The sequence below is a fragment of the Staurois parvus genome, unplaced genomic scaffold (assembly GCF_062004578.1).
Source record: "Staurois parvus isolate SC_StPar_1 unplaced genomic scaffold, SC_StPar_1.0 ptg000634l, whole genome shotgun sequence".
NCBI lineage: Eukaryota > Metazoa > Chordata > Amphibia > Anura > Ranidae > Staurois > Staurois parvus.
Genome location: NW_028318430.1, coordinates 16,592,017 through 16,664,105, shown reverse-complemented (window position 1 = coordinate 16,664,105; position 72,089 = coordinate 16,592,017).

The following is a 72,089-nucleotide window of genomic DNA, read 5'->3' as shown; positions in this document are numbered from 1 at the left end:
AGGAATTTGGATGATAACTTTAATTTAACTTTTCATATGCTTTTGTTGTCCTGGTATTTTGTCTTGCAGTTGCACATGGTATACATTCATTATAAGTTATTGTAACTGTAGCTAGGGCTGGTACAATGACCCCTCTGGAAAAAAGCAAGGCAAAGATAGACTTTGCAGAATTATCGGTGTGGGACACCAAGTCCCAGCATGTCTGTTAGCTATGACTTTATTGACCCTTATGTCCTTCCCTGATTGGTCGACATCAGACTAGGAAGATTTGTAAAGAAAAGGAGGAGGATTTGTAAAGAAAAGGACAGTTGGAGGTGTAGTTTCACTAAGTAGAAGTGGCACTGCATGCAAGCGGAAAGGAAACTACAATTCCCAGGGAGCTATGGTATGTGAGTTTGTGAAAAAAGATTCACAGAAAAGCGGCTACATTATGAACAGACCGTGACACTCAGAAAATTTTCCAAAAATTATGCTTTATTACACAGATATAAATATGACATATGGGCATTCGCCCTGGTTTACCATCACCTCAGTATGAGACAATAACACACAGACCTAAAACCATGTAAAATGACATCAAGACCGGTCTAAATGTATGTGCAGCAGAGAAAGTGACTACAAGAGTCTAATATCTCTGTAGTACAAACACATAGGTAAACACTTCCCAAAAGAGGTGTATCCAAAAATTATACCATAGGTATACCATAATATTAAATAATGAATATACACCAATATCCACCAATATCATAATGGTGAATCCCGAACAGGGAATCCAAAAATTATACTATGGATATACGTATATCACATGTATGAAATGCAGTAAGCACAATAAGCGTGAAGAGGGGAACAGTAAGCCTCAGGCCTGTTTGGAAAAAGACATAAATGTCAAATATATGATGCAATACATTCCTGTGCCGGCACACGTGGTTGGGGCCCGTTCATCTGTAATGTGAACAGCTGCGTCATAAAGCTCTTGAATGGAAATAAGCCCCATTTATTCCCAGGATGGGAGAAAAGGTGCAGATTGCAGCACTCTGCTTGAAATGGTATCTTCACCACTGTATGTGGACTACACACCACCCTTTGTAGGAAAAGCAAGACATATCCCAAGGAATCTTCTGCCTGTTGAACTATATGCGGTATGTCCTGTATCCTACACAAAGCACCATAATGTCCCCATCCTGTAGTGAAACAAATAATGTGGGAAGTCACTGACAGAGCTTGCACTCAATAAGATATGTAGGTCATATTGATCACAGAGGACCGTATATCTAATGTCCTGTAACAATCCACTCACCACCTGTGCCGTGGATAAAGGGAATGAAAGAGATGTCCTTCATGGATATTGCCAAACACGGCCACAGAGGCCCAGGAACCACCGCTGACATCCGCCGATATACCGCGGGTTCCAGCCCCCTCTCAGCGCCTGTGCTGATCACGCTTGCCTCATGACATGTGAAGATGGCTTCCTCCTTATGGGTCAGCGTGCGTTCCACCTAGTGCGCATGACCGGAAGTGACGTATCTGACGTATGACGTCAACGCGTTTCGCCGATGGGCGTATCTCACTCAGCTTCGTCAGGACCAATGGGACAACTGCATTTCAATATCCTATTTATAGTGGGTAAAGACCCTCCCATTTATGCAAAAGAGGTGACCTGCAGTTGTTCCTAATGGAAGAAAACAAGGGGGGGGGCTAAATACTTAGCACAGCTACTGGTCTTAATTAAAATTAAAAAGGCAGGCGGCTGGAGTCCACAGAGAGGGGAGAGGCTTAATATTTTTACCAAAACATATATTAATCAAAGGTCATAAATTACATATACCAGTCTGTTGGGGCTTTTGTCACACTTTAACCAGGAGATGGCGATAAAAATCAGAGAATCACCAATTCCATCCACTGAATCGGGTTTTTGGGGAGACAATATCAATTATCAAAAGATACCAACAAATACCACAAGATGGCAATATAATCTGAAAATTCACATGAGGGTCATTATAACAAAAATACCCCAGTTTTTTACATCCATCCTATGGTATGGTTATTGTTCAGAAACGAAAGGTATTAAGGGACATATAACCAGACAGTGAGTCCTTTTGCATTATTTAGAGCTATATAAAAAAAAAAAAAAAAAAAAAAAAAAAGCTCATATCGTAATGTCATCCATATTTACGTTAATATTCCCAATATACACAGGTTTATCGCAATTCCAGCCATTAAGAGAAACTGAGAAATGCCATCAACTGACCGCCACATGGCAGTAAATCAGAGAATCAACAGTTCCATCTACTGAATCAGGTTTTTTGGGGGAGACAATATCAATTTTTGAATGCCTTTTTTGGCTACTGAATGGAAACCAAACATTGGGTGACACGATAACTGAATTAACAACCTCTTAATAACTACCTATAGTAGCTATGGTATGTGGTCTGGGAGGAATGGGAGAAAGAAATTCAGTAAGCTACCTGGGGAGGTTCAGAGCACTTGGTGCCAGACTGGGAAAGGAAGCGGACATCGAGGTTGGAGTGCTGAATCCACAGGAATTCACCTTCCAGTTTCATTGTACAACAGGAAGCAAGATTTTAGCACAATTCTTCTTCCAGGTTCATAAAAACCTTGCCGCACTTCTTCAGTGAACCACTGAGTAGTGCCATATCACTTGTTCTGGCTTGCCCTAGTAACTCAGATCCATTGAATTTCTCCCGTGGACCCCACTTGCCCACCGCAAAGGTCTCTCTATCTCTCAGATGATCCACCTATGAAACTGTATGTCATCTAACTTTAAGCTATCTAAATGCACGGGACCTATGACTCTCTTTTTTGGGACCTTGGCTTTCCCACATGCTTTGCATGTGGTGGGATTTGTGTCCTGGCATAAAAAAGATTATAAAAGACTAGCCCAAGTTCTTTAGGCAGACCCATCCTGCCTTCCCCATAGTCCCTTCTACGACGCCTATACCAACACAACATAGTGGCTACAGAGGTAACAAGCTATGTCATATATTCACTCTATCCCCCCATTACCAGATGTCCTAGCCCAGCCATCAAATTTTGAGTCTTTGCTTCTGAAAGTGGACCCTCCAACCCACGTGATCTCTCAACTGTACTCCTTGCATCTGAATGCATCTTCCACTGACCTTCCACCTTATACGAGCTCCATCACACTATTTCTATTGCTGACTGGCAAAATGTTTTATTTTGACTCACAAGCTTTTCTTAGCCACCAAAAACAGAAAAAGGATAATCAGATTATTATTATTATACAGCATTTATATAGCGCTAAAAGGTTGTATGGTAGATGGTACAGATCACCAGCAGTTCTTCATCACTTCATCCCATCAACACCTGATACCTGTTGGCGTTGACGTGCCTTCAAGGGCACCCTGCTCCATATTTGGTGGGATTGCCCTCTATCCAAACCTCCTCCAGAGTGGCCCTCCTATCCATGCTCCCTGGACCCTTCAACTCTGCAAAAAAAGATGTCCTATGACACTTTTTGGCCACTGCCAGGGTGGTTATCCCCCGCCTCTGGAAATCTACTACCATGCCTTTCCTTGGAGAATGGGCCAATGAGGTAGACTCAATACGAGACCTAGAACCTCTGTTGGCACAGGAGGCAGGAAAGTAAAAACAGTTCTCTCGCATATGGAGAACGTGGGCTGAGGGCGATTCTGTTTCTACCCCTACTTAGCCATGCTGGAATGTGAACACCCTTATTCTTACCATGTTACCCGACCCTTTCCAACCTTTCTCCTCCCCCTAATCTGTATTTCACTGAACCTATATTTAGACTATATGTAAAGTAAGCATCACTGATGTACCCTTTACCTATGTGATCCCTTCAATGTACCCTTTCTGGTGAATATATATTTATCGCTATACTTTATGAAAATTTGATTTTTCAATTAACTTAAAGGAGGAGTACCTCTAAAGCTCTTTTTCTGTATTTCTCCTGTGGATCACAGTAGTGCAATTCATTCTGCACTCCTGTGACTCGTTTTCAGCTGACAGCAGGCTGAAGCTGTAGGCTGGCGTCGCTCAGCCAGTCCAGGCTGGGGAAAGATCCCGACTTTAAAGTCAAAATCCACCCCAGAGTCTGGAGTGGCACCTGGCTCAGCCTCTTAGTGAGCCGCTGAGAACCTGAACCAGTCGCTCCCTTCCCCTCTACAGTCCAGTGCTCCAGTAAGCACGCGGGGGGGGGGGGGGGGGTTGGGCAGAGCAGACAGTCACCGCTCTCTGCTCACAGTGCTGGCTGAGTTCTCACACTTAGAACTGACTGGGGACAGATGCAGCATTGGACTGATGCTGCATCCACCTAGGTAAGTATAATTTGGGAAAAAACAAACAAACTTCTATTTTACGTTTTATGACACAATGGGTGCTTATCACCATATTTCCTTCTTTTTTTGTGTGTGTGTTCTTTTTTTGCAATATCTTCTACATTTCTGGATTGATGCTGTAATCTGCAATTGTGAGATTGTATTTTGTAATGAGAATCTATAATTATTATATCAATCCATTCTTGTATCCACATGTACTTATACTTAAACTTTAATAAATTCAAATTGAACAACAAAAAACAAAAACTTCTCCCTGAACTTGTTGCTTGTTCTTTGGTTACAGTTAGGCCCCTTTTTCAAGTTTTTCCCACTAAAGCTGTTCTGCCCCCTCAAACTGGCAGCGCCTGGAAGCCACTCAGCCTCACCACTAGTGCACCACCTATAGGTCCCCATCTGAGCAAGCAGAAATTACTATTTCTTCATTTTTTTAGACTCTTCCATCCTGTCTCCTAATAATCCCATGGATTTTGTACATTTTTAGGTTTTTGGAATAGTGAAGTCCTGCAGGCAGACTTGGACCTAGCAAAGTCATTGCAGGGCTTAAGACCCTGGAGGTTTATTCTATCCATTCTGGCTGCCCTTATGATACTCTAGGTCAGGGGTGTCAAACTGACGGCCCTCCAGTTGTTGCGTAACTATGATTCCCATCATGTCTCTGTTTGTGGAAGTCATGCTTTTAACGGTCAGCCTTGCAGTGCCTCATGGGACTTGTAGTTTGGCAACAGCTTGAGGGCCTCCGGTTTGACACCTGTTTTGTAGGTTACTCTGTTACAGTTTAAGCTAGTTAGTAAAACCTGGGCCCAGTTAACATTGGGGTTGTTTCCAATATACAAACTTGGCATAGGATTGTTCTGTGTAGGGATTTGTGTTATTTTATCCTGGTCACAGTTTGTATTACTTTGCCTAACTTGACCAATTTACATTTAGTACAGACATTGTTCATCTAATCTGGTGTTGTTCATTCTATTGAGGGGGCGTGTCAGACCAGTATGGGTAGTGGCCCATCTATCTCAGGAAGGTGCTAAGCTTCAGAGGGTTAATTAAACCAGTGATTCCTTAGGGGGTGCACTACATAATTAGAACAGATTTGGCTTGACTATGTACTTACTTTATATGTGAATAAAGAATGCGATGAAAAATAGACAGAAGATGCCAGTTGCTGCAGCAGAATCTAGGTTATGTTAGTTTAGGGGCCTAGGGAAGCAGACTGGTAATTTTTATAGCATAATGTAGTTGCACTTTAAACAACAAATGTTCATTTTTTTTCTTTAATGATTACTACCCCTGTGTAACCTACACGTTCTGCCTAAATCTTTAGCCATGACACCAAAAAAATGTATCATATACCACTATGGAAGTTATGCAATTCCTGGTATATCATTCTATAATCACATTAATAAAATATTTTAGGGCTCATTCACACTCTTGCTGACATGTTCATTTGTATCTAATGAGGGTAAACATGCATTGCATGGACCCAGTTATCTTCTGGGTGTTCTGCCCTTCAACAACAAAAAAAAATATCATACAGCACAATAAAAATTCTGCAATTAATGGTATATAATTCTATAGCCACTATTTATTAAATCATTTAGGGTCTGTTCATACTCTTGCTCACATGTTCATGTGTGTTCACTGGGGGTTGACATCCAATACATTATTTTACAATGCATTATAAGGCAATGCAGGTATTTTCTGTGTTCTGAAAGTCTTTTTTTTCTGTATTCATATGTTGTTGGGTTGCCTTAAACCATAAAAGAGCATATAGTACACATTGTTGCAGGACACAACAATAAGCATTAGAAAGTGCACTGGACATTGTGAATGCCCCCCAACATTTGTAGAAACATGAAAAGAATGTATATTTGTTTTGTAATTGTGTTAATCCCTCATCCCTTTGGTGCTGCCAACACCAAAGGGGCAAAGGATTTACTGAATTAAAGTACAAAATAATATTTCATCTCACTCATTTAATTTTCATAATTTCACTAAGGTTGAACATTACACTAAAGGTCTTTTGATTATACAGTCTATGTCTACTTAGATGTGCCTATAGTGAGCTACTTCATTATGAAAAATTGCAGCTGTCAAATCAAATAGCCATTACTGAAATCTTTATTAATCTGAGATAAAGATGTTTTTTTTACAACCCTTTTATCTTGCAGAAATCTGCAAATGCCAATCAATGTATCACGAGAAGCAGGAGAACAGTTATATGTAATTCATGATATTATTATAATATATATTACCTTGTAAACAGCTTTTGTTCATGCTAACAAGACATCATTTCATTAGTCTGTTTATTGCGGATATGATCATTACTGAATAGGGTAATAGTTACTGATCCAATCCAAAAAATCTGCTTTGCTGTTATTAAAAACAGATACATGCTGTATGCTCTCTGCATATGGAGCTTGAAACAAAATGAATATCAGATTTCCATAGTCTGCTAAAATTCACAGTCATATGATGAGTGATGGCATTCTTAAAAACCTATGCCACAAGGTAAAGTTTAATCAAAAATCTTTCTCAGTATGTCCAAATTGTTTATCTCACTTATTCCCAGAAGTATTCTTGGGATCTGCTTAACCATTCAGCACCAAAGGGTCTCATATGTTATTACAGTTTAAAATGCGTGTGAATATTAGGGCCATGTTTTAGTTATTTGAATAACTTGCCAGAAATGTTGTAACCAAGATTTAGACTATGCAGACCATTGTTACCATATGTTTTTGCTGATAAGGGTAAAGAATAGCTGTTGCCCTTAAAAAAGTTTAGCGATATGAGAACTAGGGTATTGTTTTCTGTTCCAAAGAATCTGGGAAATTTCATACTTTAATGGTATACGACCTTGCTATCAGGAAGAATAATTAGGATCAGTAACAGAGCATGTTATCTTCAAAAATAGTGTTTGGGTTTGTGTGTGTACATAAAGAAAATCTATCACTAAAAATTTATAGAAGCTTTAACTTCTTAGTATAATTTTAGAAGTTGTTTTCAATCTTTTCAGATCTGCAGCATTCATTAAAAGAATGCCATGAAGGTTCAGACACTACATATTATGGAAGGACAACTGTCTCCTAATTGTGCCCCTGTGTTGTCATTGTTAAATGGGCTTCTGGTGGAGGCTAGAACTGTCCCTGTTGACTCACATTGCACAAATCTGGTCCACTGGCGTCACTTTTTGGAAGCCTGTCTGAAGCAATGATGTACATCTAACAATGGATTGAGAGCATGCAGTTAGGGAGTGGCTGAGGAGACAAGCAACAATGAGACCAATGAGGTGCATATACAGTATGCATGGAAGTTTAAAAAGAGTATTTTATGAAAAATCAAATTGCACTTGTTCATGATACACAGTGCCTTAACAATGTCGTTCAGTTAGGATTAGGTCTACTTTAACCTATTTACAGTTGTCTAATGCATGTGTAGGTATTTAGGAAGCTGCAGTCTACTTTCTCCTCTGCAGGTGGCGCTCGAGAGGAGCTTAGTTCCTCTATGGTTTCCTTGGTCAAAAGTAGACAGCTATTCGATTGGATATTGATGCCCCATGTGACTTTGGTGGCCATCTTGGGTCAGGCCGAGTCTATTTAAAACCCTTGCTCCTGGGTTTGTTGTGCATTTTTGTGATTGCCAGTGTAGGGACAGGATACTCATCTGTCAAGGATAGTGCTTAACATCAGGGAAAGAATCCAGAGAAGTAGGGAAAGTGCAGGGACACGCTAACCTACCTAGAAGTCTCCCTATTGGGAAACAGACCAGACAGGCCGCATTCCACCCCTCAAGACAGATGCTGTCGGCACCTCTGGGTTTTCTATCTACTTTTGCTTCACTGCCATAATTCCCTGTCAGGCTTCTTCCTCGCCAGACCCATTCAATGTTTCTGGACTTCAGTTACAATGTATTCCTGTTACTGCACTTGTTTTCCGCCTGCCACATCACGCTGCACCTACCCACAAGTATATGTAGCATCTTTAAATGTTTAAATTTTAATAAATTAAGACAATTTACAAAAGTGAGCTGTTTTGTCCTTAGTAAGGCCTCATTCACATGGGCACTGGCACCCATTCTGCATAAATGAGGCATTTGTTTTTGCACCTGCATCTACCCTGAGCTGCATTCAGATGTCCTTTGGAAGTAAATACATACGCACACTGTCTGTGTTTGGGGCCATGCAACAGCTCCTTCAAGACTGTCAAATTTCGATATGTGGCTTTTTCTTTGCTGCTGCTGAGTTTGCATTCACTTCCATAGGCTGCCTGCCTGCAGCTTGGGGCATATGCAGATACAAAAACAAATGCTTTATTCACCCAGCACAGGTGCCAGGGACTGTGTGAATGAACCGTAAGAACACAGTGATACAAAGGATCATAAGTTCCAGGTGCAAAACCCATAATAAAATAAACCATTTGGTCTGACTTCAATAAAGGCACTATTGGTTACAACTGGTTACTACAAGATTAATTTACTAAAGGTAAAAAAACTGTTCACTTTGCAAGGGAAGCTGCACTTTGCAGTTGCTATGAGTATTTTTCTTAAAGCTTAGTGAAGGTGGTGAAGCTCTGCTGACTTCCATTATCCAATGATTTTTAAGTAAAATGCTGTTTGTTTTATTTTCTTTGCAAAGTTAATTGTATCACACAATCCCTAAAACTCGACAACTATCTAAAAAACGTGGACCACTATGGAAACACTTCCCCATCTTCCGTCACCACTACGTGACATTCTGTTCCTACCACAACCTTCTCTACCCAGAAATCTACCCAAACACCCTTGCATCCGGGCCTCCATTCAAGCCTGGTATGACCTCTTATTATCTAACTCACCAGATTCAAAAACAATACCTACCCCCATGCCCGCCTCCAGGACTTCTCCAGGGTGTCACCCATCCTCTGGAACTCCCTGCCCCAACCCATCAGATTATCACCTACTCTCCTTTCCTTTAGGCGCACCCTGAAAACCCACCTCTTCAGGGAAGCCTACCCCACCCCCTGCTAACTTGCCAACCTCCTCCACTCTTCCTACCACCCCATCCCCCACAGCTATCTCCTCCTGTGCCACCATCCCCTCCCTCCTTTGTAAGCTCAAAAGAGCAGGGCCCTCGATCCCCTCATGTTTTGCATTGTATTGTTGTTGTTCTGTCACATGTTCTGTCCCCCTTTGTAATGTACAGCGCTGAGGGAACTATTGGCGCTTTATAAATACTGTATAATAATAATAATACCCTGATCACCATGCTACACTTTCTTACCCCTTCTTTGAACCTCTTACATTGGGAAAAATCAAGGTATATTCTGTATACAAGACCTTTATACAAACCACAAAATAGACTCCTTCCCAACCATCCAAGAGAAGTTTCACCTCCCTGACAGTGAAATCTTCACATACTTAAGGATAGCTCATTCCTTACAAGAGATGAATATTCCACATCATTTGAAGGTTCCTACTTCCTACTTGAAGGAATTTCGACCTTTTACATGCTTCTATCCAGGTCTCTGTTTACCCTACAATCCACCTTTCTGACTGGGAGAAAATTCTCCCACAATCAGTTCAACCCCACACATGGGAAAACACCTTCAACATCACACATAGAGCATCTAGATGTAGCTCCCACTGGGAATCGTACAAGAAAATCTTACACCAGTGGTATTTTACACCTGTCAAACTCTCTTTATATTACCCCCACCACTCATCCGCTTGCTGGAGAAAATGCGGAGAAATAGGATCAACCCTACATATACTTTGGACCTGCAAATCTCTAAGATCGTACTGGAACAGTATCTTCCTCTTGATCTCATCAGTTGATGGAGCCCAAGTGGCTCCAAACCCTGCTCTCACACGTCTCCATATAGGAATCGACAAATTTAGTATCAAATCCCGTACCATCATTATCCACATATTAGCAGCTGCAAAACTTAACATCACTAAACTATGGAAATCTTCCACAACTCCTTCTCTTTCTGCCCTTATAGCGGACCTGAATTTCCAATGCGATATGGAAAGAAGATCGGCCCTCAATAATTCCTCCCATCACAAATTCAATACCCAATGTTCTCGATGGCTACAAAACCCCAACTGCTCTATAAGATGATAATATATACATAAATATGTAATACTGCAACCCTTTTGTCCTAGACTGGTGTCCCCCTTTCCACCCCCTCCCTCCCCTGTCCTTCTCCACCTTTTACAATATATCACACCTAATGGGTTCACACTAAACAAACAACACCTTTTGAGACACTTGATATTTGCTCATATATCCCCAGCCAATTGGTGGGGAATTTCTTTTTCATTTGAAGTATGTATGTACCCAATTGTGAACCGCACTGATATATACTGTTTTGTATTGTATTAAAATCTTTCAATAAAAACATTTGAAAAAAACAAGATGGTCAGACTCTTTCCATAATAGGATTTGTATTAGGATTTTGAGATAATTCATCTACCTCCCTACACAGATCTGCTAGACTTGACTGAATCATCTTCTAGTTCTAACTCAGATGGTTTAGAATCTCTACATCTAGCATGTGTGGAAGTAGAGAGGGGATAGTACTATATGACTGAAGAGGCATTCCTAACATGAAAGTTCTATTTGAACACAGTATCTTTAAGAACAAGTTAGGATTGTGGAAAACTACTTGAATATATTGCATACGACAAATGCAAAAAAGTTATTTTATATGTAATGAAATTGTAAAAAATAAAAAACAGCAACCTAAAGATATAAAAGTCTCAACAAAAGCATATCAGTAAATCAATATAGTTAAGTAAGAGAAAATAGATGAAAGAACTTATTAGTTTCTGTGTGAGAGATCCTAGTAAGCTTCAGAGGGAATGAAAGAAAAATGCTTGCAGTAAAAAAATATCACCTACAACTTGGAGAGAACAGTGATATTAAATGAAAGAAGCATGACACAAATATAAATCTGGCTGGAGACCAGAGTGTTGGTTTTATGTCTCAATTTATTTAGTGTGCTTTGTTTTCAATTGTTACATCATTTATTCATAGATGAAAGTACTTTACATCTAAGCTGCAAAGAAAAGATTTGATGCTGAAATGATTGAACTGGTATGGTAAACATATGTCTTGCGGTGAGACATGCACAAGCTGTCCATGAACGATAATGCAGACTTTGTTGTCTTTATCAATGTACAAAAGATGGACAGGAGTGTGGTGGTGCTTCTATTGATCTAACTGTCTGAAGTATATTGCTTATTGGAAGGGCGTTGCCATCTGTTGTTAGGCTGTGTTGCATTCATAAAAACATGAACACCTAAGTTTAAGAAAGGCACATATACCTAAAGGTTATCCTCCAATACATTCTGGCAGTTTTGTTCTAGAAAAAGGCACAGTAAAGCCTCCCGGCCAGCCATTTCCAGTTTTGCCAAATGGGTAAAAATCATTGCTGACCTCAAAAATGTGAATTGAATTAATTTTCTGGGTCAACACGTTCTGTAGTTATTCTTTCATAGTTGAAAGGACATGGTGGGTGCTTTGGTTGTAAGAACAGCATCTAGTACCTTTTTAAATGCAGCTAGCCTTTCTGGGATTGCTGTTGCTGTGTATTACTGCTCATTAATAAACCCCCAGTCTTTAAAAGCGCTGCATTAACTCATACTTCTTTTCTAAAAATTAGGGATTTTGCCAACATGTAGAAGGGCATTACAGAGCTTACCCTCTCTTATGCTAAAAACAAACCTTTGTCTACTCACTTTAAAATCATCTTTCTATTTTAGGCTATTGATGTCCCCTTGTCCTTTCTACAGTCCTTGGAGTAAAAAGTTAATTTACTAGATCCTTATAGTGACCTTGGATCTAATTATACTTACAAATTAGGTCATCCCTAAGGCTTATTTTTTTTAAACTAACCAAGCCAAATTTTTCAGATTTTCTCTTAATATAAGTAAGACCATTTGGAACATTACATTTTTCACAGTAAGTTAGAGTGGTAGAGTGGTCTTTTCGAATACTTTGAAGCCTTAAGGTTTTTTTTCTATTAAGACAATACAGACTTGTTGAAAAAAAAATAACCTAACCACTGTACATGTACATTTTTTTGTGTTGTTACCCTTATTTATCCTTCCCTCTTAGATTGTAAGCCCCAAGGAGCAGGGCCCTCCTAACCCTCTTGTATTGAACTGTATTGTTGCTGTAGTGTCTCCCTTTATATTGTAAAGTGCTGAGCAAACTGTTGGCACTATATAAATCCTATATAATAATAATAATATCCTCTTTAGTTCTAAAAGATCCATACAGTGTTCCTTTATGTAAAGACTTCAGAATGCTAAAAGTGGCAATAAAAATTTAAGTCTCATGGCTCAGTCTCTGTACAATATTCTTTATTTTTACCAAAACTATGTGACATGGGGGCCTACGCTATCAATCCACACAATTTGCATTCAATCACACAAGCTCTATCCCTCTCTAGTTTTTAGTATATCTAAGAAGGTGCAATCAGATTGATAAATTTAAAAGAGGTGTTATGACAAAAATGCCAGGAAGTTCACTGAAGAAATGTCAGCACAACTTGTAGCTTATTAATATAATTCAGCAATGATTGAAAATTTAAGAAACCTGTCACGACTTTTTTGACCTTTCCCTGAAAGTGCTACTTTCCCAGTTGTTATGTTGACACAGAAGCTTCAATAATTTCTAGGTCTTTGACCTTAAACCAATATGCAGATCAAAAAAGTAAAAAAAAGTTAAAGGTCCAAATATTCATACTTAAATGCATACATACAATGATTCACAGTGTTCATGGACACACACAGCATGGATCAGCCCCACCCCCTGCTCCTTCCTCACTGGGTTTGACTGACAGCAGTAGGAGCCAATGGCTCCTGCTGCTCCTAGAGTCTCTACTGAATAGAGGAAGAAGAACTTCTGCAGATGGGCACAGCACTAGATCAACAGAATGCTCAGGTAAGTGTTTAAGGGGGTCTGGGGGGAGCTGTTATTGAAAGTTTTTTAAAAACGCTTTGACTTCAGAACCATGCGGATCCATGCATCATACTCAATGTGTGCATATCTAGCAAGCTAACTGTCGGCTGTCAGATGGAATTACTCAATGACTTCCATGCCCCTTGGTAACGGAGCACCCCCCATTTTTGCCCCATTCATTTATGCAGAGCTCCACTTGCTAATCTGCAGATCAGGAGTGGCAGGTCCCACTGGGTAGAGGGGAAGGACTTGAGTGAACATGCTCTCCTTCTCTTCTTTTTTGCAAACCTGGACGCTACATGTATGATGTCACTTGTGGGTCCCCAGTATGGCAGGGAAATAATCTAATGAAGTGCGATCTGCACTGCATTAGATTCACTTGAGGGCAGGAGAGGCACCTGCGGTCTTCTAGACCCAGATGTCTCATTAAAGAGAACTTGTCAACAAAAAATCCTCACATTGATTTCTTTTTATGAGGAGGTGAGCAAAACCTTGGACAGAGGGGTGGCGGTGGACGTGGTATACTTGGAATTTGCAAAAGTGTTTGTCACAGTTCCCCACACATGACTAATGTGTAAGGTAAAGTTTACAGGCTTGGAAAAATCAATATGTAAATGGATAGAAAACTGGCTAAAAGACCAAATTCAGAGAGTAGTGGTTAACCTCCCTAGCGGTCTGATTATGTCCATATTTCTGTGCTCAAAGCGGTACATTTTTTGCATGGAAATATGTTTTTTTTTTATTGTAGGCCTGTAATTTTTAGGAATAACTCACTGAAATCTGTCCAAACAAGAGTCTAGTAAACATCCCGGGTAGGATAAAACTTGAAACACGAAATCATAAATTACAATTTAATAAATAATCATAAAAAATAATAATATAATAATAAATTTAATTCAATAATATAATCAAACCAAAAACACTGAAATTTGAAATATAGCACCAAGTTCGCACATCACTGAGTAAAGTCGCAAAATCATTTTCAGTGTCTGATGACGAATTTCCCCACGAATCATTATCACTCAATTCTGCAAGTGGTTCTGATTTACTATCGCTGTTCTCTAGCTGGTCTAAAACCACTTTTGACCTAAAGGGACACTTTTTGGACACCATGGACGTTTCTCAGTTTCCAGGCAGAAAGAACAGTAAAAATGCAGTCAGGGCACAGGACAAAGCACTAGGGACAAAATGTATGTGAAATGGTTTGATACAGTAATGTTTTAGTATGTGATTTTAGTGAATGTCACTCTGTCATTTTCAAATTTCCCGCCGTTCCCTCCCCCCGTACATCCGACGCTCGCAGGGGACGGAACCCAGATGACAGATGCCGGCATCCGCCGGATTACATTGCCGGGGACACTGCAGGAGGGACATCGCGGGAGCGCAGGACAAGGTAAGTGATTGAGGGATCGCGGAGCAACGCCGCATGGTAAGCCCGAGTGTAGCTCGGGGTTACCGCTTGTGGTACTGAAACTTAACCCCGAGCTACACTCGGGAATACCGCCAGGGAGGTTAATTATTCATACTCTGAATGGTCTGGGGTCATCAGTGGTGTACCCCAAGGTTCAGTGTTGGGACCCTTACTTTTTAATATATTTATAAACGATATAGGGTCTGGGATTATAAATCCCATTTCAGTCTTTGCAGATGACAACAAGCTGTGCAGTGGAATAATGTCCTTACAGGATGTCTCCAATTTACAAGCCAACCTCAATGCACTGTTTAATTGGGCAACTATGTGGCAAATGAGGTTTAATGTTGATAAATGTAAGGTTATGTACTTGGGGCTAAGAATATGCATGCATCATACATACTAGGGGGAGTACAACTGGGGGAATCAATGGTGGAGAAGGATCTGGGAGTTCTGGTAGATCACAACCAATGATTTATCCTGTTGGCTGACAGCAGGGAGGAGTCCCCAGAGGATGCAAAAACTGAACAGTTTATGGATGGAAATGGATGTAAACAGATGCTCATCTGTTTACATCCATTATCCCATAGAAATGCATTGCTGTCCATTTTACATCTGTTAACTGATGGATGAAAAGAGGAGAAACAGAAAGTCCAGGTGTTTGGGTGTAGCTTTGATTTTTTAAATTTTTTATTTGTTTTTTACTTAAGTTTTCTTTCATCACATAGTCCCCTGTGTTACATAGTTACATAGTTAGTCTGGCTGAAAAACCAAAGACAAAAGTCCATCCAGTTCAATCATAAAAAAAAAGTTATAATCCTATACCCACAGTTAATTCAGCAGAAGGCAAAAAAACAGCAAAGCATGATACAATTTGCTCCTGCAGGTGAAAAAATTCCTTCCTGATCCCCCGAGAGGCAATCAGATATTCCCTGGATCAACTTTACTGGTAAATGATAGTATCCAGTTATATTATGTGTATCTAGGAAAGAATCCAGGCCTTTTTAAAGCAACCTACTAAGCTGGCCAGAACCAACTCTTTAGGGAGTCTATTCCACATTTTCACAGCTCACAGCTGTGAAGAATTCTTTCCGCATTTGGAGATTAAATCTCTTTTCCTCCAGACGTAAAGAGTGCCCCCTTGTCCTCTGTGATGACCTCAGGGTGAATAACTCTACACCAAATTCACTATATGAACCAATGATGTATTTATACATGTTGATCATATCGCCCCTTTATCTCCTCATCTCAAGAGAGAATAAATTAAATTCCTTTAATCCTTCATCATAGCTGAGCTTCTCCATGCCTCTTATCATTTTGGTTGCCCTTCTCTGCACTTTCTCCAGTTCCCCAATGTTCTTTTTGTGAATTGGTGACCAAAACTGACCTCCATATTCCAGATGAGGTGTTACTAATAATTTGTACAGGGGTAATATGATATCTCTCTCTGTCTGTCTATACCTCTTTTAATACAAGAGAGGATTTTGCTCACTTTAGAAACTGCAGCTTCACATTGCATGCCATTATTAAGGAGCTGGGGCTCCATGACTCATTCCTCCTGAACCATACCAGGCCATATGCCCTCAACTTGGGGGGGGTATACTTGTCCTCATGTTGATGAGGACAAGAGCTTCTTCCTTACAACCCTGGACCGGTGGTTGTGGGGGCCTGAAAGCCCCCAGATCCCAGTCCCTCCATGTAAAAGAGTATGGGGTACAGAATGGTCCCAATGAAACCTGCAGTAATTGGTGGGTGAAACACATAGACGGCATGACGTCATCATGCCCGGATGTACCAGCTCAATATGTTATCTCTGCTAAAGCAGGTTCTGGGACAGCAGCCAAGCTAGGATGAGAGTATGCTTTCAATGAGAACTCATGAGTGAAACCCGCTGTTGCACATACCTGGAATGTGGCTGGCTAATTCCCTGAGGCTCAGTTAAAGACAAGTGGTGAGCTCATTATATGGAATCTTCAGCTGGTATGTTGGACAGTCAGCCTAGGGGATGGCAGTGAACTTGCTGCCACATATGCCGCTATTGTGCTGTTGTCTAGCGATATATACACATCATTCCGACTTGCTAACCATGCTGCTTCTTTCACCTTTTTCATCTGCTTACGCAGACTCTGTGCTTGGCTTTTCTCTTTTATGCTGTTTGCAATTACTGTCTCTCTTGGCCTAGCCTGCAGTGACTGCATGTATACCTGGGAGATGTAAACATGTAAGCATGGGACAATCAGCTTGGTGCTTTAGTAACCAATAGGTGACTGTACTTCAGTGGATGGACTAAGGACTGGTATTTACCTGCTCTAAGACATGATAACTGAAGATGCAAGTCTGGCACTAGTAGCCATAATTTTTTGCTCAAAGAGCAGCTGGTTCCATTAGTCCCCTATGTCACTGCAGTCTGGGTATTCCTGCAGATCCTCGAGTCTTTTATTTGACAATATTTGGTAGTATTATACACTATTGCGGCAGTTGCCACTGCAAGGAATCTTTCGGAGATAATTTCACAGCCCTTGACTACTGAGGAATTATTCCCATCAGAATCAATGGTTATACTGTGGATTAGTGGATTAGTACATGCTGTGACTTTCGGAATGTTTGTTTTTAACCTGGTGGACAGTGGAGGTGGTTTGCTATCCACCTGGTGCGCTACTCAACCTTTCACACGGGTATGACAGTAGACAGTATGCACAGGAGAGGAATGTGGAACGGATGCTGTACATGCTTTGATGGAAGTTTTTGAACATTCGTTGAGCATGAGAGGATATCTGGCTGAAAGCATGGTCAGTGTTGACCTAAGGGCACACAGGCATAGATTGATCTTGTGCTAATGAGATCAATGTTTTTGGTAAGAGGCTAAACATTTGTCTGGTGATGGAAGCACAATGATTCACTTCTAAATGTGTTTTTTTGGCGTTGGATGATACATGGATTGAGCACGTTAATCTTTTAATCTATTGGACTGCACTGATAACATTTGGATTTTGAGACCATACACTTATATCTCAATTGATTTGTTGTTGCTGCATTTATGTGATAATTGAGTAGTGCACTAGGTGGATAGAATATATTTATAGGTTTTGTATTCTAACTTTTTTTGGTTGCTGCACTCACAAATTATATTTATTTATATATTTTTTTTACCAAGCGCAAATACATTTTACATTTATAGTGGAGGTGGTATATTAGATTATTAAATTATTTGAAATAAAACAATAAACAATTTTTTTGGGTTACATCGCCTGGTCCTCAGTTTAGCACCTACTTTTTTGAGGCATCTTTCAGTCTCAGTATTATTGTGTAGTTGTTTTATTTATGAAGGCAGCACCAAATGGAATTTTTTTATGGTCAGTGAACCCTAGTTTTTGCTCAAGAAGGGATGACCCTCACTTTTTCATCATCATATCTCATGATCAGGGGCGGACTGACCATTTGGAAACTCGGGCACTGCCGGAGGGCCCGAGATCAGTAGGGGGGCCCCATGAGATGCCCCTGGTACCTTTTTCATAGGCTTTTTTGAGTTTGGGCAAGGACACAGGGGGCCCATGATCCCCTATTGCCCGGGGGCCCCATGAGTTGTCAGTCCGCCCCTGCTCATGATTTTATTTTTTTTTTTAATTTTCAAGGTATTGGTAAATATCACTGACAAGGTGTCATGCGTCTGGGGGCCTGATTGTTCAGATATGTTTGATTTCTAAATTACTCTTCTGATACATCAGTACCATTTATTATTTACTTAATATTGGATTGTTTATGTTATTTGGTATTACATTTAATAAATGGCTGCTGTGACCACTAAAATTCAACCTGTGAGTGGTTTCTTTTTATGGGGGAGTGGGGGTGAATGATTTTGGAGGTTGGTTGGACAGGATTTTATTGATATCATCTAAGGCACTATACAAGGACTGTATACAATAGCCCTTGTCATGTTAATGCATTAAATTAGAGGGAATAGATTATATTTATAACTCTAGAATGAGCTCCTGGTGGCTCTGTTATGTTACTGTGTCTCTTTATTAACCACATCAAGGCCCTCATGTTTTGCATTGTATTGGTATTGTTCTGTCACATGTTCTGTCCCCCTTTGTAATGTACAGCGCTGAGCAAACTATTGGCGCTTATTTAAATACTGTATAATAATAATAATAAAGGCCGGACACTTTCACCCCTTTTCAGTCCAGGCTAATTTTCAGCTTTCAGCGCTCTCACACTTTGAATGACAATTACTCGGGCATGCAACACTGTATCCAAATGACATTTTTATTATTTTTTTCAGACAAATGGAGCTTCCTTTTGGTGGTATTTATTCACCATTTGGGTTTTATTTCTTGCGCTATAAATGAAAAACAAAAATGAACATTTGGAAAAAAAAACACATTTTTCTTAGTTTTTTGTATTAAATTTTGGAAAAAAAAAAAGAAAAAAAACTTTCTTCATAAATTTAGGTCATAATGTATTGTGTTACCTTTTTTTTAGTAGAAATAATCCAAATCAGGGTATATTATGGTATACAGTATATATTTGAAAATTGATCAATCCTGATGTACTATCAGAATGATGACTATCTATATCATTTCTTGAGGCCCTAAAATGCCAGGGCAGTACAGATACCCCACAAATGACCACTTTTTGGAAAGTTTACAGTCTGAAGTACTTCATAAGAGGCATGGTGAGTTTTTTTGAAGTTGTCAATTTTTGCTAAAATTTTTTGGAAAATTATGAAATTAAATAAAATTTGTAAAATAAAAAAGTAAGTTTAACACGTTATTTCTTTCACACAGCACAGGCATACTTACAATTACACCCCAAAACATATTCTGCTATTTCTCCTCAGTATACATGAGTATACCACATGTGTAAAACATTTTCACAGCCTAGCCACATAGAGGGGCCCTACATCCAATAAGTACCTTCAGGCATTTCAGGGGCAAAAATTACACATCTAACTCCTTGACTACCTCTCACAGTGTTGGAGGCCCTGGAGCACCAGGTCAGTGGAAACACCCATAAAATGACCCCGTTTTGGAAAGCAAACACCCCAAGGTATGTTTTAAGAGGCATGGAGAGTCTTTTGAAGACTTCAATTTTTGCCACAAGTTTTTGGAAAATGTGGAAAGAAAATGAAAATGTATTTTTTTTTACACAAAGTTGTCAATCTATGTGATATTTCTAATTCACAGCATAGGCATACTTAAAATTACATCTCAAAACACATTTTATGCAGTCTGGCCACATAGAGGGCCCCCCACATCCAATAAGCATCTTTAGCGTTCTAGGGGCAAAAATTACAAATCTAATTTCTTCACTACCTATCACAGTTTTGGAGGTCTTGGAGAACCAGGATAGTAGAAACACCCCCAAAATGACACCATTTTGGAAAGAAAACACCCCAAGGTATGTTTTAGGAGGCATGGGGAGTCTTTTGAATAGTTAATTTTTTGCCAGAAGTTTTGGAAAATGTGTAAAGAAAATGACATTTTTTTTTGCACAAAGTTGTCAATCTATGGGATCTTTCTAATACACAACATAAGCATACTTAAAATTACACCTCAAAATACATTCTCTAACTCCTTCTGAGTATGGCAATGCCACACATGTATGACTTTTTCATAGCCTAGCCACATAGAGGGGCCCCACATCCAACTAGCACCTTTAAGCATTCTAGGGGCAAAAAGTACACATCTAATTTCTTGACTACCTATTCCTTTTTTGAAGGCCCTGGAGCACCAGGCCACTGGAAATGCACTGAAAATGACCCCATTTTGCATGGGCACGAGAGCCCATTCATTGAATGGACTCCCGTGCCCGTGACATGCAGGGAAGAAGTCCCTGCACTTCTTTGGAAAACGCAGCCCGCATGGGAACCTGTCAGGGCTCCAGGTATGACCAGAGATGTGTGGACTGACACAGGGAAACGCAGGCTTCAAATATGGTGTAAAACAATATAATTTATTAAAAGCTACACAGTACACCCAAACACAAAGTGCAAGAACCAAACCTTCAACAAATCCTAGTATGTGCGGGAACACAAGCGTAGTCAGGCAGGCCGGGTCGGTAACTATCGGGCAGACAAGGTACAAAGGAGCAGGCAGGAGAGGGGTCAGGAATAGCCGGGGTTGGTGCAGGCAGAGTTCTAGCAGAGTCTAAGATCAGGCAGAAATATCAGGCAGGAATATCAGACAGGATGCAGGTACAGGGGCTCATGGGAGCAAACACCAAGGCACTGACTGCAGGCCTGGCCATTGCTTAAATACACCTCCTGCTATCAGCCTCAGGTGATGGCTTGATTGCAGGAGTGAGATTCTGGCTGCTGAGAGCACCCGCTGGCCAGCACTGGTACTGCAGCCCACAAGGCAGGTAAGCTCCAGCACCACCTGTGCTGAGCCCATTCCTGACAGAACCTCGGTTCCCAGTACGTTTGCGTTTTCCAGTGCGGGTGGCGTGCCATTAGAATTAAAAGCACCCGCCCGCGGGTTCGCATTCCTCTGTGCAGTTGGTGCGGCTGCATGGATTTTTGTGTGGATCCACAGCGGCACCACCCACATAGATGTGAACCTAGGATCAATGTTTGGACTGATTATGTACCGAACATTGCAACCCCCGAATCACAAAAATCAGCCAACACTATATATCAATATAGCATAGTGTAGTGTCACCTACAGTAGTCCCTGTTCCTAAAAGCCTAACCTATGGTATATGGCTGCCCACATAGCACTGCATGCTCACTCACTCACTCACTCACTCACTCACTCACCAAGAAGTACAGGAGGTTGAACAAAGGGTAAACCAAAGAGTACTTGTGGTTTCAGTAGTGCAGATGTCCACAGAGGACGGGTGGCACTAGTGTCTTGCAGGAATGTAGCCAGTGGGATGTGCAGATGGGTCAGTACTGGTGCCAAGCAGAGATGTGGTCAGCAAACAGGCAACGCAGTGGTCCAGGCAGAAGGCAGGATTATGGCCCATAAATAGGCCACAGTCAGTACAGACAGCAGGCAGACAGCAGATATGTGGTCAAAGGATTGGTCCAGACAGAAACATTAGGCTTAGGGCTTTGGTTAGATAAGACTGGACAAAGGGGTGGGTGGGAAGGCAAAAGATCAGTCCAGGAGGCAGGCAAAAAACATGCTTGATTAACAGGTCAAGGTCAGTTCAGAAAGAAGGCAGAAACTTGGGGGATAAACAGTTGAGGCAGCAGGCAGAGGCATAATTGATGAACAGGCCAGGGTCAGTTCAGTTGGCAGGCAAATAGGTCCAGGCAGCAGACAGAAATGTGGCAGGGAAATGGCAGGTAGTAACAGAGGGAAATATCATCACTACGCTTTCACCAAATGTCTTTCGTGCAACCTGCACACTGCATCAGAGCATATTTGTTCAGGTATGGAGCTCTCCTGATAGATGAGGGATGTGACAATCTCTTCCTGATAGTGTAAGAAGGTTATGCTTCTTTGTGTGGACTTCTGTTCGACTACAAATTAATTGTACAGGGCCAGGTGAAAAAGGTAGATGGATACTTTTTTATACCAGTGGATCAATCTTCTAATGGCTACAGTAAGTAGGGCTATAACATCTGATCATTTAAATCCACTCCCCCTATGAACAGGTTGTATTCTTGTATTCATTGGGATTTTTGGATGGGACCATGCCTGGTTTGAATTTCCAATGAGTTGCTGTTGTGGATAGAGGAAAAAGCATAAACATCTTATTTGTCGTGCCATCTAAGGGCTAAGATCTCATCATTCCTCAAAATGACTGACTACAAAGGAGCAGGCAGGAGAGGGGTCAGGAATAGCCGGGGTTGGTGCAGGCAGAGTTCTAGCAGAGTCTAAGATCAGGCAGAAATATCAGGCAGGAATATCAGACAGGATGCAGGTACAGGGGCTCATGGGAGCAAACACCAAGGCACTGACTGCAGGCCTGGCCATTGCTTAAATACACCTCCTGCTATCAGCCTCAGGTGATGGCTTGATTGCAGGAGTGAGATTCTGGCTGCTGAGAGCACCCGCTGGCCAGCACTGGTACTGCAGCCCACAAGGCAGGTAAGCTCCAGCACCACCTGTGCTGAGCCCATTCCTGACAGAACCTCGGTTCCCAGTACGTTTGCGTTTTCCAGTGCGGGTGGCGTGCCATTAGAATTAAAAGCACCCGCCCGCGGGTTCGCATTCCTCTGTGCAGTTGGTGCGGCTGCATGGATTTTTGTGTGGATCCACAGCGGCACCACCCACATAGATGTGAACCTAGGATCAATGTTTGGACTGATTATGTACCGAACATTGCAACCCCCGAATCACAAAAATCAGCCAACACTATATATCAATATAGCATAGTGTAGTGTCACCTACAGTAGTCCCTGTTCCTAAAAGCCTAACCTATGGTATATGGCTGCCCACATAGCACTGCATGCTCACTCACTCACTCACTCACTCACTCACCAAGAAGTACAGGAGGTTGAACAAAGGGTAAACCAAAGAGTACTTGTGGTTTCAGTAGTGCAGATGTCCACAGAGGACGGGTGGCACTAGTGTCTTGCAGGAATGTAGCCAGTGGGATGTGCAGATGGGTCAGTACTGGTGCCAAGCAGAGATGTGGTCAGCAAACAGGCAACGCAGTGGTCCAGGCAGAAGGCAGGATTATGGCCCATAAATAGGCCACAGTCAGTACAGACAGCAGGCAGACAGCAGATATGTGGTCAAAGGATTGGTCCAGACAGAAACATTAGGCTTAGGGCTTTGGTTAGATAAGACTGGACAAAGGGGTGGGTGGGAAGGCAAAAGATCAGTCCAGGAGGCAGGCAAAAAACATGCTTGATTAACAGGTCAAGGTCAGTTCAGAAAGAAGGCAGAAACTTGGGGGATAAACAGTTGAGGCAGCAGGCAGAGGCATAATTGATGAACAGGCCAGGGTCAGTTCAGTTGGCAGGCAAATAGGTCCAGGCAGCAGACAGAAATGTGGCAGGGAAATGGCAGGTAGTAACAGAGGGAAATATCATCACTACGCTTTCACCAAATGTCTTTCGTGCAACCTGCACACTGCATCAGAGCATATTTGTTCAGGTATGGAGCTCTCCTGATAGATGAGGGATGTGACAATCTCTTCCTGATAGTGTAAGAAGGTTATGCTTCTTTGTGTGGACTTCTGTTCGACTACAAATTAATTGTACAGGGCCAGGTGAAAAAGGTAGATGGATACTTTTTTATACCAGTGGATCAATCTTCTAATGGCTACAGTAAGTAGGGCTATAACATCTGATCATTTAAATCCACTCCCCCTATGAACAGGTTGTATTCTTGTATTCATTGGGATTTTTGGATGGGACCATGCCTGGTTTGAATTTCCAATGAGTTGCTGTTGTGGATAGAGGAAAAAGCATAAACATCTTATTTGTCGTGCCATCTAAGGGCTAAGATCTCATCATTCCTCAAAATGACTGACTCCCCCCTGTTCAGCCTGGTAGCAACTATTTGTTGTGGGAAACCCCTCCAACTGGGTTGAACTGTACTGCACGCTACAGTTTTGTTGAGGTAAAGGTGATGGAAAAGGGGCAGGCCTGTATAGAAATTGTTCACATAGAGATTGAAGAGGGGGAATACAAGGTCCAAGACAATTTTACCACTGGTCCCCATATAGATTGTGAAATCAGGGGGTTCAGCTTGCTGTCCTTTCCTTCATAAACCCAGAAATTGTTCACATACACTGAGGCTCGTTCACAGGATTTGCACATCTTTACCCCGTATCTGGCCCGTTTTCTTGGGATGTATTATTTTATGCCCAGCCTTTAAGTGAAATGGATTGTCTGGACAATATATTTTTAGGAAATTTTTGATTAAAATAATTGATCAGTGGCTGAATTTTATAGAGTTTGTCATACACTAGGTAATTTTTTGGAAGGCTCTGGGAATTATTGCTAAAATGTAAAAAAAGCATAATTTTTTTTATAGCGGGTTCTGGACATAAGGGCTGAATAGATTGTCTTATGTTGTATGGGATATGTGGACCAATAAGCTTGCAGTGAATTTCTTTTTGTTATTCCCATGTTTAGCATGATGCCAAGAAACAATTTGAATTCTGGAATTGTCAGGAGTTTCCACTCAAATGGACGGGCATACATGGAGTTAGGATTTTGGGCAATATACTGTTGGGCATAAAGGTTGTTTTGGTCCACAATTAGATTTAAAAAAAACTGTTGTTGAAAATAAATAAAAAAAATCAACGGGAGAAAAAAATTTGGGTTTCTACCCAAATGCCTGGCTGGGATATGAATGGGGGGATTATAGGTGCTCCTGAATCTGAAGGTAGCCACACAGGGTTTGAAAGTGCCTCTGGGACAGCAGTATGGGTCCTAATCCTTGGTGGCCGATGTGGGCATGGTGGATGAACTTCACTATTAGTGCTAGCCATGTTACAGGGAGGTATTGAGCTGCTGGTGGTTGCCTGCTGCTCCTCGGAGTGCCTCATTCTTTTTGTTGGAGGCTGTTCTTCTTCTGAATCAGATGCTTAACCACTGATGTCTACGGGTTCATATTCAGAATCTGAGTCTGACAGTTAGAATTCCTCACCACTTTCATCCGTCATACTCAGGATTTGGAACGCCCCCTCGTTGGTGTAGGTTTTTTTTGACATGGTGTTAACACTAGTGTGGTGGTGATCAGGACCCACTGGTATGGTTCACACTAGACACTGTTGGGCAGAGATGAGGGACACTGTGAGCTGACTGGCAATGTTTTATGTGTATGTGTAAACTGTGTGCAGAGGCTGAAAATGACTCACAGTTAGCTGTAACGACTCCATGAGGATGATGATGATCAGGACCCACTGGTGTGGTGATTGGGATGCTGGTATGGAGGTGATCAGGACCCAACTTGTATGGCGGGGATCAGGATGATAGTGTGGCTATAATCAGGACACTGGTGACACTGGGACAAGTGGATGGGTGTGGTTGGTTCACACTAGACTGGCATGGTGATGATCAATAACCAGCTGGCGTGGCAGTGATCAGGAACCAAACTGGCAAAGCTGTGATCAGGAGCCAAACTGGCGTGGCGGTAATCAGGAACCAAACTGGTATGGTGGTGATCAGGAACCAAAGTGGCATGGCGGTGATCAGGACCCAAACTTATTACCTTAATCCTCAGCCTTGATTCCAAACACCGTTCCTGCCATGTAATACATGAAAGTCAGTTTCCTCTGTTAGCTAAGCTAAGTTCCTACCCTGGGGACCAAGCATTTTTTCCTGCTTATTAGGTTCTTGAGCACTGGTCTCAACACCACCACTGTGGATTCTCCTGCCTCTGGAGCTTATAATAAAGGACCTTGCCCATGCAAGTGTCGTCGCCAACAAAGGAAGATGTTAACATCATGCAGGCAATGATGTGGGCACCCAAAAAGGGACCGCAGGAAAAAAGAGAAGCAGAAAGCAGGAATATTATATGACTGTAACTTCAGGTAAGAGAAATAGACATTTGAATATTTTTTTTCATAGAAGCGGTTAGTTAAAGGTTGTGGGGTTCTAATATCCTCGTGATGGAGGAGGTTCTGCATTGTGTTCAAATAGTTGTCTGACTCCTAGACCTGCATTGTGAGTAGGAACAGAAAAGCATAAGCACAAATATGGCTGTTCAGATATGCTGTGAATATATAACCACAAAATACACATACACATTTTTATAAAATAATAAATAAATATAAGATTACTTACATCAAGTTGATTTCTTTCACATTTATAGAACAAAAAAAACACTAACGAGACTGAATTTTCTTTAATTTTCTTTCTGTAATTTTATTCTTGTACATAATGAGATTAGTTTTCCTTTCCATTTATACATTTATCCTTGCATGGTTCATTTGTTACTTAATGGTATGTTACTTTACTTATGCATAGTGCATTTCCTTTTCAAAACACAGCACATTATTTATTTCCTCATATGTGTTCAGTAACATGTTGGTCCCTATATCAATTTCTCTTTTTCTGCAGTCCACCGAAAAAATTCTGCATAGAGACGGATTTACATGTAAAACAATGATACTTTGTCATAACCTTAAGAGGTCCCATATGTTTCTGGCAATAGCAGCTGGCAGTGAAATGAGTTACTAAAGTGTTGACATACAGTATTCTTTTATATAAAACTTATATACATGGGAAAATCTCCTGAGAACCACAAGTCAGGAAGCAGACCGTGTCAGCAAAGTAGAATACTATCATGGAGACTTGGTCTCCTCACACAATAGAGACTTCCTGGTTCGAGTAGGCATAACAAATACCAAAGAAAAGTGGGAAAGGGTATTGTTGTTCTCCGTTTATTTTCCTAGGGAAATGTCGAGTGCATATTAAGATTTATATTGCTAAAAAACACAGGCAAAGGCTGAAGTGGGCAGATGATTGAAAAGCACTCAGTTTATGTGCAGTGAACAAACCACGATAACAAGTGTGTTGGTAGACAACCAAACAAAAAAACAAAAATTGCTATATGCGAAAGAAGTAGTAATAACATTCACACATATTTATGAAAACACACACATTCCTTTATAGAAAATATAATTTTTTAAAACTTATATAACTATTTTATAGTAGCTGACATTTTGAAAAAAGGTTTATGTAAAGGGTTATTCTACCAAAAAATGATTTTTGGGCACTGGAGAGTTGAAATGCCCGCAGACCTGCCATATCTCTCAAGGGTGTCATTAGAGTGACATGGCTAAGTACTTGCAAGTGATGCTCAGGCAAGGTTCCCTGGTGGCAATACTGAACATCTCCAACAGTCTGAGACAATTATGATCAGTTTGGGAGATTTTTGAACAATGGTTGTTGCTCCTTTAAAGTTCTGTTTGCAGCACTTTCAGTATGTTCATCTACTTCATTGTGAGTTCCAGTGTTTGGAAAATGGGTAAATGTCCTACTGCCATTGTTGTATGTTGAGATATTTGTACATCCAAGGCTACCTTTTAGGCATTACACAGATGGACAATGAAAGGAAGCATTTGGTGATCCTGAAATTCTGTAAGTGGGGGATAATATGGCTGCAGATTTATATAAGAACCTAATATTATGATATGTTATCTGAGGCACGGGTGGACTGACCATTTGGAAATTCGGGCACTGCCCTAGGGCCCGGGGACAGTAGGGGGCCCCATGAGATGCCCCTGGTACCTTTTTCATAGGCTTTTTTGAGTTTGGGCAAAGACACAGGGGCCCCATGATCCCCTATTGCCCAGGGACCCCATGAGTTGTCAGTCCGCCCCTGATCTGAGGGTAAAAAGAAAAAGAAACACACATGCTGTTTTATGACTGTCAATGGCCTTGGATGTGTAAATCTTTTACCAGAAATTACAAGCTGTGAAAGCCCTGGATGTTCTCATTGTCGTACTGTCTAAATAAATTATTTTGGTGCATGGATTTGGTATAATTTGTTGCTTTCCCAAATGAGACTAACATTTTATATGTAAATATTATTAGTGTGAAAATATACGTTTTGTTAATTATTGTAAAATGTAATGAGATTTGGACACTGGTAAAAAAATTAAGTCAGCTCCTGTATAACCCCATCTTCATATACCATGCCATAGCAAGCAGTACATAAGGCCGATAACTAAGAAGGGCAGGACCTGTGTCATTTCAAAGAGTACAGTAAATGTTTGGGCATATGGAATGAGCAAAAGCAATCCATCTCATCAATAGGCTAGACATTGCAAAGTCAACTAGATATAGAAATTTCCCTTGATCTCAATGGAAGGGCACCGAGGGTCAACATAGGGTTTATAATCAGGACAGGTATTTACCAGTAAGGGAAAAACTGCTACCAGAACAATGATGAGCCTCCAAAAGCAATATGGTGGACAACCAATCACCCTCCATAAGGAAAACAGGTGGTATAGCAAATTACCTGAACAGGAGAAGAAAATTTGGACCAACAACTAAGGTGATCCACAATAGGGATTAGCTCAGTGTTTGGTCTGAATTTAGGGCATTTAGAACATTTGGTGAACATGAAATTGACAGCTTCTGGCTGTTATTGGTTACTGAAGCAGCAGCAGCTGCGTACAGCTGCAGTGCCCTTAACAACAAGTTCTGTCACCCAGCCCATTCAAGCAAATGGGTGAGAAATGGAGCATGTTACATTATTGCCTAAATACGGCCTGTGAAGTTCAGATAAACTGCTCAGAGGAAAACATTAACGGATATGTTTTAAGATGCTAATATATTGTGAATTTGCATACATTCATACTTGGACCCTACCTGTGTCTTTCTGAAAAAACTGAAAATATAAAATATAAAACAAAAATTGAGTGACAGTACGAGGAGAGGAGTTATGTGAAATTGATTTCCCCAAACAGTCCCAGTTCAAGGTATAAACTATAGGACTCTGACTTAGCACGAAGTGCAAGTAGCTAGAACAATGACTCTCTCTAATGAAGGTCTCCTAATCGTTCCATAATAGAGATTATTGTAAAAGGGGCGCTAATGTGGAGCAAAGGGTTAGTGCCATGGATAGGATCCAGAACAATTAGGGGACACTGAATATTTATCTTACAGGTTAAAGGAGCAGTAAGACCTGATCCCTGTTATGCTTGGGGGGGGGTCACAAAATCCTCAGGAAAGTGATAGGATTGCAGAGTATCAAACACTGCAATGGGTGTAACCATCAGTTATGTAAAATGGGCTCCTGGAGTGTGATATGCAATGAGTATTGTGCTACAATAGTAGGAATTTGAGATCCCAGGGTGCTGAGTACCCAACAAATCTGGAAAGCTACATAAACAAGCCTGATCAGGTTTCACAGGATTCAGAGGTCTGAACAAATGAGATGGAGGAGTTATGGCCTCTAGATCTGTGACTCAAATGGGAGGTAGACTGTGATAATCTACAAGGTATTAATCTCGTAGCAGATGCAAAATGGGGTTTCTTTGCCCATTCTAAGATCTCCTGCATTGAGGCAGGCAAACAGTCCAATGCAGGGGGTGTCCTGAATTACAGTGTCAAGGGCTGAAACAAAGGAACACCTATCAATAATAGATAAGTGAATCAAATGTTCCTTAAACATATCCTGAACATATCCTGAACATTCCAGGCATGAAGCCTAAGCACCCTTCAAATCTAAGCAGACATTAAGTCCAGAACGTTAGGGTTTGCTTTTGAGATGGAGTGGTCTCCTGTAAAAGATGTTATCTACCAGAACATGAATTCACAAATCTGGTAGCTGCCAATAGTGGATAAACAGTTACACTAGATAACTCAAACTGAGACTTAAGTAGGGAATCTAACTGTCAGAGAAATCCCTAAAAGTAAGAACATCATCAACCTATTTGTTGGTATGTTTTTAAGATGACTCTGAAAAGCGCTACATAAATTGACAGCATTATATAAGTACCTGTAATATATAAATAAACAAATAAATGACTGCAGCATATACAGAAAGCAGAGACCACTTAACAATAACTTCATTTTTTAAGGGAAAAAAGCTTTTTTGGAGTGTCAGTAGTGACGAGCCAGACCTCCTGGGTTTGGGTTGAGCAGGTTTTGGCAAACTTCAAAGAAGTTCGCCATGCTGAACCCAAACCCTATTTTTCTGGGCTAATAGGTAAGGGGGTGTCAAAAAAGCAGTACAGAGGGTGGGCACTGCCCAGGGGAACATGAACATGGAAAAGTGGTCTTACAAAAATCCATTTGGCCAGAATATTTTTCTAAAATGCTTAAAGTGAAACATTAACAATGTCTAATTACTTTAAATAACATACCTGGGGGGGGGGGGTGTTTTAATCCTAGCTTTAAAGGGACGCATGAGTTATATCATTGATATTTACAAAGGAAAATATTTTAAAAATTGGTGCAAAATTATCTATGACAGCTGTCACTGACCTCTTCTTTGTTAAAAAAAAAAAAGAATAAAATAGCACACAGACCCTTCCAAGGGTCTGTTTTGTATTTTGGGGTTACTTTTGGAGGGGTTTGTGTACCTTTTTTCTTGGGAAAAAAAGAAATGGCAGTGAATGTCATTTGCCAGCAGTTTGAACGGTATCATATTTTGTTTGTTTGAAAATCTCATTTTTGCTCTAGCACATCATTTGAGACTGGTATGGATTGTAAGAGGGTGCTTCACACATAAAAATATTTTTTTAAGGTCCCCCTTAAAGACTTATACCAGGCCCATAACCACTTTCCACCCGCTCGCAGTAAATGTACTATGAGTGGGCAGCAGGTGCAGGCTCAGCAATGTAAATATACATTTCCGGCCTTCGCATGAGCACGCCCCTGCGGACCTGAGCTTTGATTGAAAACAGAGCAAGTGTCATATGGAACTGAAATGCAAGGTGTTAAGGAGATGGCTGGGAGGATTGTAAATATGAAGCAGAAATGGTAAAATAAACCTTAGGAATACTTAGAGATGGAGGTCCAGTAGGGCCAGAAACGTACTGAAACGCACTTAGAACCTATGCAAGCAGATTGCTGCATTATGTCTTCACAAAGCAATAAAAAAATCTGAAGTGGTTATTAAAGGTCTGGTGAAAATAAGGGATATCTCAGCCTCATGCTGTGGATCTACTGTATATAAGTCTCTGATGAGGATAACCTTATAGTTATAGGGGTACCAAGATCTCAGTTACAGGCTTTAGTCTTTTCTGGGGATTCTGAGAAATTTCCCCTAAAAACAAGGAGTATTGGCTTAGGTCACCCATTGCATTAGGACTGCCATCTGTGTGTCTTTTACAGCAACATGCTACACCACATAGAGGACAAACAACTAGGCCCAAAGTGAGGCAAAGACTGTGACTAACTAACACAGTAGACAGAGGTCTGCAGAAGGTTCCAATATGGGTTAAAGTCACCCACTGCAGTGAGACTGCCCTCTGTGTGTCTTTTAGAAAGACATGTAAGACTGCATGGCAGACAAACAACTAGACCCAAAGTAAGGCTTGTTCTGCATTATATCTCAATGTGGAGGTGGTTAACTTGGTAGAGGCAGGACTTTTCTTCTTCATATCAGAGCCTCTCCCCCTCCTTCTCTGATGACTGCTGATCTGAAAACTGATGGGGTAATAGCAGTAATGGGACAGGTTTGTTCAGCGCCCAGGGCAAAGATGCGAACTGCACCCGCTCCTACACTCCTAATACATACAGTAGAATGTGTATACCATCCTGTGTCCATTCTCATCTGCCTTTGCACTGGCTGTCTATGGTTGCCATGGAGTGTTAATTACACATTTGTCCAATTTCTAGCAAATATAAGGTATCTGAATATGTCCGGTATGTTGTGTGTGTCAGCTGTGGGCATATGGGGTTGAGAGATCCCTCCCTACTGCTGCACCCTGGGTGGCTGCCCGTCCTGCCTGCTCCTTTCCATAACCCTGGGTAACAGTCAAGAAACAACAGCAAAGGCACAGGAAGCACTCATCCACAGAATGAATGAAACAGAAGCAAGGAGATGCATTCAGTGCAGTTTCCTCTCTAACAATCAGCACCATAGTAAAATCACCAAATCTCAGTACAAATATTACCAAATCTTGTGGAACCAGTGGTCATAAGCTGTAGGGACAGCTATAGGGCTTTAGGGACAGGAACACCTAGGCACATTTACATACCAGTGATATATAGTATTTCTATCGTAAATCTTCACTTTTTGATTTCAGGTCTACTTTAAGTGAACCTGTTGCTTTGTCCTGCATGGAGCATTTTTCAAGCAATAACAAGCTCGTCTGATACAGCTTGCTATTGCTTGAGATTTAACACTTACATGGCCCAGTAGTAGCACATGATACGTAATTTGACCAAACTGCTTGAAATTATTTGACGATATATGGCCTCTTTTACACAATATGTTAAAATGTGAGATTTCAAAACCCTTCAAAATATTACTAAAAGCAATTTTATAGAAATCAGCTTAACTTCAGAAGCCCTTTAAAATCAATTTATGTAGGTAGTAATCTAATGCTAATAAATTTGAGTTTCCATTTTTAGCTATGTTTCTCCATTACTCCCACTATTATCAAAGAATGGAGAACAGCTGCTGGAACCTTATCTTGTGTCAGCAATAGTCCTTTGTGTAGTGCAGCTGTGGCATTCCCAGGTCTACAATAACCAGCTAGGACAATTAGAAAAGTTTATTGTTTTACATATTGCCTATACACATTTTTAACAAATAGCTATATTAATTGTTTAATGTTTTATGTGTCAGGGTCAGTTCTAGCAGTGTGGACCCCACGTAGAGAAATAGAGGACAGCTGTGACTTGAGTCATCTTGCTAGGAGGGGTGTACATCATTGAATAGGAAAGGACGTCTCCACCTGCCCTCCATTAGTTACACTATTGTGAGCAGTTAACTCAACTCTTCCCATTTGTTCTAAGTGCCGCAGGACCCACATAAGCCCGGGTGATTGATGTCCTGAAAGTTAACGGTGAATACACCTTATTAATCCTTAGCAATGCACTGAATAAGTTATGAGGAAAGTGTAATTAACATACCATTATTACAGCTACACCTAAGCATTGCATATTTCAAATAAAGCCCATTAAAACAGTAACAAACGTGGCTTTTCTGTCTGGCTGATTAAATTTTAAACATGAATATTACATTACAACAATTGAAAACAATTTGGCTTTATACCTATACAATTCTAAGGAACTTTCCCTGTTCTTTCTCTGTGAAATTCATTACAGTACTGGTTACTGTCATCACTCAATAAAATGCACTTAAAAGAGTTCAGCCCTCATGCCAAGACCGTATTATTAATATTCCATCTTGGCTCTTATTTGCAGTACATTTGTAAACTTTTTATGTGTTCAATGGCTTAGCTCTTTTAGATGGATAAGATCAATAAGAAAATGTAACCCAACCACCTCCATAAAATGTTGTCTGTAGTTTTGTTCTTAAAATGCTATTTGATTTGCATCACAGCAGGGAATGTTCATCCTTTTGGGTTTGCATTTTCTGACACATCCATGCTAATTAGAACACTGTGAATGCATGAATGTTATTCGCTATGTATACTTATTGAAAACACTATGAATACTATGAGCAACCCAATTACAACAATTAAAAATATTGGACATGATTTATCAAAGTGTAAGGTGAGGTGACGTAAGGTCATTTTGTGTTCATGTGAAAAATTTAGGTGTTTCAGGGAACTAAATATATAGGGCTTCTCCTTCTCAGGATTGGATGTATAAAGTGAACAATAATGAACTTTCCCTTACATTATGCTATATTAAATGAGGTCCACTGTGTTTCTTTTCAAATAATAAAGTGGAACGCCAGCCTAAATTTACAACTCAACCTGGTCTTTGAAAACACATAAGATGTGGCTGTTGGAATGCTCATACACTGTAAGGGGCCATATGCCTAGAACAAGTCACCAAGGAATTGAGTAGTCATGGACTGGTTATCTTAAAGCCGGCCATAGATGGTTCGAATCTCGGCTGGATCAGAAGGAACCAGTGGAGATTCAAACCATCTATGGGCAGGCTGATTGTACCCAAGTCAATTGTTGTATGACTTGGGTACTACCAGCCTGTTAGATTTTTAATGTGACTATTGCCAGCGGCTATAGCCACTATCAATAATCACTGTGTACTCCCGGCAGAGACAGCTCCCCCCTGAGCTCCTCCCCCCCACCGGTAAAACACAATAGTTCCACAAGAGGTATTTCCCCATCAACACTAAATGTTTTGATGGAGGAATTGAGCGATATTCTTTTCTGCACCCGTGGTTGCAGGAAAGAAAATTGCATTGCCTATGGTCTGCCTAAGGTTAGCTGGGATGAGATAATATGTGATTTAGTAACAATTAATGGGGAACTACTGTTGTACTACAGAAAAACACCAGGTAAAGTACACTAAACAGTGGGGTACTGTTTAACAGAGCCTCCCAAAAAGAACCTTAGGGAGTAGAATGTGGCCTCTGTCAGAGTTATTATTACTGTATACAACCACTAAACTGCATGAGAAAGATCTCAGTTCTGCAGTAGTATGTACCAACAGTAGTTTCTTCAACGGGAGACATTGATTCCTTGTAGAAAATGCTGGTAATGTACCTGAACATGGTTAATCAAATATCAATATTCTCTTGGGTAATATAAATATTAATGTAACTGATACACTTTTTCATCATAAGGACATACGTGAAGTAACATGGAAGTAATCAAAAATGGTGAATCGAATCTTTACATCATTAGATAAATGAGTAATTTTTGAGTTTTGGATGTAGGTGTTGACCAGCAACTGATTATTGGAAAATGCAGTAAAAAAGTAACAATGAGCAAAACAAGCATGTAGCAATGCAGAAAAATCAATATGCCAGCAGTTTTGTAGAACATTCAAGTATTATTTATGAAACACTAGTCTTGACTGGAATACCGAGAAAGTACCATGGGAAGAAGGGTCAAGCGATTTTTCACAAATTAGCTAAGGATATGATTGGCTGAAATCTGAAGCCACCAAAGATAAAACTGAAATAAGAACGAGGAAAAGGAGTAAATATTAAATGTACAGTAGATTAAGAGGAAGACAAAGCCTGATGTCAAATAGATAGATAGGCATGATGAACATAAAAAAGAGCCTAAAGAGCTTGTCTCAACAGCAGAAAAATCCGCTAAAACTGGTAATAATAGATATTTCTAAAGCGTATCAACTTTAACACAGCCTTTCTTGATCTTTGTTACCATTGAGGAACTATTGGCATAAATTTTGGTTCTCAAGGAACCCCAGTTAAAACCAATTTATTGGGTGAGAGAATGAGAAAAATGCCACTTACAGTGGTGGCCAGTGTAAAGAAAGCTATCCTTAAAGACAGCTGAAAAGATAATTGGTGTAATGCAGCTCACTCTGTCAAATTATGCAGGCACAAATTTCAAATGGAAAGTCTTTAAGCCACAGCTCAAGGAACCCCTGGAAATTTCTGGAGGAACCCCACGGTTCTATGGAACCCTAGTTAAGAGTGAACGCCTTTAACATAAGAAACAATAGAATATACCATCAACCACCAACCGATGAGCAGCATAGAAGTTCAGCTAAAGTGATTTTAGAATTTTACTGCACCCGTTCCTGTAAGAGAATCAACAGTTATTCACCTATAGAATATCAACAATCTGACCCAGTGTAAACCAAAGCTACACTTAACTGTTGCTAATCAAGAAATACTTCTGCTGAAGATAATTTTCAAATCATTTACTGAAGGCAAGCTCCCACAACATCTTCCAGGTTCTACTTTCAATAATAAAAACACTCTGAGATAATGAAAACACCAAAGGAATTTAAATAAGTGCTTGTAGTTGACATACCATCCCATCTGAACAGTTCTTAAAGTGACACTAAACAACATCCTTATTCTCCAAAAGTAATCCATACACATCTACTACTTCACAGCCTTGCAATGCACTTTTTATAAAATTGTTTCTTACTGTGTTTTTTCTGCTTCATTGTAATGAGGGTGGCTATTATTATTATTATTATTATTACTACGAGTTTATATAGCGCCAAAGGGTTTGCTCAGCGCTGTACAATAGGGGGGACAATACATGGCACAGTACAACAACAACAAACAACGTACGAGGGGTAAGAGGGCCCTACTCTTACGAGCTTACAATCTAGGAGGGAGGGGGTAAAGGTACAGTAGGAAGTGGCTGAGGGGGATGAAGTGGTGGGAGGAATGAGGGAGGATGGCCGTTAGGTGAGGGTGGGGTAGGCTTCCCTGAAGAGATGGGTTTTGAGGGAGCGCCTGAATGTGAATAGGGAAGGCGACAGTCTGATGGATTGGCGCAGTGAGTTCCAGAGGATGGGGGAGGACCTGGAGAAGTCCTGCAGTCGTGCATGGGAGGAGGAGACCAGGGAGCAGGATAGAAGGAGGTCCTGTGAGGAGCGAAGGGTACGGGTAGGGTGGTACTTGGTGATCAGGTTGGTGAGGTAGTCAGGGGCAGTGTTGTGAACGGCTTTGTAGGTCAGGGTTAGGAGTTTAAATTTGATGCGTTGGGCAATCGGGAGCCAGTGGAGGGAGAGGCAGAGGGGGGTGGCAGAGGTGGAGCGGGTGGTGAGGTGGATGAGTCTGGCAGCTGAGTTCAGGATGGTCTGGAGCGGGGAGAGCCTGCACTTGGGTAGGCCAGTGAGGAGGGAGTTGCAGTAGTCGCTGCAGTAGTAGGCTATGCTCCTACATACAGTGGGACAATGGAGAACAAACATAGCCACCCTCTAACAGGATGTCAGGAGACAGCAACTGTCCTCAAAAGGATGTAAGCAGTTATATACCTCTTCTGCCACCAGAATAAGATGTATTTTGACTTGGGGTGCACATAGTGAAAAAGTGAACCTGCTGGCACTATACATAGGTATCTTACATATTCCTGAATTTCCAAGATCATGCATTTCTTGCAGTTCTATGTTGCTTTCAATATTAGCTGTCATTATCAATACCACACAAATTAAACAGAAGTGTATGTAGGTGTGTGTGTGAATCAGATATATAGATTGATACTGTAGATAGATAGATAGATAGATAGATAGATAGATAGATAGATAGATAGACCGGGTATTTAAGAAAGCCCTTATGTCTAGCTACTTAGTACTGTCTGTTATTCATACCATATGCTAAAACCCAACAATTTGAAAAACATTTGGCAGGCAGAAACCATTTCAAACCAAAATCTGAAAGAATAACATAACTCACATATAAATGTTATGTTCTACATACTACAAAGCATGTAGCTTCTTGTACTATTTATTATTTGAATTAGTGTAATACATTACATATTTATTTTTACTTGCACTGTGTATCAACATTTGGACAACATAAATCAACAAGAAAGAGAATGTAATAAAACAAAGTAGACATCTCTTTATAGCAGGAAGAATACAGAAAGGTTGATTGCAAATGGTACTTTTTCAAATTCAGATATGAATGAGTTATCCGTCAAACTGAAAAAAAAAATTCCATTTTTGGCAGCTGGATTGATGCCAACTAGTGCATTTTGATCCTGTAAAGCACATATTCTTTTGTATTTGGTTTTTCTTCCCAAGTATGAACCTTTATAGCACACTGAATAAGAGACAAAGGGTATATTTCAGTACAAAACTGAAATATATAATCTCTTAGAACCATACTCATTACAAAATAATAATAGCAATTATTTTGTGAATAATGATGCATTAGACACATTAATGTGTGCCTCTTACTCAGTTGTCTCATGCTTCAGGAATTTTGGAAGTTATTGATTTGTATTTTCCTAATGTATTTCCTCTGGATTCAGCAGTAATTGGAACTTCAATATGAAGTATAAAAAGAAAGAACATTGCCCTTTTGGTGTGATCTAATTAAATATATGCCCTATTTCCATAATATAGCAGAGTAGATAACATGCAGTTTATTATTTGAGACCCTCAAAACTTGTGGGTCTGTGTGCATCCCTTCCTCCTAACCATTTTTGATAAAGTGTAACTCTAAGGAAAAAAAAAATTTCTCTTCTAGTTTTGGATAGGATATGAAAGGTTTAGAACTCCTTTCTGGTTTATTTGGCTATCCATGGCCTTGTTTGAGAGGTTTCCTATAACTTTCTGTCTCGTGATCAGGACCACCAAGAGGAAGAGATAAATGTGTCATAACAGGACCGCAATCAGCAGTAAAAACTTAAAATAAGTTACTATTCTTCTTCACTTTATCAAAATAAATACATAACAGAACATTGAAATATGCCAAGTCTCTATTACCTTTCTTATTTTTGGTACATATCTGAAGTTTAGCTAGCCGCAGTGGGAAAAAGGGGTAGTAATACTACAACTAAAAGCCGAATTGAAGCCTATTTTCATAATAGTTCAAACCATTAGGGACACGTGTTAGTGACGAGCAGCATTCAGATCCAAAAACTTTGTCCGAACGTTTACCCAAACTCATGTTAAGCTGTCACATGATTACATCCCTGCTGACTCATTGAGCTGTAGGTGGGAGATTCCCCACAACTGCACGTAACAAAGAGGTGGGGATACTAGTGACATCATTGACCTAATATGGCCATATCAGCGCAATGTCATATGGCCAAAAACTATTGATTTCCATATACTGTGAGTACTACCTCTTTTGACCTTAAAGACAAAAAAAAGCTGCCAGTAATTTTTTTATTTTTAGCGATGGAGCCTGGATCTATTGGATTAGATCTGTAGATTGTGAGTGCAATGCTCTACTACTTTTCTCCAGATTTTTTCTCCAGCTCATGCCAGTATCGGTGTACTGACCTACTTTACAAAGCTAGAGGAATGGACTACAAGTGCAATAACATCACCACATTTGTGCTTTATTGACAATTATGAGTTCTACTACTGTGGTGCCAGATGAGATTTGTAGTTTTTTTCATTTACAGATGTCTGTGAATGAGTGACAGTGGCTGTGCAGGTGAAGTCATGCACAGCTATGCTGAGTTTAAATATGACAGGAGCTGGCAAAGAGAAGAACCCTCAGATTTTGTAAGTGTGTGTGTGGGGGGGGGGTTAGTTTGAGGGTGGGAGGCTGTAAACTTTGGTCATGTTTCATGTTACACCATATGTATGGGCATAACATGAAGCATGGTCAGAAATGTGGATTTTTAAAGAATATGTCAAAGCAAAATTTAAAAAAAAAACACACACACATAGTACATCTTTTGAATACAAGCACATTAGCCATGTTTTTATCCCTTTAAACTGCAAATTTAGAAAAATAACTGTTGATGTTTTGTTTCAACACCCAAGCTTCAGAGAAAGTTTCCAGCGATCTTGGTATAATATGCAAAAAATGGCCAGAGACACTTTCACTGTGAACTTTGATTGGACTATACAAAATATTTTATTTATTTGTTTATTTATTTATTATTTCTATGCAAAACAATTTGCTAAGCATGACCATAACAGTAGATTTACTCTCTTTGGACTGCATGTATGATGACTTATCCACAATTATTATGTAGTATACTTACATTCCATTCCGAATAAAATATGCTGGAGTTGGTCACATGCATCATGTTGCATTGTGGGAACTGCTTGTGATATATTTCTGCCTAAAGAATGCTCCATGAAGTAAGGAAGCATGCTTAAGGAGAAACATGTGCTCATATGTGTCCTCTCTAAGGGCTCTGATGAAAAAGAATGTGAGAATAGCTCATCTCATATTTACATTTGTGTCTTTATGGCAAAGTAAAAAATGTATTCGGTAAGGCTGTTCGTCATGGCTGTTTTCAGTTAGGGACATATACATTATTTTAGAGGTCTGTGACAATCTGTATACAGCATTTGCTGTTACAGACAAAGATATTCGATGAGTACCTATGCTCACCATTTATCTTGCTGCATACAGTGGTCATGCTTTTAGTCTTTTCATTTACTAATGCAACCATAATGGGCAGCATGTGTCTTTTCAATTACTTGGATTCAAATATAAATGATAAATAGTATATACATTTGCTGGATTTTTTTTTTCATTTGGCTATTGTATTTATGCACTTCCCCAAAACCTTTCATTATCTTTGCTGAAATGCACAGACAGGTAATATTGGGACCTGCTTATCTAATGCTGCTCATATTCAGTAAACAAAGGAATAGAAAAGCCCAGGCCACATACCGTGCCATTACTCTATTCTATGGCTGTATGATACCGTAATGCACACTGTGGCAACGTAAAATTGCATTTGTACTTTAAATGGTAGGAACAATTTTCCAAGCAAAATAGCTTTTATTAACTTAATTTGAACCTCTTATTTTATGGTATTCTACTCAGTGATGATCTACTTTTATATGCTTTAGGAAAACACTCACAAGAAGGAAACACAGGAATTGGCACTCATAATTTTTAAGGTCTTTTTGTATATGAATTTTGGGTTTACTTTGGGTTACCGTTACCTTTAATTCTCAAATGTGATATAAAATGCCAACTCGTGTAACATTTTGGATGTTAAAGAGTAAAATAAATTCTTATTACTAGAGAGATTGAACCTAGCAGATCAATCAGCCTAAAGTGCAGGAGCTCAGAGATTCTCTCCTTTGAATAATTTCCAACATTTGAAAAGAGGAGGCACGCCTTAAAGGGACCAAGAAGAAAACTGCTGCATACATAACATGCCAACTACTGTGCTCAAAGAGGTGTGGCCAAAAAAATGGTATCACTTAACAGTATATGGCTTTTTTTGTGGGAATAAAATAAACCCCATCATTGGTGTCAGTGGCAGCAATAGTAACCCCCCAGGATTGCTGTCAATGCCTGCAAAAATAACCCCCAGCACTGGTGTAAGTGGATATGGATCTCTCTCCCCCTCATTGGCGGTCAGTGGTAGTATTGGTGACCCAAACCCCAGCATTGGTGGTGCATGATAAGCTCAGGCCATAGAAATAACCCCCCAGCTTTGGTGGTTAGTGGCTGCCTCTAACATTACAATGCCTCCACCTCCCCCCAGCATTGGTTTACAATGTTTACTTACCATAATCTCACACGGTGTTGTATCTCTACCAGTTGCTTAGGCCTGTGGTTATACTGTCAGGCAGATATCAATCTACCTGACAGTTTCAGATTTCTTTAGTGTCAGGTGCTAGAATGCAGGGAGTATTCCAGCACCCGGAACACTGCAGCCACTCTGCATGTCACTGGTAGTTGCACCAGGGCACCCTCTAAGTGCCGGTACCTGGCATGGGACAGCCCCCAGGAATGCTTCTGTGCGAATTAAAGAACTAATCATCTCCTAGGAAGACCAGAACTTGCTAAAGAGCAAATGGAACAACACATTTTAAATCACATTTAAAAATTCTGTATATGTTTTCTAGTTTCCTGTAGTCATGCCATAGGCAGATCTCATGTTTTTTTACTTCCATCAGGAGTCAGATCAGTTCAAATACATTTTTACTGTGCTTAGATCAAGTTTCCTTATAAAGGAAAATTGCTGGATATCAAAATAATATTTTGATAACTCAAAGAATGAAAAAGCAGCAGAAATGTCACAGAGCCATTTTCTGTTATATATTAATAACATTTTCAAGTTGATACAGTTGTATGCAGCTAAAATGTTTTATCCGCAGATGCTTTCCATGAATGTGATTTATAAGTCATGTTCCTGACAATAAAGGGCAGATTGATGAGTAGTTTATTGTTAGATCTTTATTGGATAGAAAACAAGTTCCTCTAATTCAGTGGAAAGACAACTCATAAAGTAAAACCACACTTTAAATCCACCCTTAATCTGCCTCTTGATGTGTGATGAAAAGGTCAGCAGCCTATGGAGGCAGAAACAATATTAGAATTGATTAGATATTATACACCGCTCCTTTCGTATCCAATATTGCTTTTTCTTGGGGAAAAGGGCATTTGTGTAAGAATGATACTTAACCTGTTCCCACCTGCTGTCTTTGTGAATGACCACAGTAAGTGAGCTGTATGCAGAGTCAAAGTTTATAATCCTCTGCAATCATTACATTGGGTTATTGTGGTTTGGTAAAAAGCCAGTACCTTTGGTTCCTGGCCACAGGATTGCTGAACACAGAAAAAGCAATGCTATGATAATCTGGATGGCATAAAGAGCCCACTAATAACAAACAACCCTTTCAATTACAGCCATTCTTGAGCCTCTATGGAGAAGTTACAAGCAGATATGACAGCAATATAGACAAAGTTACCTCTAAACTGTTCAGTATACTGTATGAGCACAAAACCACTATCCGATCAGAACCAATCTATTGTGCAATGGATAGACTGGAAAATATATCTTTATGATGTGAGCATCTAATAATCATGATTTTGGGCGAATACACTCAATGCGGTGAGCTTTTTTAGGTCCACACCAGTCTGAACCTGTGGTTTAAGGGCATGGCATCCCACTTTCAGTTTCACAAAGCAGAACAAGTAATGGAAAAATACTATAAATATCAAGCCACTGCTATTTACATTGGTTCCCCAAAACATAGATTTTTCAGGCTCACTTACCCTTTACTCACAGCACCTTGCCACTACTCGATAGGATTCTCCCAGCTCCCTCGAACTTGATTACTTTGTCCAAAGTCTTCCAGATTTCCATCCAGCCCCTCAGCTTCCTCAGTCTCCCAGACCCTCTCCTGGTCTCCCAGATTCGCATAACTGTCCCTACTTTCCCAGTTCTTGGGCAAGAAATCCCCCTCACAAGGGATGCTCTCTTCAACAGGAACACCCTGCTCTGTTGACAGGGCTCTGTCTTCAAATGGCAACAACTGCCCTGAGCTATGCTCAGATCTGACTTATAATGAGTGTGTGCACCTGGAGAACTTTAGGAAACATGGACATGGGATTGAAGGTTCCGATCTACCCAAGGCTCTTTGGAACCTTCAAACTCCAGGCTCTGATGCAGCATTACCACACCCATAAAAAAATTCAAAGAACAGCTTTCTCCACTCACAACAAATACTCTGCAGCTTCGCCTAATGCAAATCCTGTGTCATTTCTACCTTCACAATCTTACTTCACATAGTGGTATGGCCTCTCTAAGGTCATTTTATAGTTTTAAATGTAATTTTACAAATTTATATGTTTTGATTGCTTTCTGAGAAATACAACAGTTTTTTTAATTTTTTTTTCTCCATTTCCATACATGCTTAAGATTCAGTCTCCTGAAAGTCAAGAAAATGTTAAAATCTACTGGCATACAAACTTTAATTTAGTACTTTAATGACAAGTAATCAAGCGGTAATATACCATTTCACAGTTACCAGAATTACAATTTCTTTTGTGTTTCATGGATTGTATTTACAGTAAGCCATAGATATTACAAATAGTTTGTGTGCATGCATGTTTAGACCATCAAGTGACCTTTCATTTTGAAGTTTCTTTCTCAATAGTGTACACACCGAGGTGTTCAGAATATACCCTCTATGCTGAATCTAGAAGAAAATAGCTATTTAATAAATAAATTACAGACAACTAGTAAAGTTTTCTCCTAATATGTTTGCTAGAGTTTCTTGCAGAGTCCAAAGATATAATAAATATATTAGAATGCATTATTAATACCTAAATTTTTGACATGCAGCACAAGTACAGAATGTGGCTTCAGGTGTACTACTTCAATCTGAAAAACTGAAACTCTTATAATAAAGTCCATTTTCATTAAACCCAAATCAGGTCATATAACTACTCCCTGGATCTACCCCAAGTTTTAGTCATAGCCAACAACAATGATGAGCAGATATACCAAATTTGGATCAAGATAAATGGCAAGTGAAACAAATGTATTGTTTAGTAATATTGGTATAGGACAAACTAATTATTATTATTATTAATATACAGTATTTATATAGCGCCAACAGTTTGCTCAGCGCTGTACATTATAATGGGAGACAGTACACGAGACAGCACAGTAACAATACAATACAAAACATGAGGGGTTCGAGGGCCCTGCTCCTTGGAGCTTACAATCTAGGAGGGAGGGGATAGTGGTACAGGAGGAAATAGCTGTGGGGGATGGAGTGGTAGGAAGAGTGGAGGAGTTCAGTAATTAGCTGAGGGCGGGGTAGGTTTCCCTGAAGAAATAGGTTTTCGGATTGCGCCTAAAGGTGAGGACAGTAGGTGACAGTCTGATGGATTGGGGTAGGGAGTTCCAGAAAATGGGGGAAGCCCTGGAGAAGTCCTGGAGACGGGCATGAGAGGAGGAGACCAGGGAACTAGAGAGTAGGAGGTCTTGTGAGGAGCGGAGAGTACGTTTTGGGTGGTATTTGGATACCAGATCGGTGATGTAGTTTGGGGCAGTATTATGAACAGCTTTATAGGTCAATGTTAGCATTTTGAATTTTATCCGTTGGGCAATTGGAAGCCAGTGGAGGGATTGGCAGAGAGGGGTGGCGGATACGGAGCGGTTAGTAAGGTGGATGAGTCTGGCCACAGCATTCAAGATAGACTGAAGTGGGGATAGCCTGAGGTAGGGTTAATGTTAAATACAATTATTAATTAATTTTCTTTACACTGGACCTGCCCTCAGTTGAACTTGGTATCTCCACAGTGCATTGTCAGCTGTACCTCTGCTCGTCAGATATCAGCGCTCCCAAGTTCCGGCTCACAGGGTCTACACCTTGGCATTTGTGCCTTTCCTTTGCCCCTGCAGACCCTGTCTCAGTGTCCAGGGGTGTTTGGATGGGAACTGTGCAACAGGCCATTCTTTTTATCTCAGGCTTTGCATACAGGTAGGTATGTGACATCAATATTTGTAATGATTAAAGTAAAAAGTGTTAATATTTCCTGTTCAGTCATAGCAGTCATAGTTTTCCAGGTTCATTTGTTCTAATATCATTATTTGATTAAAATGCATTCTTTTATAATAATAAGGATAATAGTTTTATTCACCGCAGAAAACAGCCTTTCTGTAAAATGTCATTATAATTTCCCCCCGTGAGGCATTTCTGTTTTTTTTTTCCATATTTCGGTGCACCAGGGACCTCATTGTGACTCTGACAGTTCACTGAGATTTCAATAAAATAGTGTTACTATTAGCTGCTGCTATTATGTTTCTGCCATGTGTTAGCCGATGCTTTGCTTCACAATTTTCTGCCCTAAATTTACAACCTCCTGTTCTCCTTATGGCAGAAAGTAAAGAAAAAAAATATTAAATTAGAAAACAGATGTTTATACCAGAGTTCTGTACAGCAAGTCGTTCTAAATTCATTCTCAATATTCATAGTTTACATAGCTGGATAGTGTTCTGCCTAATTGATCTGATTGCAGTAGGAAGATACCAGAACTTAGAGCAAATGTTACTTGTATTAGTACGGTATGTTTGAGACTTTGTAAAGTTCAATCATGAAAGTTATTCTGCTGGTCTGCTACACAGTAATACCACTGAGATCTTCTACGGTGCTGTAAGTTAGAGAAAGACCCTTCTAACTTAAATAGTGTTAGCTTGTAGGTTTATTTTTATATAAATGATATGAATACATATTCTGCTTTAATGATCCCTTAGTTTGTACAGCTGCTAATCAGATGTTATGAGCTGGTATGTGTTTACCCTTTTCTGCATTTAATTAGGAAAATGAACCTTGGGCCAAAGGGTTGCTATGAATCTGACAAAGTGCATTTCATACCTAAAACTGCTGAATTGTGAAGAATATACAGTGCTCTGAAGAAATACATGCGTAGTAGATTTTACTCCATCAACTTATTACTTTTTAAATTAAGGTAAAATAAGTCTTTATAGGAAACATGTGACGAGGGAAATGTGGAGGATTCCAGTACTGATCCGTCATTAAATGTTATTTGTCTGGCTGTCATGCTTTCCTAATGGCTTTTTTTTTTTTTTGAGTCACTGACCTTAAGCAAGTATGCAGATTTGGTATTGTATTTATACAATGTACATAAATGCACTTATGTGTCTGTGCATGCGTGTAAGAAATGGAGAATTTTTGATTTATAAAGTTGTAAACTCACTAGAAAGGACCTCTAACTTGGTGATATGGTAGTAAAACCATAAAGTGAGCCTACCTTTTAGCAAACTTGTGCTTTGCCCATGGAGGGCAAATTAACAGGTTAACTATAATTCCTCCCTCCCAGGCAGCACATAATCAAATTTTCTTTGCTCACCTGCCACTTCACTACCCAATAGAAGTTGCCCTGTGTGAGCTATTATTAGCTTATACATGTCTATGGACTCTCTTGATGCGAAAGTGCTGCTGCTTAGTGATTGCTAAAGCACAGTAATTTAAAAGGAGCCACATACTCCTCCATACCTGAATTTACTGTTTATATTCCTTCGGTCCTGACAGCTGAATGGAGCAGTTGGAGAGCAAAGGAAAGGTGGGTATAAGCTGCTTGAGGAGGGGAAATATAGCAAACTGTCACTTTGCTCTACAGGTTGTCCCTAAAGTATGGACACATAGGAAAAATCAGTAATTATATGTTTTTTCTCAATATGCTCTTTGCCTATGTGTTCAGACTTATCTCATATTTGATGTATGCTGGCCAATTACAATACAATTAACGTTATTTGAACATGTCCATCTGAACACCATTAAAAGAGAAATACGGCCAAAGTTTTTTGGCCATACTACTATTCTGGGTCATGCGCGTACAGGGGCGGACTGACAACTCATGGGGCCCCCCGGGCAATAGGGGATCATGGGGCCCCTGTGTCCTTGCCCAAACTCAAAAAAGCCTATGAAAAAGGTACCAGGGGCATCTCATGGGGCCCCCTACTGACCCCGGGCCCTCGGGCAGTGCCCGAGTTTATAAATGGTCAGTCCGCCCCTGCACGCGTATGTAGCAACCATGCCCACAGAGATGGACGCGGTCCAACCATTTTGGCTCCAATCTCCATCTTGGCAAAGGATCCTCCATCTTGCACAAACATATCCCCCTTATTCTCATCCTTCTGTCTCCATGATGCGTTTCAGGGCTTCCTGCATCTGAGGAGAGTCATTGCTGGTTACAAACACTCAGTTGCTGGCCCGCTCAGGCGGTGGTGTGACAATACCATTCGGTGATCCTCCAGTGTCAGTCTCTGTATGCCCATCCTGCGAGACCGTCTCTGAGCCACTGGGAACGTAGGTAGCGGGAACCCTGTCATGGTCAAGTTCCCCCGAGTTCTGATCTGCTCGGCTATCATGCTCCTGTAGGTCATGAATCAAATCATCACGAGTTTTGCGACCGACATCCTTTCCTCGTGACGCACATTCCGCACTCAAATCACTTTTGCTCATTTTCTTGTATTCTGCGTCACCAGGCATAATTGCAAGCAAAGATAGAATAGAAAGTAGAAAAAGGAAGGAGCTGTTGCTATATGTCTCTCTCTCTCTCTCTCTATATAAAAAACATATGCACCGCTTGTTTCTAAGGACTGTTTCCACAAAGGTTACAATCTTCAGTGCAGAGCTAATTCCTACAATGCACTGAAGCTCTAATGCAACTATCCCACATACACTGCCAGCCAATATGTGACGATCGCGCATCAGACCCCTGCCCTTCTCACCAAACTCGTGACCGAAGGACTAGCCAATCTGAAGTGATGATGTCACATGCATAACAATACCATGCCCAGCTGCACCCTGATTTTCCAGCTAATGGACCACAAATCGATGTACTGGCAGCAATTGTTACTGGGTCAGGTTAATTACACAATTAACCCTTCACACTGCCACCATGTCAGAGCCTGGGATTGAACCTGGGCCTTCTGCAGCGAGAGGCAATATTTCTTCTCACTGAGCCACCTGGAATGCTAGACAGCTCTCTTGACAATTCTTTGGATGATCCTGCCTTGGCTCTGTTTGTATTGAACCTTGAACTCCTTGCTCCTCCCATGAACTTCCTATAAAAGCCATGTCCATACACTTCCTCCTTGCCAGATTATTGTGCCTTCCCAGCCAATATCCCGCTTACCGTTCCTGCTGCTGTCTACATCTTCGTTACCGACCTTTGGCTTGCTACTGACTACAATTCTGCCTCATCCTCTCTACTACCATTTGTGACCGACCCTTGGCTTGTGACTGACTCCACTTCTGTTTGATCCCTAATCTGTTTGATCCGCTTTTGGTTTCCAGCTTGTTCATTCCCTGGTGGGTGATCCTGAGATCTGCGACCTGGTATTAGCACGCAGCCAAATCCATCTCCACCATTAGGAGCTCTGGGGAAAACCGGTTAATACTTAGACCCCGCACCTCAGGTGATCCTGCGTCAGTCCCAGGGTGATCCGCTGGTGTACCAACCCTGCTGGTTTCAGGTAAGCCTTACACTGCTGTAGCAACTGGTTTCTGAACCTGACCCAGACTGTGACACACCACCTCCTTTTTGTACAGAGAAAGAGGAAACTCAGCAATATCAGCTATAACACTATAAGGGTTGAGATAATCGTCTGTATAGCAAGGTCACCACAGACAAGTTATACAGAGGGTTAAACAAACACAGTAGCGCTCTTTTAGAGGCAGGAATTCATAAGTTACAATAAAGAGCTATAGAAACCGTTCAACACTTTCAAAGGAAAGATTTATTACTAAAAGGTCAAAAGGGTGCATTAAAAATATTTACAGAAAAAAGATGTAACCAATATATATATAAATATACAGAGAACAACAGCACAGCAAAGAGGTAACAGAAAGGAGGTTAAAGGGTTAAAGTACTTGCCAATCAGCCTTGGGTTAAGCAGATCAAGTTTCAGAGCGAAAGGGCACATCTGCCAAGTTGGTTCTGATGTTAAAAGGGAGAAGTCTTCAACTTCTTTCTCTTAGGCCTGACAGCCCATTTTGTTGTCCCCCAGCAGGGGGTGTCTCTAAAGCCAAGGACCATTGCCTCATTCAGGGAGGGATCGTCTGGGCGGATACCTAAACTAGAGCCAAAATCTCTCATAGTTCATATTTTGCTCATAACTTTCCCTATGCACAAGTGACATTCCACTCGCGGACATTCCTCCCAGGCTGCCAGTACATCGATTTGTGGTCCAGTAGCTGGAAAATCGTGCAGGGTGCAGCTGGGTGTGGTATTGTTACTCATGTGAAATCGCGGCTTCAGATTGGCTAGTCCTTTTGTCACGAGTTTGATAAGAAGGGCAGGGGTCTGACGTGCGATCGTCACAGCTTACACTTGGTTGTGCTCTCCTGTGACCCAGAAGTACCTCATAGAGGGCTAAAACCTGCTGTCGGCTGACGTCACAGAGCCCCTCCAGGCTCTGGACAGGATCAAAACAATAATGTTGCGGTCCACCTAGATGCCTGATGAGCAGCTGGCATCACTGAGAGCCTGAACCAGCTGCTCCCACCCCCTCCACAGCCCAGTGCTCCAGTGCAGAGTGATGACTGACAGCCACTGCACTCTGCTCAGAGCAGATCAAGAACTGAGCTATAAGCGGTCATGTGGTGGTCTTAGAGATGGCAGGGGACAGCTGTAGCATCAGGCTGATGCTGTGGTCATATTGGGTGAATATGTATTTTTTTTTTTAAATCCCGCACTTCTCCTTTAATATCATTGGTGACAGAATTTCAGTAAGCTGTTTAGAAGTCTGGGAGCTTCTAAAAAATCTGTGCCGATCTGAACGATCCCAGCAACCCCATATCCCCATTACCCCATGTCCAGCTGCCATCTTTGGGGCTATATTGCAATCAGAAAGATCAGAAGCAGTCCCCCCCTCCAGCTGCCATTTGGGCAGTGGTCACAATAGAGTTATTGGACTCCTTTTATACGCTTTCCAACCCTAGGGGTGGGAGTTCAGAGGAAAAAAAAGCTTCTGATTGGCCACCTCATTGTCGGCTAAGCCAGTTATTGGCCAGGTTGTCAACCTGTAACAGTAAGTGCTTGCCTGCACAAGACCCCCTTGACATAATCTTCAGATATTCTTTTATTGAAAGCTGCATATTTTAAAAATTCCAAAAGCTTATATTAGTTGTTAATGAATTGGTTAATGTGTTAACATCTACTTAAATTAGTAGTATATTTATTTTTTTTTTAACAATTTTTTGTAAGCACTCTTGAGTTTGTACAAATGTTACTTGAAGATTAGTTTTACACAGTAGCATTAAAGCTGTGCAGCTGCATGATCATTGTTGCCAAGGCCTTAAGCGGAAATACATATAAAGGCCAATTAAACAGAAAAATCTCTTATTATTTTGCATTTATCATTAATACAACTGGCTAGCAATTGCAAATGGTTTATGTTAAGGTTCAGTAGTTTGGCTATTGATTTTAAATTCATTGTGAGTTTGCACATAGTAGACTGTTTTTATATTATGATCAGTGTCTTTGATATCTTTTGTTTACTATAGTACATTGATAGGTAACACATGCAAAATAATGTTTTAAGTTCTTCATTCAGGGGTATGGAAGCTGATCATTGGCATTCCCTTAATAGGCAATACTATAAGGATCCTTTCACATGAGGACCTCCTGGTCCCTTTAGCAGAGGATCAGAGAAGAAAGAGATAGATGTAACGTGTGTGACATCTGTATCCATGAAATATTTATTGTCTGTTAAAAACTATAGGTTTCTTTCTTTGGGTGGTTGAATGTAAATTGACTTGCATCCGTTTACATCTGACTACCTCAGTTCCATCATGTTGAGATATGGAAAAAATGAAAAAGGAGCAGACCTTTTCCATTTTTTTCCCAGACCTGGACAGACTCAGAGGTAATCCGATATAAACGGGTACATGTCTGTTTACATATGCCTGCCCACTTACTTGGAGTTTCCGGTTAGGCCTGCCTGAAAAACTGACAGGTGGGCCTGATCAGAAAGCCTGAGTGAAAGGGGCTTAACTGTTCTTAATTATGAAAGATTATTCATAGTCAGAATAAAGGATCCACTGTATTTTTATCCACTTGCCCTCTGGAAGATTTACCCCCGTTCCTGACCAGGCCATTCTTTTGCTATTCGGCGCTGCTCTATTTCAGCTAGTAATTGCGCGGTCATGCAACGCTGTACCAAAACGAAATGTATGTCCTTTTTTCACACCAATAGAGACTTCTTTTGATGGTATTTGATCACCATTGGGATTTTTATTTTTTGTGATATAAATGAAAAAAGACCAAAAACTAAAATTTTGTCATAAATTTAGGCCAAAATTAAGTCTGCTATGTGTCTTTGGTGAAAAAATTTGCAATACGTATATAGTTATTGGTTTGTGTGAAAGTTATAGCATCCACAAACTATGGTATATATATTGGAATTTACACAGCTTTTACTTTCTGACTGCCTATCACATTTCTTGAGGTGCTAAAATGTCAGGGCAGTACAACCCCCCCTCAAATGACCCCTTTTTGGAAAGTAGACACCCCAAGGAATTTGCTGAGAGGCATGTTGAGTCCATGGAAGATTTTCTGCTTTGCCCAAACTTTTTGGAAAATGACAAAACAATTTTTTTTTATACAAAATTGTCATTTAAATTATATATTACTCACACATTCCATAGTTATGTGTGGAATAACACCCCTAAACACATTCTGCTGCGAGTATGGGGTACCACATTTGAGAGACATTTTGACAGCCTAGCCACATACAGGCCCCCAAAATCCTGAGACCACCTCCAGGCTTTCAATTTCCTCATGTCACTTCCTCACTAGCTATCACACTTTTGGAGGCTGTAAAATGCCAGGATAGTACAAACACTTTCTGTTTCTGTTTCTTAGGTGTTCAAATACTTATGTTCAGCAGTGCAAGACAAATAAATTCTTTAAAAATCGTACAATGTGATTTCCTGAATTTTTTTTTTTAATTCTGTCTCTCAGAGTGGGAATGCACCTACAATGTGAATTTCAGACCCCTCCATGATTTCTAAGTGGGAGAACTTGCAAAATCGCAGGGTGTTCAAATACTTCTGTTCCTCACTGTACATGAAAGGTTATGCATCATTTATCCAGGATCAGGCATTCCACATGCTTATTGTTCACATGAATGACTGCTGTGGGCTGGGAATCACCATGGCCTACACTGGTGGACGTACTGCCATCTTTGAAACGTCTACACCATTCAAATGTCTTACTGTGGTTGAGCGTCTCATCGCCATACTATGCTTGAAGACTTCTGTAGATATCCACAGGTTTTACGCCTTCATTCACAAAAAACTTCATCACTAAATGTTGTTCCATGCACGCACTAACACTGTTGTCTACCATCTTGATTAACGGTCTCTGGACTGACCCATGACACGTGAGCCATCTATCAGTAATAGGACACACTTGCCACTTACTACTGTGTGTAGTACCACCATGCTAGCATCCCTTTTTATACCTGTAAAATTAAAAGTCCCTTGAGTGCCCCTCATATATTGAAGAGCAGGCACCCCCATGAGTCTGCACATCTATGTTATTTTCTTATACAATAACCAAGCCAAAAATAGTGGTGGTCATGTCTATTGCCTCTGGTCAGCCCCTATTCTTCTTTTGTGCTTCAACGGGCCAATAATGAGCTTTGTAATGGGCTAATAATGAAGCACAAGAAGTGGAAGCAGGTGTGCTACAGGTGGTGGTTACAGGAGCTATTGGTAATCAAAATGCTCAGGTTTTCAGGGGATCTGGAGTGCTCTACAAAAATTAAAGAACAGCATGTAGTGGTTTCTGCTTTCCCATGTAAATTGTCATTTCACATGTAAATAGTAGCTACAGATTGACTTTGGACAAACAGTGCTCCTGTACTTATATACCACAAATAGTCCAAATTACAATTTATGGTACATATGCTTCAGTCCCTTTTCATTTAAAAATTTTGCAGCCACCACAGTTTAATTTGTGATCAATAAGCTTGCTGTTTCCCAACATCATATTGTTTCTTTAGGTTAGCATGTGACTTATTTCATCAAGTATTAAATCTATATAAAGCTAAGCTATTTGAATCCATGTCATACTTATCATGCATTTAAGAATCAAAGTAAAAATTAAAGAAAAAAAAAATTAAAACACATTACTGTAATCCCTCACAACTGGAACCTCTAAGTGCTCTATTTAAAATGTCCACCGAGCAGAAGAATGAGTTAAATGGCAAACATGATCAGGGAGAATGTAACTCATACACAAAGGCAGTGCAGCAATCCATCATTATCTGTCATTAGACCGAGCTGCAGAAGTTTCAAATTATAGAACCTAGCAAGTGGAAATCAATTACTGCACATATGTGCTCCTCAGATGCTTTAGTGTAAATGAACACAACGCTGGCAATGTAATGTTAACCCAATAGGTGGTAAGGATGCTTTAAAACAGAGACACAATTAAAGGCAAGTCAAAATACATGTAGTCTATTGAAATTGATGGAGATTAGCTGGCGTGAAAAAAATGACTATATGGGATTGTTGTAACATAGAAGGAAAGCCTGAGAAAGGCAATCATTTGTCTGGGAAAGAACACTGGTGTCTGGAAGGAAATTACCAGGCCTCAGGAAGGACACAGAGAGGCAGTCTTATAACTGCATTGTGTCTGCAGTTATAAACTAACATTGTCTTTTGTTTTACTAGTGCTTTCAATTTTTATGTTGTGTGGGAGCAGGAGCTTGATTTTATTTTTTTTCCCAATATGAGATCAGCAAAGTCACCTCCCACTTGCAGTCTGAAGGGAAAAAGCTGATCTGTGTTTTTGATGTATTGTCCTTAACGTTAGCATGAGAGCCCAGTGAAATCGAGGTCATCATGGACTGCCCTTCTTATTTTCTTCCACGTGACCTTATACTGTACAGAAAATGCTAGAAATCTTGTTTCTTGTAAGGCATTAAACTCTTTAGAAGTTGTGGTTTATATCTCTTAATATACAGTATATAGCAATAGTATAAGTAATAGTAAGAGTAATATAGTGGGGACCCTATTAGTCTGAAAATAGACAGGAGGACCTCTAACCATAAAGTACAAGTCCTAAAGAAGAATTCAAGGCATGGATATTCTATACATAGCTACACTGGTCTGTTCTCTGATTGGATGGGATGGAGAACGTGATATCTCTGTTCCACCTCTCCACCACGTCCAATCAGAGAATGCAACACATTCCCTGAATGACTCCCATGCCAAGTGGCCAACTTCCTGTGTTCAAAATGCACCAGGGAAGCTGCTCAGCACACAACCTGAAAGCATGTGGAGATCAGTGGAGTAGCAGTGTCTACTTACTAATTACATTGTTCCAAGCTGGATGTATAACAAATCCATACCTAAAATGCTTCTTTAACCGCTTGACCTCCTGAGGATTTACCCCCTTCCTGACCAGGCCATTTTATGCATTACGGCACTGCGATACCTTAACTGACAATTGCGTAACCATGCAATGCTGCACCCAAATGAAATTTATGTCCTTTTTTTTCCCCACAAATTCAGCTTTCTTTTGGTGGTATTTGAGCAAATAAGCATTTTTTATTTTTTGCGGTATAAAAAAAAAGAAGACCGACAATTTTGAGAAAAAGACAATATTTTTTACTTTTTGCTAATAACCGCTTCCATACCGGGCACTTTTACCCCCTTCCTGCCCAGGCCAATTTTCAGGTTTCAGCGCTCTCACGCTTTGAATGACAATTGCGCAGTCATACAACATTGTACCCAAACCAAAATTTCTTCATTTTCTTCACACAACTAGAGTTTTCTTTTGGTGGTGTTTAATCACCACTGGGGTTTTTATTTATTGCTAAATTAACAAAAAAAGACCAGAAATTTTGAAAAAAAAACACGGTTTTCTTTGTTTCTGTTATAAAATTTTGCAAATAAATAATTGTTCTTCATAAATTTAGGTCAAGATGTATTCTACTACATTTCTTTGGTGAAAATAACCCAAATTAGGATGTATTATTTAGTCTGTAGGAAAGTTATAGAGTTCACAAACTATGGGATATATCTGAAAATTGATCAATCCTGAAGTACTGACGGCCAATCTAATTTCTTGAAGTCCAAGAATGTCAAAACAGTACAGATATCCCCCAAATGACCCCTTTTTGCAAAGTAGACAGTCCAACGTATTTCATAAGAGGCATGGTGAGTTTTTTAAAGTTGTAATTTTTTTGTCAGAATTTTTGGAAATTAAGAAATAAAATAAATTATTTTCACTATTTTTTTTTTTACATACTGTCACCAGTGCAGTACAGCATCATCATATAACTGGCATGGCGGTGATCAGGGACACTGACTGGTGACAGTACGATTGATTACTTTTTTTACATTTTTAAATCCTGTTATTATTTTTTATTACATTTGTTTCTCTTTTTTTAAGATTTGTTTTTCATATTTCACTATGACTAAAGTAGTACAATGTTACCATAGCAACATTGTACTACTTTGGGGAAGTGATCAGTATTTTTTATTTTTTTTTTACACAGTTTGCTTATAGCAAAGAATTACTTTGCTATAAGCAAACATTTACCTGAATGAAATAGATTCATTCAGGTTTTTTTTTTTTTGTGCTTAGCTGTGATTTGGCCATGGCTAATCACATGACACAGCTGGGCTGTGATTAGCCCAGCTTGTGCATGAGATCGCTGTGATCATTCACAGCTAGACATAGTTGTATACAATGGATGATATGAAAGGAAGCCATCCATTGTATACAACTGTCATGTGACCTGCTGTGATTGGTCACAGCAGGTCACACGGTACTGGCAACGGGGCTGGTACACAGATCTGTCATCGGTCGTGTCCTAGGTACACGGCCGGTGACAGATCACGCTGCTGCACGGCTCTGCGGGCAGGCAAACTGCACATGACTAAAAGGATGCCATATGGCGTCCACCCGGAGGGACGAGCTTCTCGCCCGGCCGCTATCTGGCTGTAGGCCGAGCGGGAATTTGTTAAACATGTCCAGTAAAAAAATTTAAAAAATCTAATTTCCTCATAAATTTAGGCCAAAATGTATTCTACTACATGCCTTTGCAAAACAAAATCCCAATACGTGTAAATTAATTGATTTACGTGAAAGTTATAGCATTTACAAATGGCAGTATAGATACTGGGATTTAAATTTTTTTTAATTTCTACCAGTAATGGCGGCAATCAGCAACTTATAGTGGGTCTGCGGGACTGCGGTGGGCGACCTGACACTGGGGGGAACTGACTTGGTGTCACTGACATCCCCAGTGACACCAATACAGTGATCAGTGCTAAAAAAAGCACTGACACTGTACTAGCACTAGTACTGGCACTAGGCAGGAAGGGGTTAACATGAGGGGTGCTCAAAGGGTTAATTGTGTGCTGTGTGCTGTTTCACTGTAAGCTGTCAGTGTGTGCTTCACTGTAACCACACTGCTTTGCATCCAAAGTAGTGTGACCGAGCTGACAGGGAGGAGAACTGTATTGTTTACATACAGTTCTCCTCCCCGTTGGAGATGCTTGACAATCACCGGACGCTGGTGAGTAATTACCAGATGGGACTCCGGCGATTGACAGCCGTGGCCAACGAATGGCGACGTGGGTAGGGTGCCTCGCGCATATACGTGATTTTGCAAACCAGTGCCGCCCTGTAGCAGTCTAGCTGCTATAGGGTGGTCGGAATTATTACCTGTTCTCATTGCCATTCAAGATCTTCCACAAAGGCAGCTATTGAATGTGGCACGTGACTAGTCCTATGGAGACACTGAAAGCATATATATAGCCAAAACTTTGTTTTTCGGTTTTGGATAGAGTAGGGAAGGGTTAAAAAATCAGCCAGTTTGTTTTTGGCCTACTGTGTTTCCTGGAAGCCTAACAGGAGGCGTGTCAAGAAAGGAACATTTGTGTTCGCAGGAGTACAAACCTAAAGACCTCTGCCTGTGCCCTGATTGCGGGTGCACATTCTCAAGTGGGTGCGCATGCATGAGCACGCACCGGCACCAGAAGGGCTATTTAAACTGCACCAGTGCAGTGTGTCAGTACCGTTAGATCTTATACTTTCCTGTGTTCCTGTTATCAGTTCCTGATTGACCTTCTGTTGCTGACTTGATATGCCTCTGACTCTGCCTGAGCGATGCCTGTACCAACTACTGCTTGCTCTTTCTACTTATCTGTCTTGCTGTTACCAACCTTGGCCTGACTTCTGACTACTCTCCTGAACTTGATCTGCTCGCTAGTTGCGACTCGGACTGTCTGACTGTCTTGTTGCCATACAGCATGTACCAGCTGTTCTGCACTCTTCACTGGCTCCAGTCCTTCTGCCTGTGTGTTCGGGTCCTACCATCCATGCATTCCAGGCACACATCAGCATCTTCCAACGAGAAAATTACCAGGCTATGGCTCATGCCACTCTGTCCTCCGGCATTCCCTGTCACTTTACCAGGGCTCCAGCACCAGAGCTGTAAGAGAGGCCTTCCCCAGCGCTTCAGGTTCCACCACCAGGTACATTACAAGGTGAGAGGAATTCTCCTTTTAGACTGTTGTCATAGGTTTCCCCACTGGAAAATTTATCCTCACTTCTTGTTCTAGTGACAAATGTAAAATGTTGCCTTTCCTTTTATTTATACCTCAATGATAAAGGCATTACAAATACAAAGAGTGAATCTGCCTAGTAGGATACAGACAGCACAAAAAAGTAAACTTAAAAAAATTAACTGTGAAGCAACTACTATTTTAGGAGCCAGCAATGGCTGCCTATGTATATTCACTACAGGTTTTCACTATTAACTGTTTATTGGTAACAGAGATTTCCATACAGTTTTAAAATTGCGTGCATGCAACAAAAACACTTCTGAAGTCTGCTTTTTCATTGTGGCTTGGTTGCTAACACACTCATTGTCCCATTATCATATGTGCCTGAATTGGTAGTGTTGCTTGAAAATATCGGAGCATGAAAGGGTGGCCTAAATATGCTTCCAAAAACAGATTTGTACGATGCACCTGACAACTTTATTTATTAGCACAAAGTGATTTATGGAGCTGCTTTTGTTCTTTGACCCACTTTATATAGTGCTGCAATAAACATAACAATAAAATACACGGTTCAGCACTAAATAATTACTGTAGAAGCTGGGCACAGACTAGAAATGTGGTTACTTTGGTATCTGAAAGCTAGATAAGTTTGTCTGAGTATTTGAGGGCTGATATGAGCTATTGTTGGTATTGTATCTAATTTTTCTCTCTTTTTTTAAACAATATAAAATCTCTATGAAACACTTTATCAAAACTATTTATAGATCCCAACTCTGTGAATAAAAAGGAGTATTATTAACTTTCTTGCACTAATGCAGGTTGATGTTCTTTCTATGTAAATGTAGCCTTTTGTCCTTGTTTAACACAGAACCGTGAAGTCATTTAGGCTTATTGCAAATTATTAAGGCGTAACCATTTCTGCTGAATGTTATAAAATGCAGATGCTGCTTAGCTATCTAGAAAAAATTTAGAAAGTTACTAGGGTAACTTAACAAGTTTGTATTCCAGAAGAAGCATGACTATGTTCATCACAAGCTTTCGAATGTAAGACATGTCGAGGTAGTGAGTCTGTGACCTATTAATAACTTATAACAAATGAAGCAACACAATAATGAATTGTGAGATATGTCACGTATGTATTTTACACAAGTGAAAACAGCCCCGCATACAAACCCGGTGACACCAGCTGCTCAGGAAATATGCAAAGGAGCTGTTTATTGTATTATGTTTATTGCTTATACCATACAGAAATGTAAGTCTTTCTCCAGTGAAATTCATACCACCATCATTATATTACATTTGTATTTTGCAGTGTCAGTGTTTCTCAGGCTTTTTTCAGTCAAGGCACCCTTTACAATTCTACTCAATCTTGAGACACCACATTATAAAATGTTAAAAACCTAAATAGCATAAAATATAATCATGTAGGACACCTGACATTAGAGGTGATTTATTTTTACAATTCAAATATACCTCTGCACAGTGGTATTGACTAATATTCCAGCGTTTCTCTTCTCCTTCAGTTTCTCACCTTCACATAGCTAACATGACCCCAATGCTTATGGAGAGAAGCAGGGGAGGAGCAAATAAGAGTGTCTTGCAGGCATGATGGTGTCATTGAGTATTAGGATGCCTGCAGCTGGCCCACATGGTGCCCAAGGTAGTAATGTTGAAAAATATGAACTTTTGGCTTTTTTAAACAAAAAAGGTAGGCTTGATCCAACCATTGGCTTGATGATGAATCTTGGGCAATTTGGGGCAATTCTTAAACATTTTGCCACTGCAACCTTGAAGAAAACAGATGGCACCGCAGTTGAAAAGGGCTGGTATATTGCTTGTATAAAAAAGCACATCCTCACAACATTAAATTGGTAAAATCTGTATGGAATGGAATGGAAATCGTGGGTTGATCTCCTGCAAATGGTCTCCTGAGAGTCAAACCTTTTTCTGCTATCAAATCCAATGACACACAATAAACTGATAAGGTCGAATTTTAGAACCATATGCGTTTATATAAATGGAAAGCAAGGAAACTGCAAGCAGGAAGGCAACATCAACTTATCTAGGGGAGTTTTCTAACCTGTTCAGCCAACTGTTCCCCCAACAGAAAGGTCAGAGGAATTTAATAGATATGAGATTGCAAAACAGGTGAGGCTCAGTACTAGATTCCTGTCAGAAGTTAGCCTGCAATTTATAGTTTGTGTATTCTTACCTCCTTGTTGCCTTGATTCCTTCAAATGTGTAGTTTGTCTGTGCTCACCTATGGGCGTCACCTGCTACTCCCTGGGTTTTATTTCATTCCCTTCCATCACTTCCTGGCCCTCCTCCTAGTTTGCTTGTCTATATAAGACATGCTCACTCTAGCCAAATTTGCCTCAGCAACTTCTTAGTTCTCTGAGCTCCCATTTGTTGGTACTTCTGTATCTTGTGTCTGACTACCCGTGTACAAATCCTGGCTTTGTCCACCTACTGTGCTTGTTTTCCGCCCATCCTGGCCTTGGCTTGTTTACTGGATTTCCTGTTGTCTCCTGCTGTAGTACTCTGCTGATGCGAGCGGACTCCGCATCCTCAGCTTACCTCAGCTCAGCGCACCTGGGGGCTGCAACCTGGTTCCAGCTTGCTGCACGTCCATCCCCACCATCAGGGGCCCTGCTGAAGAAGCAGGCTGGGGCTTAGACTCCACGCCCTGAGGAACCCTAGGTTGGCGATCTGCAAGGGCTCACTACCACAAATGCTTGACAATTCCAATCTGCTAAACAACATTAAATATGGACCTTTTCGTTAAATCTAAAATATTATATACATTAACTCAACACAATTTACAGGTCTAAAATGAAAGTGAAACTGATGTGTGATTTTTCTGAGCCTATGTTCCCTTCAATAAATAAGGCACAATTTATATACAGTACTCTTTTATTTTAAGCTTCCTAGAGTTTCAAAGTCACATTTATACAAATGTTGCCCAACTATTACTTCTTTAAAAATAATATGTAGAGGCTGCAGAAAACAGGAGCTCCATTTGGTCTGTGTATTTTAATTACATACTTCAGAGCAAGGAATACTTTTTTGTACATTGCCTGCTTAAATAAGGAAGGAGCAAAGCTGGCATTCATGACATAAATCACATCTGCAACAATATTGTCTGAACTGGTACGAATATATGGACGACATGTAAAATCACAGGGTTCTGTTGTGTGTCAGGAGCTGAAACTGAAACTTTTTAGATCAATAATTGTAGACTCAGGTAATGGGAGTCTTAGCATTCAGTGTAAAACAGTAATTTTGCCTTGTGGAAAGTGATGGAACTAAGGGCCTGCTGCAGAATAAAAGAAATGCTATACATATCTTTGAAAACAGGTTTTCTTTAAATTCTCAGTAGTATCTCTGTAATCAATCATTTTTATAGATTCTTTACCACAACTTTTTAATCCAAATCTACTAAAACATTTTTTTTTCACTCTTCTATGATTCCAGACAAGTGAACCAAGGCTTGCATCAAACAACAAATCAGTTTAGTACAAAAATTGAAGCTAGAAATTGCCACTTAGCCTGATTGTTTTTATAGGCAAATGCAGATTTACTGGGTTGCTTTAGTAAATCCCTTCACAGTTCATTTCTAGCTGCATTTTTCTTATGAAGCTCATATGTAAGTAGAATGTCATCTGTTATTCTGAAACCTTCCTTTTCCATCTTGTGTACATAGAGGCATAGCAATCTGCAATCCAGCTGTCACAGACAAAACATATTGTTGCCAGTGGAATAGACTATATTGTTTTCCAAGCAAAAACATACAGTACTGTAGCACAATATTTTTCAACTTCTCAAAGCTAAAAACCCATTGATTCAAAGACATTTCAACCAAATATCATACCTTTTTAAAATAAAAAAATATTGTGCGTGTAATTGTTTCAGGCAGAGCCTACTCACTCATTTACTATTTATTACAGGTTTTAATACAGCACCAGTAATGTATACAGCACTTTACATTTTGTATATCCCTACAAGTGATTTCTGACATAAGCAGAATACAAATCAGTTGCTTCATATAAATATAATTAATAACACCTTAATTATCTATTTGCACAAATGTAATTCACCTGTAAATATGAACTTGGTTCAAGAGGCACAAATAAATATGTGCACCCACAGTAGGCAAAATTATATTTAACCTCCTTGCACCAATTCCAGACATGTAAATATAATGTCTATGAGCTGGCAATCCATACCTCCATGCCTTACATTTTACTCTGTCAATGATTGAGTCTAGGCTGTAGGGTAAAGTAAAATGAAGCTGCAAAATCAAGACACAAAGAAGGGCAGCACAGGCATCATGTTAAAGCTGAAGGGCACCTGTTTAAAGGAAAGATGTGCTTTGTTCACAATGGGCAAAATGAAAGGTTTATTGTTAGCTGTTTATGTTTACCTTCCCTTTATGCTCCTGCTGTTCTTGTCAAACATGGCAGTGGGGCTAAGAAACCATGTAAAAGCTCTAAATCACAACTTGGAGCTTATGTATAGATGAGGGCTCTCTCTCTTCCCTCATGTGACAGTGTTAGACTTTGTAATTGGCAAACACCAGTATTGTCTCATTGGAGGAAAGCAGTAAATTATATGCTCCCAGTTCCCAGAAGTACCAGGAATGCTAAGTACCAGTATTACAAGCTGTGATGGAAAGTCTTTGGCTCCATTAACAACTAAGTGTTTGGTAGCTTGAAGCTCAAAGCCTCAAAATGTCCAACAAGAGAAATACCACAATATTCAATAGCCTCTGTTCCCATCTGATGCTCAAATAAACTACTTGGCCTAATTTTCAGGCAGAATTGAGTGGAATTCACAAGTCATATAGATGTTCTAAGGTATATTTTTTCAGTGTTGAAAGCTCCTGTGAACCTGCAGGTGAATAGGAGGACCAGAACCAGGTAGGAGTCACTCGCCCAAGTATCCACTGCAAGCACCTCCTCAAGAATCATTTCCAGAAGAAAAGGCACCATCAACATCAGCCCCATGACTGGCACCTTTTTTGCACCAGGATTTTAGGAAGGGGCCACCAGATGCAGGGGGTAAGGAGGGAAGTTCAGAAGCCTGGCATGCATTATGGGCGATATGGCTCAGAAAATAGAGGAACCTGAACAATTCTTGTCCCTGAAGAGCCTAAAGGGCCTAGTGAGGGATGTTCCATGGCACCACCAGATGAAGATACGAGCTTCAGTAATGAAACACATTTCCTAGTTTATTTTCCTGCCTACATCTAGCTCAAATTCAACTGCTGTAGCCACTTCACTACCAGCACCAGCACCTCTTAGACCCCATACTGAACTCCACACACCTCCTGTTCCACTTTTATCCTTCCATGCACCGCAAAAACAATACTACACTTGCCAACCTTTGTTGCCATCCCAATTTAAGTCCACCAATTGCCCCCAAACCCAAGAACTAGACATAGTCTATCAGCTAACGCCTACACTGCCACACATTACACCCACAGACATTTATCCTTGCCTGCACATGCCATGTTAAAAGGGTCAGAAAAGTGTCATTGGCATTTGAATTCCCCCAAAACCATACACATGCTTCATTCTTTGAGACAGTGCCATTTTAAAAACTGCATGTACAAGGTGGCATTGTCAAACATTGTATCAAATAATTTCCCCTAATGCGCATGGAGATCATTGTACAAGACCCAGAACTGGTCTTGCTTTTCTCTATATGTAATAATGTGGTGGACCCAACATCTTTGCTTCTTTTTTCTCACTTCCTTTTTCATTAGCAGCAATATTGCAGCTTCTGCATTTAGTAAAAAGTATGGCTTAGCAAACATGATGAAGAGCACAGAAAGAAAGATGCAGCAAATGACCACCCAACACAACTAGGGAGCAGTTGCAGGAGGAGGCCAACTATCGATATCACAGATTATACTGCTTTCCATTGATCAAAGGAAAAACTCTGGAGGCTTGAAAACACCTGACAAAGCATATGTAAAACGCTTAAAAAAATGATTAAAAAATGCCTTAAAATGCTAGTGCTTAGATGTAAATGAAGCACTAAAGTGAACCTGTTGCTTTTTTAGGTTGCTGTTCCATGGGTGGAAAATCACAGGTTTACTTTAATGAGACCCTGCCAGGTTGTAAAACAAATCAAAAGGCCAGTTATCTGCAAGAGAAGAGGTAATTTACCCACTCTCTGTGGACCGCGATGAATACCTCCCTCTACTCCAGTGCTGCGGTCTTCATCAGTGTCTTTGCCATTTGACACTTAAACTGAGCATACTTGGTCAACCGGCTGAATGAAAAAAACTGCACCAATTCCCCCATCCATGCATTTAAGGTGGATTCTAGAATTCTCCTCACTGTGTCATTGTATTCTGACAGCGGGGCTCCGCCATCATCATTGGCTGCCTTCGCTAATGGAGTGAAAATTTTCCAACAGGAATGTTCATGAAAAGTCAATCAATAGATTTACTTCTCATGAACGATAACAGCCATACATAAATAGCTGGTTCCTACAGTATGTATGGCTAGCATTAGTGTCAGATGCTTGTGTACCATGCTATGTGCTTTACCTTTCTCAAACCTTGTACTGTAGAGTCTTGTAGTGACAAGGAGTAGTAGGAAAGGTAAGAGGCATTGGTCAATGGAGTGTTTCCTACTCCTCTTACAGTGAACTGGCTTTTTAATGAATTTAAAGATCTAACAGGGTCTCTTTCAGGAACCACTTGATGTCCTATCTGTGGCACCTTCACAACAGAGCAGTCAGTAGCTGGGAGCTGAAAAACTGGTTAGTGGCAGGCTGACATGTAGATGACAATCCTCTGCTCAGCAAATAGGTTTGCGATCACATAACAGTGAATTGATAAACAACCTAAACACTGATTTCCAACAATAGTGGCTCAACCAGCTTTTGATAGTGCTGATGAGTACCCCCCGCAGGGATCATGTGTACCCCTTCTAATACATACCCAAATTAACAAAACTATTGTATTGCACATTTCATTTTTCACAGCTCAGGTAAAAAGTATTTCTGGTGGTATGCTGTAGTATGTGTATTAAACTTTGAACTTTGTACACAGAGGCACCTATTTACTAGAAATCAGTGATGCAATGTTTTTGAGCTATTTGCCTCTATGGTAGCAGTACCTTTTATTCATAAATCATTTTACCACTAGGCTGTTTCTTCAGGGTGTGATTTATTCCAAGAAGATTTTATGTCAAGACAAGGATAATCTTGTGGACACCTGGCAGTTAAATCACTGCAAAGAAATGTAGAACATTTGGTAAACTGTCCATAGGAAAACGTGCTCCACATTTTAACTGTCCAAACATTTGTTTTTTATTCCATAGGGAATAAATTCTAACTCACTTATCAAGCCTTTTAAATGAATTCAGCCTTATATAGTTCTTAACATGAGATTGTATTCCTGATAGAAAGCCCTATTTGAAAAGTTTAAAAAAAAAATATTTTTTAATAAAGGATTCTTTAAGGCAATTTTAATAGGTATTGATGCAATAAACAACCAAGTGAATATATTGATCAAATTCAAACTGGTCCTATATAATTATGTGGTTATCTGACTAACCATGGTAAGACATCTAGTCTATTCAGCCAAAGTTCTGACAACTACATGTTTGAAGATGGTGCAATACATTTGTACTTGCATAAGAGATCTGACTCCCCAAAGTGATTCTTAAAGGGAAACTAAAATGAGTTTACAGTTCACTTTTACTTTTGTTGTTTTATAAGTATATAGACTTTTCAATGTTTGTGGATATGCATAGAGAAAGGTCCCAAACACAGAACATCTAGCAAAGCCATTAGTAAACAGGTGAAGGCAGTCTCAGACAACTTCATAGCCACGTCTCCATTGCTTTTCACCCTTCCCTCAAAATTTAATCATAGCAGTCTGTGGTTGGGGTGAAATATGATGGGGACGTGGCTATGGATGAAATTGTCTGAGGCTGCTTTCACCTTTTTACTAAGGGCTTTGCTAGATGTCAACCAATATTATAGCACAATACCACCCATACCAGTAACTCTCACACCCTAAAGAAAAGTCAACAACTTTCACTCTTGAAAGTAAACGTAAATATAAAGGAACTTTTCTCATAAAAAATTAACCTGCAACACAACCAATCTTAAGTGTCCAAAACCATACATGTCCTAGATCACCATAAATGAATTATTAAATAATTAAAGTCTCTATATAATAAAGTCTTTTTCTTCCAAATAAGTGTATTTCTTTACTTTATCCCACGTGGTGTTTCCAAATTTTCTTGTACCTCAAAAAAATAAAACTCAAGATAGTGTATTACCTCACACAGAATAATTAATGTGCCATAAATCGTGAATCATGCAAAAACTGCATAACGTGCCAATACACACGTGAGAGAAAAAAAAAATATATAATATATAAATCTAAAAATATACAAATTATAATATCATCAATATAAATAACAATAATACACGTGAATGCACTCCAATTGTGAACACTACAATTGTGAACAATACGCAGTGATTCCCTCCAATTTTGTGTAAAACAACACTTAATACAAAAAGTGATCAAACTTCCAAAACCAGCTCTATCCTAAAATTCCTTCTCCATTTGTGCACAAGAAGATATTAAATTGGTGTAACAATAAAGTAATCCACTCCTGCTGGTGTAACAATGAATAATTACCCTATGTCAATACCAAAAGGGCATTCCTCAGATAATGGATGAAAACATTCTCCAGGATCCCAGTTACTCCTGTTTCTCCTCCATTCTCCTCATGGAATAAATCAGGGATTAGAGATGATGGTAGATTTATTAAAATAGCATTTATTAAATAACTTACATCATAAACAGAATAATACAGCTCCCAGTAGCAGAGAAGCTTCCAATGTATAATCAGAAGCATACAGCTCCCAGTAACAGAGAACCTTCCAATGTATGCTTTAGTAGGGAAACCAGCACATGTTCCCACTTTCAAAATGGCCGCTATCGCACTTTCGGTTCTGTGTCAGTGCGTCAGACGTCATGGGGTTTATTTACTAAAGCTGGAGAGTCCAAAATCAGACTCCCTTCTGCATAGAAACCAATCAGCTTCTAACCTCAGCTTGTTCAATGAAGCTTTGGCAATGAAACCTGGAAGCTGATTGGTTTCTATGCAGAAGGGAGTCTGATTTTGGACTCTACAGCTTTAGTAAATAAACCCCCATGTGTCCCGACGCGTTTCGTCACTTCCTGGACTTTTTCTTAAAGACGTGCTGTGTTTGGGACCTTTTTTTTATGCATATCCACAGTATGTGAGGAGTGTAGATGAACTCCTGCCAAGCCAGCACCCATTGCAAGAATCACAGGATGGGCTTACAGCAGCTTGAGTGGAGACTTTAAGTTTTATGAGGTTACAGTTTTAACGTTTTGTGCTATATCTGATACATGCAGGCCCTTATGAAGCAATGCTGTAAAATGTTTTTAAAATATTTTAATAAATAGTTCAGTAAATAGAAAAAAGCATACATGAAATCAATATTTGGCATGAATACTCTACATTTAACAGATCAACAATTCTTGTGTGGTAGTGTTCCAAGCATCCTGTAAAACTTACCACAGTTCCACTGCAGACTCTGGCTGTCTTGATTTCTTCTGTTCTGCAAGATATCTCAAACCGTCTCAGTGATGTTGAGACCGGGGCTCTGTGAGCTCTGTTTGTGTTATTTATTTTACATAATTTCACTGCAAGGAGTTCTTTATGATTTTGGACATGTGTTTATGGTTATTGGCACACTGCATAATACATTTAGGTCACAGTAAGGCTGGGTTTACACTGGTGTACTGGTGCATTGCGGTTTGGCCACAGCATAGGTGTATGCACGATTTTAACTACATTTTTAGCCATGGTCCCATTGACTTCTATTAGGTCATGCATTTTTGCCGCATTTTCTGAAAGCATACTGAAAGTCCTGCATGCCACATCTTTGGTCTGCTTTCAGAAAAAGCAGCAAAAATGCATGACCTAATAGAATTCAATGGGACCATGGCTAAAAAATAAAGTAAAATGAATGGAAACAGCACATACAACCTTCACTGCTGCCAAAGCCCCATGCACCCGTGTGAACCTGGCCTAATTACCAGCAGTCAGTGTGCTATCAAGTTTGATTAATTTGCAAACTTCATTTGCAGACATTTAGGCTCAGGCCTACAAGGAATCTGATCCATGTTTCATTGTCTTTGCACATTAATCTGTTCTCCAGCCTTTAACTACCTTCTGTTAGAACAAACTTTTCACATTTTGACTGATCAGTCTTGGGCGCTTGCTGGCATTTTTCTGCATCCCACTCTTTGGTTTCCATGAGCAGCTGAGTCAATTGGCTTTGCTACACCTTAGAGGAATTGCATTTTAGGTCACAACTCTTCCATGAAGACCACTTCCAATAAGATTTCTCCAAACATCATATAGATGTGCTGGGAACCCTGTGGATGCTGCCAGTTCTGATCTGACAGCAGTACTGAACAGCTTACAGTTCTAATAGGTAGTAAGTTTGATGCATATCTCATCTGTTGCACTCACTTTCTGTGGCTGACCACTGTGCTATGGCTCCATAGCCTTGTCAGGTTATTTAGTTAATTCTCATATAAAAAATATATGCCCACATGTGTAAAAGTGAGATCTGAGTACAAATCTGTAAATTAATATATATTAAGACAGGATTATAAAATCAAGGAAAGTCATTCATTACCATGTTTAAACTGATGTAGCTTTATTGCTAGTGGTGTCACCTTCCCAGAGCTAACAGCAGATATAAGGGCCTGGAGTCATAGAATACTCTGGGCATGCTCGTGCTTTCCTGTGAACTAATGGGGAAGATGTATCTGCTATAGTTACATGATCAATCCTACAGAAAAATTGCTGTAAAAAGGAGTAAGCCAATTACATGATATGGAAATTATTAGACATTTTTATTTAGGGTGATACAGTTTATTATCTAACTAAACAGATTGTAACGCAAGCTTTTAGGACACCCTAGATTTTTCTTCAGGCATATGAACAGTAAGAAACATGCATTTTATACATGAAACAACAAAAAGGTACAGTTGTTTGCAACATGACACTCAAGTGGTATTGAGTGCAAAAAAACTAGGATAGATAGAGATCAGTGTCTCTGTGAGATGGAGGAGCTATCCTGTCACACTCACATAAGTGGGAATTTGAGAGTCTTTGTAAAGTCTCTTTGATGTGTAGATGAGCCTGGGATGATAGTTAGCAGAAACCCATAGTGGCACGTAGAATTTCTGTCTCTGTTTAGGCCATATTTCTGAGTTATCATATGAATTTTTACTCCCTGTCCAATCTTTCTTTTTGTAATTTAACATTTCCCATCAGTGCTTTAACACAGAGGTCATTTAAGTGTAGTGGGCCACTGCAGGAACGTAATTTTTTTTGTGGTAACAGTGAACCCATGTAGATTCGCTGGGATGATATTTATTCAGTTTAATCAATATTGAGTCATTTTGCACACATAATCAGCTATACTAAATTAGAGGATTTGAAAAAGGTGGTGGTGTTGTCATTGTCAGTGTCATACAGTATAAATTTTGCAGGTTTCACAATTTTTCTACCTGCTTGGGGATATGTCCACTGAACTTCTTGCAAAAAGTTCTTTTAGGTGTGGCAGCTATCGGTATGCTAGAAGAGGGAGCTAGGGGAAATATTTCTTGTAGGGTCTACAGTTCCTTTACTGTTTCCAGATGTGGATTAATTGTCACCACAAGTCAGATATGATTTTTTTTTATAAATCTGTTTCTAAGTCAGAAGTTCGGTCCTGGGGATTCTGACTGCTTTTCTTATCTCAGTGTGGGCTGCTGCAGGCTTGTAACCTTGCTTTAGAAAGTTGGCCTTGAGGTGTTTGTACTGATTGTCTCTATCTTGCAATGGATCTGGTTGTATGCAGTAACCAGACGGTAGTCTATAGATTCTTTATAGAGTGAAAGTTTGGCTATGTGCAGGGGCATAGATAAGGGGGGGGATCAGGGAGGTCTGAACCCCCCCCCAGAGGAGAGTTGCCAATTATCCCTGAAGTCCTGGAAATTTCCACTTGCCCTTCCTTCCTTTCACCCTTCCTTCCACCCACACTTTCTTCCTTCCACCCACCCCTTCCTTCCTTTCATCCACCCGTTCTTTCCTTCCTTCCTTCCATCCACCCCTTTTTTCCATCCTCCCACCCACCCACCCCTTCCTTCCTTCCACCCACCCCTTCCTTCCACTCATCTGTTCCTTCCATCCACCCCATCCTTCTTTCCACCCACCCCTCCCATCCTCCCTTCCTTCCTTCCACCAACCCACCCCTCCCTTCCTTCCACCCACCCTTCTTTCCTTCCACCCCTCCCTCCTTTCCTTCCACCTACCCCTCCCTCCTTTCCTTCCTTCCGCCCACCCTTCCCTCCCTTCCTTCCACCCCTTCCTTCCTTCCAACTTCCTTCCTTCCATCCACCCCTTCCTTCTACCCACCCTTCCTTCCATCCACCCCTTCCTTCCACCCACCACTCCCTTCCTTCCTTCCTTCCTAGAAATTGATTTTTGCTACTGAATAAATTAATTTGAGGTTTACTTTGAGATGGACAACATAATTGTTATAGAATTAAACTAAATGATTATCATGTCAGTGGTTTATCAAAAATAAGCAATGGGTTTTATGGGGCATCAAGACAATTATCATTCTTCCAGTCTTACCACAAAAAGGATTGACATACTGAGGTGCAAATCATGATCCCACTACTACACCCATTTTTTGCAAGTAGAGGTCCTGGCCAAAAATAAAGGAGTTCTTAATCAGGATGTATTTGATTGCTTGATTGATGGATTCTTCAGGTAGGTCATGTTTTTGAAGTTACAACAGGCCAACCAAATTACCAAAATTGTGAGAGATATTTGTGTAAAGAGATTCAATGCCTCTTATGGCTAAGATGTAGTTATGCAATAATAATTGTACCCTAAATTCAAAGTTCTACATTTCTCAATGACTAACAAGGTGCAACACTATGTTACTGTTATAATGAACAAATTACTTTTCTTTGGATGCAGTGTAAACGTGGTAAACTATGCATCCAAAGCTGGTGGTTTACATTATATTACATTGTAGAGCCATTTATTTCAGATTTCATATAGCTACTTCAGGTTTGTTTGTAATCATCAGTACAATGTATAGCAACCATGGCTTCTATGGAGAAGGGCTTGTGGTCCAAGGAGACATTGGGGGTTAGTTTACTAAAGACAAATAATCTGTTCACTTTATGGAGGAAATTTTTTTTCTTTAAATTTCCTTGCAAGTGATTGGGTATCCAAAGTGCAGTGCATTGGGTATCCAAAGTGCATTGCATTGCAAAGTGAATTTTCACCACATTCACTAAGCTAGGTGAAAATTCCATTGCAAAGTGAACAGCCCATTTACCTTTAGTAAATCAATTCCATTGATTTTTAGTCCATTTCACCATGACCTCTGTGGATATACTGTCTAGTTGGAACTTGAAGAATATGTTATCCCAGCATTTCATTTTCCTGATATGTGTCTGTTGTACCATGTGCTTGTGTTAAAAGGTGTCCTGTTCTCTTTGTATTTCTTTTTTTGTGGGAAATCCATGGTGATCCTGCATTCCTGCTGCTTTCTTATTTTAAACTGAACAGGCTAGGCATGAGAGCACATCCATCTCAGTGTGGTCAGTTTTCTGGCTGTGCTGGGAGCACAACCTGCATGCCCTCAAATGATAAGACTGCTGCTGACACACCCCTCTGGACAGCCTTTCACTGGGAAGATCAGTGTACTTCTGCTTCCCCACCCCTGGCTCTCTAAACCCTTAATGCAGCTGAGAACAAAGATTATGTGATAACATATTAAAAAAAAAGAAAAAAGTATATGTATATATATATGTATTCTAATCATGAAGGTAAAAAACCTTCAGTATGCAGCTTTTCCCCCCCGCAGCCACCCCCAGTACTTACCCGAGCTTGATCCTGATCCATTGTTGTGCAAGAGAGTGGCCCATCTCTTTGCCTTCTTGTTGGCTCAGAGACAGCAGCTGAAGCCATTGGCTCCTGCTGTCATACACAGCCAGTGAGGAAGGAGCAGAGGCGAGGCTGAGCCCCGTTCTGCGTATTTTATGGACACACAGAGCGGGGCTTGGGAGGGAGCATGCATGAGTGCCCCCATAGCAAGCAGCTTACTATGGGGACACTCGATGAGGGGAGAAGCCCAGAGCATTGGTGGGGGACTTGAGAAGAGGAGGATCATGGTTACACTGTGCTAAGCCCTTGCACAGAGCAGGTAAGTAAATACAGTGTTTGTTACTAAAAAAATGTAGGCCTTTAGTATCACTTGAAATTATAAAGTGCCCATTGTTACAATATGTTCACCTTGGGGAAAAAAAAGATCTGCCTACATTTCTTTGATTTGTAATACTGTAAGAACTAAATACAATTCATGTAATATCACACATCAACTCTGAAAAGTGATGTTACAGCTCTTATTCTCTGACAAACTGCCATGTGGCTTTAGGAACATCAGTTCTTCAGAAAAGTTACACCCATGATCTAAATAAACACACAAACTTACTGATGTGTCCCGCAGTGCCTCTTCATTACAGGAACAATGTATCATTAAACACTACATGCATATTATATTTGTCTTGTTGCGCTTCATTAATTTTAATTTGAGACTGTCAGC